General features: G+C 36.7%; 3 protein-coding genes and 1 non-coding gene across 5 annotated transcripts; 2 read left to right on the forward strand and 2 right to left on the reverse strand.

Annotated features, from left to right (window-relative positions):
• The first annotated feature begins 17,149 nt into the window (after positions 1-17,149).
• On the forward strand, positions 17,150-17,222 carry TRNAE-CUC. Its single transcript has one exon. It is a non-coding gene; the product is annotated as a tRNA-Glu (tRNA).
• Positions 17,223-26,493: 9,271 nt separating this feature from the next.
• Positions 26,494-30,498, forward strand: LOC116029410 (probable ribosome-binding factor A, chloroplastic). Its single transcript, XM_031271403.1, has 4 exons — positions 26,494-26,969; positions 28,253-28,426; positions 29,229-29,343; positions 29,841-30,498. The coding sequence occupies exons 1-4, from the start codon at positions 26,598-26,600 to the stop codon at positions 30,011-30,013; spliced, it is 834 nt and encodes a 277-aa protein (XP_031127263.1). The 5' UTR covers positions 26,494-26,597; the 3' UTR covers positions 30,014-30,498.
• Positions 30,499-30,636: 138 nt separating this feature from the next.
• Positions 30,637-34,956, reverse strand: LOC116029409. 2 transcript variants are annotated; one of them, XM_031271402.1, is made up of 7 exons: positions 34,503-34,956; positions 33,136-33,309; positions 32,956-33,048; positions 32,803-32,871; positions 32,251-32,457; positions 31,294-31,419; positions 30,637-31,144 (listed from the first exon to the last, which is right to left on the reverse strand). In XM_031271402.1, the coding sequence occupies exons 1-7, from the start codon at positions 34,764-34,766 to the stop codon at positions 31,133-31,135; spliced, it is 945 nt and encodes a 314-aa protein (XP_031127262.1). In that variant the 5' UTR covers positions 34,767-34,956; the 3' UTR covers positions 30,637-31,132. The 2 variants fall into 2 exon arrangements, with proteins under 2 accessions (XP_031127262.1, XP_031127261.1); XM_031271401.1 differs by having other exon boundaries at positions 30,637-31,166; positions 34,503-34,955.
• A 6,158-nt stretch (positions 34,957-41,114) lies between these two features.
• On the reverse strand, positions 41,115-46,503 carry LOC116029578. Its single transcript, XM_031271629.1, has 4 exons — positions 46,296-46,503; positions 44,960-46,177; positions 43,196-44,852; positions 41,115-41,868 (listed from the first exon to the last, which is right to left on the reverse strand). The coding sequence occupies exons 1-4, from the start codon at positions 46,501-46,503 to the stop codon at positions 41,115-41,117; spliced, it is 3,837 nt and encodes a 1,278-aa protein (XP_031127489.1).
• Between the last annotated feature and the right edge of the window lie 25,586 nt (positions 46,504-72,089).

The following is a 72,089-nucleotide window of genomic DNA, read 5'->3' on the forward strand; positions in this document are numbered from 1 at the left end:
GCAGCACGTTTTCTTCGTTTTTTCTTTCTTTTTCTGGCAGAGGCTTTTCTTTCTTCTTCTCTGACGCAGCTCTCCTCCGAAGACTCAGTGTACCAGTACCAGTAGTAGAGACGACTTCAAAGCCATCCAGACGCGGCTCTCCTCCGACGGAACTCCGCCCCTCCTCCGATCATCCCTATACCCGGCGGTCAGTTCACTCCCAAGACAGAGCCTCCAAAGTCGTTTGTTGGATCGTGCCCATCACCTCGCTCCAGGGTAAGCTTTCTTGATTTCAAAGACTACCATTTCAATATATATTGTTTATGATGTGCAATTTCAGTGTATATTTTTGGAGCCCTTATAGTACAGATCTTAAAATTATTTATGATGTGTAATTGTAGATGTATATTTCTTTAGCCCTTACATTTTTTGAGCATGTACATTTCTTTAACTGTACATTTTTTGAGCTAAAATTTTCTATTGTGTGGACAATGTGCTGGTTGGTTCTCTTTAGGTTTGTTTTTGTATGTGTGTGTGTTTTTTTTTTTTTTTTTTTTGATTAATTGATAGTGGGTGTGCTGGATATGGTGTCTGTGTTGTAGGGTTTTTTGTGTTCTGTGGGAGGATCAAACATTGCTACCCATACCATATGGGTTTAGCTATTGAATGACATTTGTTAATGCATACTACTGTTTATGTTGTAGTGCATATGTGTTCAGCAAAACAAGAGATGTCCTTTTACATTTTATATATAGGAGAATAGTACAACAAAGAACATTTTTGAGAGTTTTTTCCACTTTTGGTCCTATGACTTTAGTGTTTCCGTCAATTTAGGTACACGACTTTTATTTTGCCACTTTTAGTCCTTGACTTTAATTTTTTTGCACTTTTAGTCCTTTGACTTTGATTTTTTTTCCACTTTTAGTTCTTTCGGTCATCCGAGCACAACTTTTAATCGAAATCAACAAATTGTTGTGCCATTAAGGGTAAATGTTTAATGTATTTAGAGATTTATCAATAGACAATTTTACACTTAATGACACAACATTTTATTGATTCCGATTAAAAGTTGTTGCTTAAAAAGCGAAGCAGAACAAGCAAATAACGTTTCTTTTTCCTATTTTTTATATGATTTTATTTATAAATATATTTAGAACTTTATCAAAATACACTTTTACCCTTAATGGCATAACAATTTGTTGATTTCGATTAAAAGTTGTCGCTCGGAAGGCCAAAAGGACTAAAAGTGGAAAAAAAATCAAAGTCAAGGACTAAAAGTGGCAAAAAAATTAAAGTCAAGGACTAAAAGTGGCAAAATGAAAGTCGTGTACCTAAATTGACGGAAACACTAAAGTCATAGGACCAAAAGTGGAAAAAACTCACATTTTTGATGTGATTAATTTGAATTTGTGTGAGTGAGCAACATCATTTTAGAAACAGATATCTTGCAACCCAATAAAATAAATATCATTAGCAAATACAAATAGGTCCAACAAATGAGTCAAGGATAGCTAGTTTTGAATTCCACTATATATAGTGCCTAGGATAGCTAGTTTTGAATGCTTTATTTATTGCTATGGATAAAGTTCAATGGAGTGGAGGACCCTTCTAGGATGCTCTGTTCTGTTCAGTGGAGTGGAGGACCCTTAATCACAAATTAGTTAATCACAAACTGTCAGTAGGAAATGTGCATAATGACAAGGTAATTGAAAGAAATGGAACCCATTTTCGTTGGATTTGTATCAAGTTTCTTTACAATGCATCAAAGTTCAGAACTTCATATACTAAAACTTTACACGGGTGTAGGATATGGGTTCCATTTCTTTCAATTACCTTGTCATTATGCACATTTCCTACTGACAGTTTGTGATTAACTAATTTGTGATTAAGGGTCCTCCACTCCACTGAACAGAACAGAGCATCCTAGAAGGGTCCTCCACTCCATTGAACTTTATCCATAGCAATAAATAAAGCATTCAAAACTAGCTATCCTAGGCACTATATATAGTGGAATTCAAAACTAGCTATCCTTGACTCATTTGTTGGACCTATTTGTATTTGCTAATGATATTTATTTTATTGGGTTGCAAGATATCTGTTTCTAAAATGATGTTGCTCACTCACACAAATTCAAATTAATCACATCAAAAATGTGAGTTTTTTCCACTTTTGGTCCTATGACTTTAGTGTTTCCGTCAATTTAGGTACACGACTTTTATTTTGCCACTTTTAGTCCTTGACTTTAATTTTTTTGTCACTTTTAGTCCTTTGACTTTGATTTTTTTTTCCACTTTTAGTTCTTTCGGTCATCCGAGCAACAACTTTTAATCGAAATCAACAAATTGTTGTGCCATTAAGGGTAAATAATGTTTAATGTATTTAGAGATTTATCAATAGACAATTTTACACTTAATGACACAACATTTTATTGATTCCGATTAAAAGTTGTTGCTTAAAAAGCGAAGCAGAACAAGCAAATAACGTTTCTTTTTCCTATTTTTTATATGATTTTATTTATAAATATATTTAGAACTTTATCAAAATACACTTTTACCCTTAATGGCATAACAATTTGTTGATTTCGATTAAAAGTTGTCGCTCGGAAGGCCAAAAGGACTAAAAGTGGAAAAAAAATCAAAGTCAAGGACTAAAAGTGGCAAAAAAATTAAAGTCAAGGACTAAAAGTGGCAAAATGAAAGTCGTGTACCTAAATTGACGGAAACACTAAAGTCATAGGACCAAAAGTGGAAAAAACTCACATTTTTGATGTGATTAATTTGAATTTGTGTGAGTGAGCAACATCATTTTAGAAACAGATATCTTGCAACCCAATAAAATAAATATCATTAGCAAATACAAATAGGTCCAACAAATGAGTCAAGGATAGCTAGTTTTGAATTCCACTATATATAGTGCCTAGGATAGCTAGTTTTGAATGCTTTATTTATTGCTATGGATAAAGTTCAATGGAGTGGAGGACCCTTCTAGGATGCTCTGTTCTGTTCAGTGGAGTGGAGGACCCTTAATCACAAATTAGTTAATCACAAACTGTCAGTAGGAAATGTGCATAATGACAAGGTAATTGAAAGAAATGGAACCCATTTTCGTTGGATTTGTATCAAGTTTCTTTACAATGCATCAAAGTTCAGAACTTCATATACTAAAAACTTTACACGGGTGTAGGATCTTTGCCCATTTATATTATTGTTATTTGTTGAGCCTTTGCCCACTACAGTTCTTTAATGATTGCATTTAAATTGTTAGGTTCTAGCATAACAATCTTAGATGTTGTCCCTAATTGTTAAATTTACAAACCTGGAGTTAGAATAATTGAACGTTTCAGGAAGGATATAAGCAAAATAGCAAATAATATGGGGATCTGGAAAATCTTCTAATTCAAAGTATTGCTGTAACCTTAGGCCATTTTCCTATTCAATATGCATTCTTATAAACAAGGTATTTTTTCTGTGAAATATGTTTAATGATAACTGTTTCCCATTGGTGGGTTTCACTCACATCCACTTTTTTATGCTATCATTAGGTCTGGATCTAATTTCATACTCATTGCAATTTGTTCTGCATACTTGTTATTACCAATATCCAAATCCAATTCTGTAGTTTTGTGTTGCTATGTGGTGGGATGGATTGCAATTATGCTTAATCACCATGCTTAGCTTGCTACTTAATATATTAAATAGGGGATGCTACTAATCGTTCTATGAGCAGAGTGATTGGAGGTATTGAATTCAAGTACAATTTCTTTGCTGTATTGGTATTAATGATCTGCTAAGATTCTTTGGCTAGGAATATGATGAAACTATGATGAACTTCTTATATTCATTCGTGTTTAAGTTTGACAATCGAGGTAAGTTTTACCCTTTAGTTCTAATCTTAGACTAATTGTATGATTGCATATTAATAACCTCAATAGAGTCAATTGTGCTATTCTGTTATGTTCTTCAACCTTGTTACCTCATTTTTTAGAATAAAAATCATATATTAGGAGGCCGTTTTTTAGCTATTTTATGTGCTGCTTGGTTCTCTTTCAATGTATTCATGCCCTTACCCATTAGTTAATCACAAATTAGTATAGGTATTTGTTTAAAAGGGCTGTAATATATTAATGATTGCATATTTACTTAGATGAATAACATGGAAGAAACAAATGAGGAACACACGAAATGGTCCGATACAACCGTTATACAATTTTTGACAATTTTAAATGAAAGAGTAAAAAAAAATTCCCTCGTGACAGCTTTCATTAAAACCTTTAGACTGGAATGATGTTGATCGGGAGATGATGGAGTCAGTTGGTTTTAGTTACAGGATGACTAAACTTAAAGGAAAGTGTAACCGGCTGAAATTGATGTGCAAGCAATTTTCTGAGTTGATTTCTCATACGGGGGTAACATACAACTCACTTACAAACACTATGGAGGCATGTGAGGATACATGGAAAAAAATGAGAAGGTATGAACCCAAAATTTGAGTTATATTAGTTTAATAGTGCTACTGAATTATTTCATTGAATTGTTTAATTTCATTGATTTATTTGTTTAATTGTTTCATTGAAACAGAAACATCCTAAATTCAAGAGTTAAAAGAGAAATGGTTGCAAGCATTACCAGCTAATGGCTGAGGTATTTGCCCAATCTGTTGCTACTGGAGGTCTTGCCAACGTACTCGTCCATGCAAATGTCACTTAACTCTGATGAGAAACGTCTTGCCAATGATGAGTTCTTACGTGATGCAATACCATCAGTAACTGAAGTTCCAACAGGTCATACCAGTTCAAAAGGGAAAAGGAGTTTGGATGAGATGATGGATTTTGGTAGCGCGAGGAAGAGCACTACAAGTTGAAGGATAAGTTGTATAATGCAATGAATACTATTACTGCGAGTATGACTTCAAAAGAACAACGCCAAAAAGCCAGGGAAGATGCTAATATGATGAGTACGGCGGCTGTTACCCATATACCATGAAATCTTGTATTGAGATTCTGAACAACATGAGTGGGATTCCTCGTGCTGCCATGAATGCAGCTTTCCTGAAATTGGCAAATTCTGACCTCCGTGAGGGGTTCATAGAAATGTCTCCTGAATGGCAACGTGAATGGGTGTTATGTTTGATGTGAATGTGTTAGATAAATTTGTTGTTGTTAACTGCTAGCTTAATCTATTATTGTTGTTGTTAGTGCTTTGGACTTTAGAATGAGATTTGTTACTGCTTAGGACTATGAGTAGACTTTGTTGTATGTGACCCAAATTTCTTAGCACTTTGTATTAATATACTAGTTTGTTTCAAAGATCTTCGGCTAATTTTTTTTACAATTGTCTGTTACACTTCATATTGCAGGGAACATGTCACAACAATGTTTTTCTAGTTCTAATAGCTCTAGTGACAGTGATGATGATGATTATGCAACGATACTTATGATTATTATTGAATGCGTATTAATGGATGACGTAGTAGAGAGGACTCCATGTAGAACCTCAATCCTTTCAGGTAAGGATTATATAACTGAAGTGTTGAACGGAAATAGTGCTAGGTGCTATGAATCCTTTAGGATGGTGCCATGTGTGTTCAAAAGTCTATGTGAGACATTGAAGGGTTTGGAAATGTTAAAAGATACAAGACATGTTCAAGTGGAGGAACAATTAGCAATGGGTCTCATAGTTCTCACGCATAGATTAACACACCGTGTAAGTTCTGAGCGGTTTCAGCATTCTACTAGAACTGTACATAATTGTGCGAAGTGTGTGGTACGTGCACTTGTACGGTTGGGACGCGAAATAATAAAGCCAGTTAATAGAGAACCAGTGGAACCAAAAATATTGGGAAATCCAAAATGGTATCCATACTTTGAGGTATGATTGGTAGTTGTACAAAATTATAATAAGATTAGTGTAGTTATTTATGTAAATTATGTAATAATATTACATTCTTGGTGATAGAAATGTCTAGGTGCTATAGACGGAACGCATGTAGCAGCTTGGGCACCTGCATCAAAGCAAACTACATTTCGAGGTAGAAAAGGAGGAATGGTGACTCAAAATGTCATGGCGGTTTGCTCACATGACATGATGTTTACATTTGTATATGCGGGTTGGGAAGGAAGTGCGAATGATTCTCGCATATTCTTAGATGCACTTTCAAAGCCTGAAATTGGGTTTCCCATGCCACCCGAAGGTTAGAGCATTTGATTAAACATAATTTAAATTATTTATTAACTTAGCGTATTCATTAATTTAGCGTATTCAAATTTAATTTAAATCAATTTAATAGTACTTCTTTAAGTATAGTCAATTTCTTGAATTAAAAGGTCATTACTACGTTGTTGATGGTTGTTACCCAAATGTACCTGGTTTTTTGACACCATACCGCGGGGAGGCCTATCACTTGAATGAGTTTCGTGGCCAAGGACGAATACGAAATAAGCAAGCTCTATTCAATTATCGACACTCATCATTGTGGAATGTGATTGAGAGATGCTTTGGACTTTTAAAGGCGAGATTTCCAATTCTAAAGTCCATTAACGCTTACCCATTGGTTAGACAAAGTCAAATCCCTATTGCATGTTGTGCATTACACAATTTCATACGATTGAAAGATATGGATGATCAATTAGCTAGCATGTACGACATGCAAGATATGATTTTGGATGATGATGGTGGAAGCACTAGTGGAGTTGGAAATGATATCATACAATTAGATATGAGTCAACAACATCAAATGCTACAAGTGCGTGAAGACATTGCAAATGCAATATGAGCAAATTATAATAATTGATGTACTCAATTTTATTTGTAAGTTTTTGTAATAACATTTTGTCACGATATAACTTAGTCTTAATTAATTGCTAGTCATTTTATGTATTTTAATTTTGTGTGTGTGTATATATATATAAAGTACATAATTAACTAAGTGGAAAATGAATTTCGAAAACCAGTACTAGTAAACAAGTTTTCAAAACTGAAAAATTGAAAACACAAAATGAAAAATAGAGAATGAAAACAGAAAACAGAATATAGAAAACAGAAAACAATTTTCTGTTGGTAAACATGCCCTTGGAGTCTTCAAAGCCTTAAGTCTCAAAATTCAAAAAGAGAAAAATGAGTACGGTCAATCATCAAAATCCAGATTGATCACGGGCAAGAATTCGACAACAATCAATTTGAAGAATTCTGAAACAGCCTTGGAATCACGCATGAGTACTCTACACCAAAGACTTCGCAACAAAACGGAGTAGTGGAAAGGAAAAATCGCACCATTCAGGAAATGGGTAGAGTTTTACTAAATGCCAAATCTCTACCTCAAAAGTTTTCGGCTAAAGTAGTTCACACCGCATGTCACATTATAAATAGAGTATATCTCCGACTAGGCACAAACAAAACTCCATACGAAATATGGAAAGGTAAGAAGCCAAATTTCAAGTACTTTCATATTTTTGGCTCACGCTATTTCATTTTGAAGGATAGACATCCAACAACGAAATTCGAACCAAAGAGCGAAAAATGGATTTTTCTAGGGCATTCCTCAAATAGCAGGGCTTATCGTTTATTCATTAAGATACCAAAAGCTGTTATGGAATCTGCTAACGTCGTGGTCGATGATCAACCTGATGACATAGTAGAAATACCTCAATCTGGACCAAGTTCAGACTTTTCAACAAATAATCCATAATCTTCTGTCACTGATCTAAAGTCACCTGAACCAGATCTAGCCCCGTACAACCTACTACTAAGCCAGATTCATAATCTGAACTAAAACAAGAGATAGATGTTCCAACGCGCATTCAGAAAAATCACTCAATCCAAAATATCATTAGAGATCCAAGCTCGGAAGTTTGAACCAAAGGAAAACCTAAACGAGATTATATACAACTAGCTAGTTATTCTTGTTACACCTAAAAAAAAAAATAGAGACCAAAAACTGTGAAGGAGGCTTTTACAGATGAACACTGGATCAAGGCCATGCAGAAAAAACTTGGGCAATTCGAAAGAAAGCAGGTATGGAAACTTATACCTGAACCTAACGATGTTAATGTTGTAGGTATCAAATGGATATTTCATAACAAGACAGACTAAGTCGGTAATATTGCCCGTAACAAAGCAAGGCTAGTGGCCCAAGGTTACTCACAGATTGAAGGAATTGATTACGAAGAAACGTTTGTCCCTGTAGGTCGACTAGAGTCAATCGGACTCCTTTTATCCATCGCATATATCTTAAAAATAAAACTGTACTAGATGGATGTCAAGACAGCTTTATTGAACGGATATCTGATCGAGGATATATACGTAGTACAACTAAAATGGTTTGAAGACTCTCACCAACCAAACTACGTATACAAGCTAGAAAAAGCATTGTATGGGTTAAAATAAGCCCCAAGGTCCTGGTACGAGAGACCGACTCAGTACCTTCTTCAGCACGACTACAATCGAGGGGGAGTTGATAAAACTCTATTCATCAAATGGTCAGGTAAAAATTTAACTATTCCTCAGATTTATGTTGATGACATTGTTATTGGTTCCACACAAATAGGTGCCACCGATCAACTTGTAAAAGTCATGTAACAAGAGTTTGAAATGGGCATGATTGGGGAGCTGACTTACTTTCTAGAGCTTCAGGTAAACCAAATAACGGAAGGTATATTTATTTCCCAAGAAAAATATTCAAAGAACATTTTGAAAAAAGTTTGGCTACGAAACAGCAAAAGATGCTAGAACTCCGATATCCACTTCTACAAAACTCTTTAAAGACGAAAAAGGGAGTTTCAATTTACTCTATCTTATATAGAAGTATGATAGGGAGCCTACTATAATTAACAAGCAGCATATTGGATATCATGTTTAGCGTTGGAATGTGCACCAGATATCAACCAGACCCAAAAGAATCACATCTCAAGGCGGTAAAACGCATCATCAAGTATGTGAAAGGGACTCTAAACTACGGTATTTGGTTTTCAAACGACACTAGCCTAAGTCTTATGGGTTTTACCGATGCCGACTGGGTTGGTTGCTTTTTTATTGAGAAAAAATTAGTCTCGTGGCTAAGTAAAAAGTAGAATCCGATTTCTCTTAGTACAACTAAAGCATAGTATATTGCTGCTGAGAGTTGTTGTACTCAGTTATTATAGATGGGCCAAATGTTATCTGACAATGGCCTAAATCAAGAATATTATGATTCTATATTGTGACAATACCAGCACTATCAATATATCAAAAAAAAAACATGTTCAGCATTCGAGGGCAAAACATATCGATATCCGTCACCACTTTATCTGAGAACTAGTGGAAGAAAAAGAGATTGAACTAGAAAACATCTCCACTGAACAAAATTTGGCAGACATGTTTACTAAACCGTTAGATAAAACAAGATTTGAAATTGATAGGGGATATACCCCGGGTATGCGGCCCTTAATACTCTATACGTATGTCGAGGTGCTGTACGGGTATTCGGCCTATATATAGGGCCCTAGCCCTTCAAGTTAGGGGTTCTTTCCTTTCTCTTCTTCTCTCTAAAGGCATTCTAGAGACCAAGTTCTTCCTTCTCTCTAAGTTCTTACTCAAAGCACAATCAATAAAGAGATGAATTGAGGGCTAATTTTATGATCTACATTATGCTTTACATATACTATGATGTACTTCTATACAAGGGAGAATTATTGTTTATCAAATGGCGTCGTCCGTGGGGATCGGGTGAAAGGTCGGGTTCCCATCCAAGAGCAAGATGATTCGACCAAAAATGCCTTCTCCACCATGATTCTAGATCTGCTTTGTGTCATCCGTGGTAAAGAACCAGAAGAATCTGGGTCCAAGATAGAGAATCAATGGGGCAGTCCAGCACTTCATCATCGACTCATTGTCGCATATAACTTCACCAGCATCTTTCTCTCTCTCAGAAGTTGTCAGATAATGTGCGGGAAATCCACCAGGCTCATCGTCTTCTTCTCTCCAGCCAGACTTCCATAGGAAAATCGCCAACTTCGCCGCTGCCAATTTTCTCCATCGTCGCCCCAGGCTATGACGCCGCCGTGGTGTATTCATTCACCTTTCCGTTTGATCTGATTCCTTGACCAAATTCTACGTATCCCTGCAAGGTTCTAGTGCAGCCTTTGTTGAGAGGAGTTGGGTGGGGTGTTGGCAGCGTGCAAATAACCCTGCAAGGCTTGTGGTTTCACCACCGTCGCCATCCTCTCTCTACTGTACACAGAACATAGGGTTGTCGAGAAAAGAAAAAAACAAGGAAAAAGCAAAGCTTCACCGGCGATTTCATGATTCCAGTTGGTTTTGTGCAAGTCCAGAGGTAGCCGTTTCCTCGCCGCAGTTCTTCACTTCGATCCTTGAAGATGGAGAAGGAGAATTTTTGGTGCCAAAGATTCTCTCTCGTTGGTGGGTATGGGCTGTCTAGTAGAGTTTAAATGGATGCATGCAATCTGATTGGTTGAAGGTGGCGGTGAAGTTCAAAAATCAAACAAAAGAAATAGCCAGAAAAGTGTAATGGTGCAAAACTCCTTATTTTCATTGGCTGCATGTAGCGGTGGACTGCTTTCTCATTGGCTGCAGTGGCGGTGGAATGCTTCCTCAGTGGCTGCACGCGACTGTGGAGTTCGAAAACCAAAAAAGATAAAAACGGAAGAAGGGAATTAATATAGAAAAGAAAAAAGAAAATCAAACGGAGGCATGCAAGCTGATTGGAAAAGGAAGACCCCGATAACCAAGAGTTCGGGTGATCCCGGTCGGTCACTGAGCAGGCAATCACTCCGGTCACCGAGCATGTCATTGAGGTTGGCTATCTTGCTTGGCTACTCCACCGAGTCCGGGCTCTCCAATTATGGTTTGATTACTGGCTCTCCTGACTTCAAGGCCGATGCCAGAGCTCGCCGAGGTAGACAACCATAGTTCCGGTCTGTTTGTGTTAGGAGCAGCCAACCAGAGTTCCGGTCTGCTAGTATTCGTCGATCTGCTTATATTTTCAAGCTGATTATGCTATATTGCCCGGCCTTAACAATCGCAAAGCATCTCCCGGTCATAATAAACTGATGCGATTGCAGGCTTCATGTTAACGATGGTGGAGTGCAATACAAAATTTGAAGACAAACAAATTATGCTCCGTAATGATCGTTCATTCTTTTCCCCTGCTGCACGAGGACAGTATACATGGATACGCCTATATGCCCTTACGGTTCTTATTCGAGTATGTAGTGACATAGATGACTTGTGGATGGTGTCATTTGCTCTGGAGAAGCTATAACTTGCATACCCAGTGATTGAGATCGTGACAAACATTACCAACATAGGGTTAAAACCTGAATTTGTCACCTCTTCTACTGATGCTCCAAGCTGCTCAATCCACGTTCCTATGGAAACTGATGCTGAGGATAACCCCTTTTTAGAGGGTCCTACTTCCTAGCAATGATGATTGAAGTCTCGCTTCTTTCGGAACAGAGGAGCGAATCCCTTGACTTGGGGTTGGTTTTCCGGGCCGACGAGCGCAAGGTCGTGAATATTTGTTTCATGGACTTTGTGATCGGAAAATCTCAAGTAAGACCTTACTGGTCATGACGTCGAGTATCCTTGGCAATCACCCTGCGTTCTGTCCGAAACTATAGTGATTCCTCGACCTCATGAATCTTCAGTAAGCGGCTCCGTTTCAGGCCGGATGGTTAGTACCGGCTTAGACCACCTCCGTCAAGGCTCCATCACCGAGAGTTGACTATCATCCCAACGCAATGCCCCGCAGAACAACTCTAGCTTTCTGTTCGGAGGTGTGGAGTAATCTTCCCGGTCTGAGATTGCATGTGTTACGGGCTCTATTATCAGTTCTCAGCCCGTATTTTGTTCGGGAAGTTGATAGTCGCAGACCGATCGCAGAGTACGTGCCTATATAACCGAGCTAACCAGTGGTATCCTCTATCGGCAACAATCAGGAGTCTGAATGCTCTAATTTTACCGATGGCTGACCGGTCTCGGAATTCAATGACGAGGCAATTCTCCGGAACCTCCGAGCGTTTATGGCGCTGGTTTCTGGAACGAGGCTCGGTTCCGATCGTACCATCACCGCACGCACGAGTTTTTAGAACGGAACGTTGACAGCTTCATCTTGTAAGCGATCAACTCTGTGATCAGCTTCCCAGCCTTCTCCAGGTAGAAACCAGTGACCGTTGAAAGCTGGAGTGGGCAACGTCCTATCCGAAGTCGCCGACCAGCACATGAGATAATACTGTATGAACGCTCGGATCGGACCGATCGCGCAAGGCTTCGCTGATCATCCATTGCATCCGATCAAGTTGTTTGGGTTTCCTTCTCCTTCACTTCACCGAGAGTGAGCTTACGCCAGGCTGCTCCTAAGAAAAAGCAGAGTACAAGAGGAAATTGGAGGATTCTACCAATCTAACCAAGACTCCTGACTAGGGAGCGGTTTTTCTCGACCTCGATCCCCATAACTGATCGGCATATGCCCAAATTCGATTGACCGAGCTCCAAGCTAGCAGCAGCAATCAAGTAAATGAACATGCCGCCTCAACAGGCCACCTCTGGATTTTATCTTTCTAAGATGATTCGTCTCCAAGTCGCAGCCTGGCGTCAACGAGCGAAAACCAGCGAGCTTCCCTATCATTCTCAAGTTGTGCATACTGGAAATTGGTGAAACCTTGATCCTTGCTGACCGAAACTCCAAGCAGCCGCCGAGCTCTCTGAGCAGCGAACACGGTTCCGATCATACTGATCGTAGTGTAGTCGCCTACATCGCCTCGGAGACATGCCATGAATGGTCTGCGCCAAGTTTTAGATCGTAGCAGCGAGCCCGGAGTCTCCCGAGCAGCGAGCCATCCTGGTCATGCCGATCTTGAAGTCGTCGGATGATGGTGGAGTTTTAGCCCGGAGGCTCCCTACTAGATTAACAGAGTTTCCGACTCGTCTCCGAAATTGTCATTCGACTTCAAACCGATCACAAACAAGCACTTTATGTGCAAGGCATCTCCCGATCAAATGTGTTTCCCGATCAAATGCATTTCAAAGCAGATTGATGAAGTCACCCCCGAGCACAGAGCGCAGCTCCGATATGATGCACCGATCACGACGTAGTTGCCCGATTAAACTTGGGAAAATGCCATCAATGGTCCTCGTAGGCTTTGGGTCGTTGGGTGAGTAACCGGACTGGAGTCCGACTCTTAATTATTCGAGTTCCACCGAGCTTCACATAAACTTCCCGAGCAGTCACCGTGGAGGAGCATTCTGAGCATGGTTCCAGTTGCGATCGGGAGGGCGGATCCTCTGTTATTTTCCGAGGAGCTTGTGATCAGCCCGGCATCGCTTTGACACCCTGTGATCACCTTTGATGACAGTCTCCATCAGAATTCGCAACTGCGTCAAATTTAAAGAGTTGATGCTCGTTTACGACACTGCATGCTGCTTCCGACAATGGCTAAGTGCTACGGTCAACGCGGCCCCGAGCACGACAGACTACAACGGCGATCGGCGGATGCGGAGGTCCGAACCGGGTGTCTGAGCCCGGTCTTGATCTTTAGGCAGCTTCGGTGCAGCGGATTTGTGCATGCAGCCTCCTGATCAGTTGCCAAAGCATGAAGTTTTCTTCCAGCCGAAACCAAATATTCCCATGGTTTGATCGAGGGCTGCCAATTAAATCAAGGGTCAAAAATTCTCCAAAACCGAAGGCATATTATTCCAATTGTAAATTTGTAAATTGTAGTAGTAGTTTCAAATTGTAAAATATATAGCCTAAGATGTAATTTGTGTAGGCTATAGATTATTACTTAGAAAATTGTAATAGCAAAGTTAAATGTAAAAAGTCCGGTCAGGTCGGCCCATCCACCACCGGCATTGTAATCCCGATGTCAGATCTCGGTATAGTTAATTACGACGGCGATCGAAAAAAACGCTACGACGGCGGTCGAAAAAAACGCTACGGGAGCAAGGTGCCCGTTTATGGTCCTCGGACCGATTTTTGTGGGAGCAAGGTGCCCACTACGGGAGCAAGGTGCCCGTTTATGGTCCTTAGACCGATTTTTGTGAGAGCAAGGTGCCCACTACGGGAGCAAGGTGCAAGGTGCCCACTACGGGAGCAAGGTGCCCGTTTATGGTCCTCGGACCGATTTTTGTGGGAGCAAGGTGCCCATTACGGGAGCAAGGTGGCCGTTTATGGTCATCGGACCGATTTTTGTGGGAGCAAGGTCCCCAGTACGGGAGCAAGGTGCCCGTTTATGGTCCTCGGACCGATTTTTGTGGGAGCAAGGTGCCCGTTTATGGTCCTTGGACCGATCTTTGTGGGAGCAAGGTGCCCGTTTATGGTCCTCGGACCGATCTTTGTGGGAGCAAGGTGCCCACTACGGGAGCAAGGTGCCCGTTTATGGTCCTCGGACCGATCTGTGGGAGCAAGGTGCCCACCACGAGAGTAAGGTGCCCGTTCACTTGCCCGTTTATAGGGTGTTGGGAGTAAGGTGCCCGCTCGGTCCTCGAACCGATCTATTACAACGGCGGTCAGAAAAAACGCTACAACCGAAAAGTCGGAAAAAACTACGGGAGTAAAGTGCCCGCTCGGTCTTCAAACCAATCTATTACGACCGAAAAGTCGGAAAAAACTACAGTCTTTGTACCGACGAGTAAGAATTACCCTCGTTTACTTTGCTTTGTAAATTGTACACGACAATGTATATATATTAGTCATGCTATAAGTCCGGTTAGGTCGGCATTACCACCACCGGCGTTATAAGCCCGATTAGGTCAGCATGGTCACCATCGGCACTATGAGCTCGAGACCATATCTCGGCATAAGCCCTACGTTGTAGGCAATTAAGTCCGGTTAGGTCGGCATTACCACCACCGGCGCTTTAAGCCCGGTTAGATCGGTATCACCATCACCGACGCAGTTAGCTCGGGACTAGTTCCCGACCTTAAGCCCTACGAGTTAGGCAATTCAGCTCGACAGGTCGGCATTCCGCCCCAGGCAAACCCAATCCCTTGATTGGTAAAACCCGATCCCTAGATCGGCATCACCATCACCGACGCAGTTAGCTCGGGACTAGTTCCCGACCTTAAGCCCTACGAGTTAGGCAATTCAGCTCGACAGGTCGGCATTCCGCCCTAGGCAAACCCAATCCCTTGATTGGTAAAACCTGATCCCTAGATCGGTAAAATTCGATATCTCAGTCGTATCGCACATCCGATCCTTAGATCGGTAGAGTTCGGACGACCCCTGTAGTCCAAAGGACTGTGCTTAAGGGTTGTACTCTTTTTCCTTGACTAGGGTTTTTTCCTGTTGGGTTGTTTCTTAGTCCAAGGTTTTTTAGCGAGGCAACCGGCATAAGTCACATACTATTTGGTTAGCTTTAAGCCTGAACTCTTCCTCTTTGGCGCTCAAAGTTGTGCTCTTTTTTCCTTGGCTAAGATTTTTTCCCACTGGGTTTTTTATTAGCCCAAGGTTTTTAACGAGGCAACTAGCGTGAGTCGCGAACGGTAAGTCCAGTCTTCCAGCCCGACCCCTTCCTCGTTGACTCGACGTCAGGGCTCAGACTGGGGGGGCTAGTTGATAGGGGATATACCTCGAGTATACGGCCCTTAATACTCTATACGTATGTCGGGGTGCTGTACGGGTATTCGGCCTATATATAGGGCCCTAGCCCTTCAAGTTAGGGGTTCTTTCCCTTCTCTTCTTCTCTCTAAAGGCATTCTAGAGATCAAGCTCTTCCTTCTCTCTAAGTTCTTACCCAAAGCACAATCAATAAAGAGATGAATTGAGGGCTAATTTTATGATCTACATTATGCTTTACATATACTATGATGTACTTCTATACAAGGGAGAATTATTGTTTATCAGAAATACTACGTTTAGCTCTTGGAGTATGCAAGTTATCTAAGTGAAGAGTATCCTTAGTAAAATAAATCCATGTGAGTTTATTTTAATTAATTTGTGTTTTGTTATTTAATAAAGTTACCTTCTGTTTCAGATCCAGTGGTATCAACCATCTAATCCAGAGGTATTTGAATTTCAAATTTCAAAAATCCGAATAGCTACCCCTACGTGTTCTGTTCGAATTTTGTTCATAAAAACTTGGTCTATACTTATCATTTATTCTTATCCTCAATCCCATCCTTTGAATTATATGAATATTTTGTTAGAATAAAATATAATAAATACATATAAATTCCAAACAAATTAACAATTTAATTACTAATTGTACGTAAAACTATATATAGTAGTTTTTTTGTTTATTTCGATAATTGAGTTACACAATTTCTTTTTTCACATTAGCATTTATTTAATTGTGCAATGCACTTCACTTAACTAATTATAAAATAAGCAATTTGTCTTACACCAATAGTCGCCACCATAATAAGAGAGCTTTTCTCCACACTCCATATCATCTAGTCAGCCACCTTAGATTGTCCTTATCCTAACCAATCTTGGACTTGCTAAATGATGTGGCACATTGGAAAACAAATTTTTTTATATGATGGCATGGTTAGCAAACTTGCTACTGCAGCAAGTTTGTTAAACTGGGCAAAAGGCTGTCGTAGCTGCTGCTAGGCAGCCTTTTGTACTTTTATTATTATTATTTTTTTTCATTTTCGTTTTAAAATTTTTATTTATTTTCTTTTGGTATGATGTGAAAGTGAGACCCTTCTAGAAAGTGAGAGAGTATTGCATAGATGTAGAAAAAATAGTAAAGAAAGTTACAAAATTGGTGATGTTAAATTTTTGAAAGTGAGGAAGTATTGCAAAGATAAGGACAACCTTACTTCTTCTTTCTTCTTATCCCTAAGAAGGCACTTTAAACATGTAAAACAATATCCAAACTAATGAAACATTCACTTAATTGACTCACTTCACAAAATTTTCTTATCAAGTTAATTTCACTTATGACCTTTTGACTTTATTAATATTTTTACTTTTGTTATCAACTATTAATTTGATAATTTTTATCCTTTGACTTTTTTGAATAAACTAAAATCAGTCAAAAACATCCAAAATGTTTCAGATGAAGAGTAGTGAGTTTGGTAAAGGGATGATATTTAAATATTTTAGAATGAATTTGGTCCACTTAAATATTTTGATTAAAAAATTGTTCCAATAACTGCAAATGAGGATGGTAAATGTAGTCTATCTTTCCTACTTTACTATGATATATTAACAGAACATTTTTGGACACGAATCCGTTGTAGTCTAGTTGGTTAGGATACTCGGCTCTCACCCGAGAGACCCGGGTTCGATTCCCGGCAACGGAAAATTCTGTTTTTGCCATATCTGATACCAAACCGGCAAACCCGATTCAAGGAGACCTTAATACAAATATTGACATAAAAATAAATTATAAATAATAAATATTTGAAACGTGACCGGCTGACCCCATTTAAGGTGACCTTAATATAAAAGTTAAACATATAAAAATAAATTATAATTAATCTATCATTTTAAAATATATTAATAACTCATACATTTTAATTTTTTCCTTATACAATGAAAAGATATTTTCAACTTACCATATTTTCTTAATAAATTATAATTAATTTATTATTTTAAAAATATATTCATAATTTGTATATTTTAATTTCTTCCTCATACAATTAAAAGATATTTCAAACTTACCATATTTCTCTTTTAGTTTTTCTTTTTATGTACAAACTTTAGTAGCAGAATACCATTTTAGTTTTTTATTATTCTTTGCTCCCAAATTTTACCTCTGTGACTAGTTGAGTTGCTAATGCGGACATCTTTTTATTATTCTTAACTTGATTAATTGCAAAATATTTTCTAATACTTTACAACAATAATAAGGAAAACCAATTCCATTAATTATACCTATATTATAGACTCAGTACATGAATTATTATGTTATACAAATATTCTGTTTTAATTATGTGTAAAGTAATAGTTTTAATCTACCACTAATAAATTCTGTAAAAATTAACCATGCATTTTGAATTTTCAAATTATTAAAAAACATATTTGTCATTTCCTAAAGTTTTCTCATATTTTCTCTACTAAATCTTCACTATATCAATTTTCTTCATTTGTAATGAAGAATTGTAAGTTTTTTGAAATTTATAAACATTTATCTTTTCATCTTATATCGCCTTCAAGGTTAAATGTCAAGGTTAAAAAATGAATTTATATTCTAAATGATCAATCTAGAATTATTATTTTAATTATTATTATTTTTGACATTTAATCTTTATCTTGTTCAAACATTACAATATGTAGATATCAAACTTGGATCAGTTATGACCTTCATAATAGTGAATGCATTGTTAAAATCCTTCAGTTGCTCCTTTCTTCAATTCACCACTGCTATCTTGAAGAGCAACACCCCACCACATAAAGCTTCTATATCCTTTGAGATTTCAACATTTTCCTTTTATTTTTTTTTTTGAAAATAACATTTTCCTAAAATTATATTAATAGAATAGATTAAATATGGAATTGAAACAATTTTTTTATATAAAAAAAATATAACCTTATCTAGTTAAATAACTCAGAATACATTTCATTCAACTATTTAGTTGCCACACCAACCAAATCAGTACTTTCCTAATCCCAAATTAGGAAAGGGGCATCACTCGTGATATATATCACCAACTCAAACAACCAACCTATTTTTAAAAATTCATGCACCCATTTTCAATCACATTTTGTTCAACTTAGCAAACCTTGATCCTCAACCAACTTCTTATGACAACCACTAATCAAAAAAGACATGTAAGACCATCACCTACACTCTCAATTTCAACAATCTTTGTTGGACCCAAAAATCTCCAAGCTATAAAATTATAATATTTTAGATTAGCACATTACTTTATTTATAATAGAAACTAGTTTTTACTAGCGATTTACACGAAAACTTGTGCCCACTATTTAAACTCGATTAGTAAATCATTTTAAAATACATAAAATGCATTTGTATAATTTTTTTATATTTGAATTGACAAAGTTTCATAAATATTTACGTGAAGTTTATTTTGTTGATGCATTTGACATTTACACAAGAAATCCAAATTCATTGTGATGAATATATACGACTGTAATTTTAAGTAAGGGTACTTAACGTTATATTACAACTATTTTCTCCTTGTGTTTTTTTTTTTAACATGTATCTTCCATTGTTTCCAATTTCACATAAAAGTATGATGCTCACTGGTCTTATAAGATTTCAAAAATGTTGTATCTATTAGAGAGTATAATTTATAGGTATTGTTAATTGCTGAATTGAACATCTAAAAATAAGTGATAGTAGTTGTTTTGATTGAGAATACTATTTTTCTTACATCTAAAATGATGTATTTTATGAAGAAAGCACATTGATGTAAAGACAATTGCAAATGAATAAAATTTGTTTAAATGTATTTTGCTTCTAGTAGTTAGAGATACATCCATTTTAAATTCATATTGTTGTAGTGAAATCTAATAATATGTGTGCCATCACATCTTGTATCCAAGTCTGAATAAAGTCATGTATTAACTTACCATTAGTAAACATTTAAGAACATATGCACTATACAAATTACATTTAAAAATTGAAGGATCAGTCTTGGGCATTTTTAAATCTAGCGGTCAAAGTTAAAACATTTATATATTTTAGGTTCCATAAGTATAAATACTTCATCGTAAATATGGCATCACTTAGAAGAACATGTATACAAGATGTGATTATGTAGATTACTTTAGGAATAAAAATTTTAAAAAGAGAAGAGGAATGTAAAATAAAAATGCTTAAACATTAAATAGTTCAAAATAGATAATAGAGGCCGAAGGTTCTCTTGTTTAGGTAAAAAATAAATCAACATTAAAATCTATGGTCTAACTGGAGCTTGTGGATGTTTACTATTGTTTATAGCAACTTAATAAGTGGTTCATTCACTTTTGAAATTTAAATTTTAGTGGTATTGTAATTTTATAAAATATGATTATCTATGTGATACATATATTCTCTGTCTTTTCTATCATATTACCTTCCATTTATTATTTTCTTTTTTTATTGGGTTTATTAATTCGGACCCCTGGTTAATTAAATCCATCAGGGAGTATAAAATGGGAGTACAAATTGAGAATACATATAGAACTACTCTATTAAAAATGTACCTTGTATTCATGGAAAGTACATTATTTTATATATTATCAAATAATGTACATTTGCTACACAAATAATATACTTTTAAAATATTAAAAATGTACCTTCTATTAATGAAAAGTACATTATTTGAGTACTAAAAGTACATTATTTTGTCAAATAATGTACTCTTAGTATATTAAAAATGTACCTTGTATTCATGATCTATATAAAAATTTGTTGTTATCCAGTTGTGTGGACCACTGTCTAAAACGACGTTGTTTTGATGTTTTAAAAAAAATACTTGCTTCGTGCATGTGTTAAAATAATGAACATTCTGGGTAAGATAATGCATTTTATGAGTTAAAATAATGTGCTTTATTTGTTAGAATAAAATACTTTACATGTGTTAGAATAATGAAATTTCTGAGGTAAGATAATATAATTTATGAGTTAGAATCATATACTTTATGCGTTACAAATTTAAAATAATGTATTTTATGAATTAGAATAATGTATAATATACTTTATGTGTTAGAATAATTAAATTTCTGAGGTACTATAATATATTTTATGTGTTAGAATAATGTACTTTATGTGTAAGAATAATGTATTTTATGAGTTTGAATAATGTACTTTATATATTTTTTTACCATGGTCCACGCAATAATGATTGTATCCTCCTCAACCATTATACCGTGGACTAGGGTTCACAGGTCCTAAATGATGTAGTTTTGAATTTTAATTTCAACGGCAATCATTTGTTATTAAATTCACGTTACAAGTTTTTGTTTTTTGTTTTTTGTTTTTTAATTTTTATTGTAAAGCATGCATATGTATCTTGTGTTATACGTTTTTGCGTCTCATGTTATGCAATTATGTACCTTAAGCGTATGTATTCTATACCTGGAATAAAGTAAATATAACTTGTGCTTTTGTGTCTTGCGCTATGCGTTTTTGTATCTTATATTATGAAATTCTATTTTTTTTTAAGAGATGAAATTCTATACCTTAAAAATATTGATTCTGTACTTGAACTAATGTAAATGTAAAACATGTATATGTGTCTTGTGTTATGCGTTTATGTATTTCATGTTATGCAATTATGTACCTTAAGCTTATAGATTCTATACCTGAAATAAATTAGTAGTTGTGTAACACACAACATATTGTGTATTATTTTACGAATTTATGTCTTGTATTATGAAATTATGTGCCTATAGAACAATATATTATCTACATAAATCAGATTTGAGAATAAATAAATATATAACATGTATATGTGTCTTGTATTGTGAGTTTTTTGTGTCTTGTATTATGAAATTCCGTACCTTAAAGAGTATTGATTCTGTATATAGAATAAATTAAAAGTTGTGTTGAAATATAAGAAACGAGAAACTACAAAATCTATTAAAAATTAAATATCAAAATGATGTCGTTTTGATCCAAGGTCCACAATGCTATGTGGATCCTGATCCATGATATAAATTGTCGTACCCTCCTAATGCCCGAAAATAATGGGCCAGTATCGTAAATTAAGGGTTTTTGGTGTTTGGGAAATGATTTAATGATTTCTGGAAATCATTTTCAGGGTTTTTGGTGTTTGGGAAGAGGAAGGAAAATATGGTCAATGGAAATAAGCAATTAGTCAATGAAAAATAAGCCACTTTTGGAGGAAAATGACTTCCTCTTTTTTTTTTTTCTAGGAACTTGGTAAATCATTTTCCAAACCCGCCCTCTCGCTTCAACCCACCCTCTCGCTTCTCCCTCTGCCTCCTGCGCCTTTTCCTCTCCCAGCTACGCCATTTCATCTTCTGCCATCTTCAAGGATTCAAGGTATATTTCTTCCTTCTCTGTTTTCACTTGTAATTTTTATGATTCATATTCTCAGATCTAAAGATCTGAAATCATTTTAACATTTTTTTAGCAAAAATAAATTTGTGAAACCAATCTGACGGACTAGTTGTGAAACCAGTCGTAAACCCAGTGGGTAGACTAGTTTTGCAAACCAGGATTGGTTGCGAAACCAGTCACAAACCAATCACTAAATGTTATTTTTTATCATCTTGAAGTATTGTGTTTGATTTTTGTAGAACTGGAAATTTTTTAATTTGTCAATTTTATCATGCCAAAATATATTCCTATAGTGGAAATAGAGTTATGGATATGACAAGACCAGCTAGCATAAGAATCCTGATCAAAATGTGTAGTGGTTAGAAATATGCAACTTCCATTGTAGTCAATAGGAAAGCATTGTTTGATATTATCCCAAACTGGATTGTTCCAGAAGTTATCCAACACAATTAGAAACCTCTTATGGCTTCAAGCATGCATATACTTATTGTGCTAGTTCATAAAGAGTGTTTTCCTTTGTAATTCTAGTTGGCTTTGCTTGGGTAATTGACCCAAGAAGGTTGAGCAGCATTTGTCTCTCATTGTACTTTTGTTATATTTTTGAGATATTGTTATTTTGTTGTGATTTTTTATTAGAAATGAATGATTTGTAACAATTGTGATATTATTGTGGTGATTATTTTACATGTTTGGATTGTATAGATTGGATAATAATCATGTATGTGCTGCTGTTATGAGTGCATCAAGTGCAATAGAGCTGTTGGGATTTTTCTATTGCAACTTCTTAGGCGTAAAAATCAAATACAGCATGAGATTGTCAATAGAGATTATGGTCGAGATACTTACTTAAATACTCCCTCCGTCCTATTTTACCTGTCTTACTTTCCTTTTTAGTTTGTCCCAAAATAATGTTCTCTTTCTAAAATTGAACATAACTATCATTCTACATTTCCCAATTTACCCTTTTGACTTTTCAACTTTTTTGACTATTAATGAGGTAAGTACAATTGTACTTTGTACAAATAACACCTACTTTTGAAGGGCAAAATTGAAAATTTAGTATCATTTATTATGTTGTATTAAAAATCGTGCAAAAAGTAAATGAGACAAACAATAAGGGACGGAGGGAGTACTATTTTGTGTGAGGGTGTTAAAAAATTTATTAGCATTATTAGAATGCAACCTATTTCATTTTATAAGTTGTGTGACATTCTTACTATTAATAACTTATTGTACACAACTAGAGCTGTAAGTATTAAAGAACAAGTAATAATGTTCTTACATATAATATGTTACAATGTAAGATTTCGGGTAATTGGATCAAGTTATTATAGGTTAATTGAGATAGTTCATCGTCATTTTAGAAGTGTTTTGAGAGTCATTTTAACTTTGTATAAGAAACTCATAGTATTACAGGATAGTGAATTAACTCCCCATGAAATCATTAGCAATCCGCGATTTTATCCATATTTTAAAGATTGTCTAGTAGCAATAGATGGAACCCATATTCGTGCTTCTGTGCCACTTGATATGCAAGGAAGATTTCGCAGACGGAAAGGTGGAACAACACAAAATGTGTTTGTTGCCGTCACTTTTGATTTGAGATTTTGTTACGTGTTTGCAGGGTGGGAAGGTAGTGCACACGAATCTCGAGTCTTGAATGATGCACTCACACGTCCGAATAGATTTAAAATTCCAGAAGGTATAAATAATACAACTATAATTTTTTTCATTGTGTTATGATATATTATATAATAATTACATATAAGTAATCAAGTTGTGTACACTTGCAGGAAAATATTATCTTGGTGATGTTGGATATAGCATCCGGAATGGGATACTTACTCCATATCGTGGTGTTAGATATCATTTTCAGGAGTTTAATGGTCATCGTCCTGAGAATAAGAAAGAACTATTTAATCTTCATCATTCGTCCTTAAGAACAATTGTTGAGAGAGTGTTTGAAATTTTGAAGAAACGATTCCGTGATTAGATGTAGAACCATTTTGGGATTTTCTGACACAAGTGAATATAGTTTTAGCTTGTTGCATAATTCATAACCATATTAGTTGATGATGATGATGGTAGCTTGTTGACATTATCTCATACCCAAAGTGAAGAAAGACACGAGGCTAGACAGTGGAATGCAAAGCGGGATGAAATTGCAGAACAAATGTGGAATGACTTTAGTATCTAGTTCGTTGTTAAACATTTCTTATTGCTACATTGTTGGATGTTATTAGTTATTAAACTTGGATCAGTTTATAGTTGATATTTGTTTTATTGTTAAACATTTCTTAGTGCTACTTTGTTGAATGTTATTAGTTGTTAAATTTGGATTAGTTTATGGTTGATATTTGTTTTATTGTTAAATATGGTATATACTTCAATTGTAAAATTATTTGTATTTATTATAGCATCATGAATAAAGGCAAGGGAATTGTCACTTCTAAGCAATTTAGGTGAACAAAGCCAATTGAGGGTGTATTTCTACAGATATTAGCTAAAGAGGCTAACAATCTCAACAATCCAACTAACAATTTTAAATCATCCTCATTCAACCGTGTTGCTGCTACTATTTATGAACAATTCAATGTTGCATGTGAATCCAAACATGTAGAGAATCATTTGAAAACAGTGAAGAACACGTGGATGATGATTTGCAAACTGAAAAATTTGAGTGGTGTTGGTTGGAATGATCAGTTGAAAATGATTGCGTGTGTTTCAACAACTTATATCGAGCTTATCTCGATAATATTTTGTTAACATAATTCTAATTATAGAACTTTTTATTATTGCATATTTTTAATGTATTTTTATGTTTTATTTATAGGCAACTCCCAAGTATGAAACTATATTGAACAGAAAACCTATTGTTGTTGGGAGAGATTGTGCCGTAGGAAGATTTGCAAAATCTTTTGCAGATATTGAGTTAGAAGGTACCAATGAAGTGGATGGCATAACTCCTGAAAACTTGCATGACCAAAATGATGAAGAAACTAGGGAAAAACATCTGTATCATCTGCTACTTCGTCTAAAAAATCAGGGCAAAAGAGAAAGTCACTTGACTTGAAAGTGGATGAAATGACTGAGCAACTTGGTAACATTGCATCAGTCATTAAGTCATTGAGCACCGGTGGCGTTGATGAAAGTGAATTGTAAGAACAAGTGATGACAATAGGTGCTGACTTTCATGAGGATGACTACAAAGCATTTGAATTTCTAATGACAAACGAAGTTCAAGCTAGAATTTTCAGGGTGAAGAGTGCAAGCTTGAAGACGAAATGGATTGAGAGTTTTATTTCTTCTTTGAGTTAGATATTGGTTGTGTTGGATTTTATGACTTTCTCTTGGATTGTAAGACTTTCATGTTGGATTGCTAGTTTGTTATTTTGATATCTTATTTTGGATTGTAAGACGTTGGATGTAATGATCAACTAGTTATTTTGATATCTTATTTTGGATTGTAAGACGTTGGATGCAATGATCAACTAGTTATTTTGGTTTGTTATTTTCAATTGTAATAATTTGGTTAGTTATTTTGATATTTTATTAGTCATTTGTTGATTATACTGAAAATTTTTATTATAAATGTTGTTATATTTAAACAAATTAATTAAAATATTTAATTATACAATTCTATTCATTTTCCTGCTCATTTTCTAGAAAATGAACCAAACACACCAACACAATTTTCTACTTTTCAACCAAACACAAGAAAGGATAATGCTTTCTAGAAAATGACTCATTTTCTAAAAATCATTTTCCTGCTTAATATATATTGTGGACCAGGGTGCACAATGCATTGTGCACCCCGTACCAAAACGACGTCGTTTTGGTCATTTTAATTAATGCTTTGTTTTTTTTTTTGGAAATCACGTTTCCCGTTTCGGCCAGTCTGTGTATTTGTGTTAATATTCTGTGTATTTTTTGAAGACATTATGTGTAACTTTTGAAGACATTATGTGTATTGTAGACTACGATTCTGTATATTCATGTTAGGGTACTTAAACATAGGTTGTGCCGTGTTTTGTGTATTAGAATGTTAGGATGGTGATTTCTGTGTAGTTGTGTCAATATTCTGTGTATTCTCTGAAGTCATTATGTGTATTTTAGACAAGGATTCTATGTATTCATGTTAGTGGTACTTAAGCACAGAGGGGTGATGTGTTTGTGTATTTGGTGTTTTCATTTTCTGTGTATTCTTTGAAGTTATTATGTGTAGTTGTGATGTGTTTTGTGTATTCAAATGTTAGGAGAATGATTTATGTATAGTTGTGTCAATATTCTGTGTATTCTTTGAAGTCATTCTGTGTATAGTAGACAAGGATTATGTGTATTCCCTGAAGTCATTTGAAACGGTGTCCATCCAATAACAATACGATGTCGTTTCGAACCAGGGTCCACAGTGCGTTGTGGACCCTAGTCCACGATATAATGATTGTCCAAACGCACCCTAACATTTTTAATGAAAAGCCTATATTAAGCCCATTTAATGTTTTCAAAAAAAAGCCCATTTAATCAGGCCCAACTCATACTAAATAGGTCCCTTCAAATAGATATTTGATCCGGATAATTGTTCATTGTATTTCCAAAAAGGCCCTCCGACATCGGCATCGGATATCCTAAATTTCTCGTTCCTCTCCATATACCTCACCGGCGAGAAGATAATCGGAGACAACAAACAGTAAACGACGTCGTAATGCCGCATATTCTCATCCAAAACCCACACTTACGTCCTTTCCCTAACCTAAACCTACGCTCATCTTCAATCACAATCTCAAACACACCTCCGGGGGGGCTGTCGATTTCCCCGCCCTTTCTTCTCCGCCTGCGCCGGATATTCACCTCCAGCGGCGGCGGACATGGCAGCAGGGGTAGTTTAGTCAAATGCATGGCGAATCCTCGGAGAGTGAAAATGGTGGCTAAGCAGATAAGGAGAGAGCTTTCCGACATGCTGCTCACGGATAAGGTTTTACAGTACGCTGTGCTGCCCGAAGCCGCTCTCGGAGCTGATCAGTACCTCTCCTCGCTTACTACTATCAGCGACGTTGAAGTTTCTGCTGATTTGCAGGTTAGATTTTTGCCGGGGTTTCGTGTTTTCGTCCAAATTCTGGTGTGCCCCTGTAATCATCTTTTAGCATGTTAGCAGTTTACCAACATTTCATTTAGACTTAATTCCAAGAATGATACTTGACTATTGCCATTTACCTATCCTTGACTTGTTATTTGATCATAAATGGTGGTTAAATATCCATTTAGTAACCCTTAAATTTAATGGTAAGAATGTAAAAATTGTCTGTTATTATTAAGATGGACAAATTGGGTTCATAAACTTCATACACTCGGTGTATCATTAGTGAGAATGTGAAAAACATGTTGATGCATAAGCCAATTTGTACTAGGCTAAGTCTTTGCCCCAAATTTGAGGCGATTATATCCTTTGTTTTAACACTAATGGGGCTTTTGGCTGGAGGGAAGGAATTAGGTGGGAAAAGAATTGCAATTCTACAGGAAAATAATAATGCGGGAATAAAGTGGGAGTTTAAATTTCAGTGTTTGATTTACAGTAAGAATTTCAAATTTAGCTTAAAAAAGGAGGGAAAATTTTGTCCGGGATTATCTTTTTTTTTTTTTTTCTTAAAATCCACGGAATTAAAATTCCTGTGGGCCATGGGATTCTAATTCCATGAGAATGAGGGAATTACAATTCCAATTCCGTGGAATTGCAATTCCCTCCAACCAAACGAAGGAATTTAGTTGCCTTCGGAATTAGGTGGGAATGGAATTGTAATTCCCTCCAACCAAACGCCCTGTAAGTGTGCAAATCTGTAGAGGTGATTTTGCTAGCTAATTTTTGCATTCTTGCCCTTAAATCAAAGGCTGACTAAACGGATAACGAATATGTAGTTGTTGGACTAAATCAGGAGCAAAATCAATAAGCAAGACTAATTATGGTCAAATTAAAAGTCGAAGATAAAAATTGGTAAAGGTCAATAGTCGAGAGACCATTTCTAGAATTAACTCTTACATACCATTTATCATGTTTTGTATATTATGGTAGTTTTGGGGCGATGGTTCAAAGGTTTTCTTTAGTAGTATATGTTGCTGTAGCATTATTCGCAAAGTAATAGGGAGAAGAAGATAATCTTGAGCTAAGGCTGCTGCTTGTTTTGGTTCAGAGGATTCACTTAATCATTCACGCATGCTGGAGGACTTTGCAATTGAAATAAATGCATAATGAACAAAAGATTGTTGGATTAGTTTAAAATGTCGTTTACAATGACATCTTCTGTCTGGCCTCATGATGAAGCTTACTGTGATTGCATATTTTGATGGATGGTTCATTCTTCATAGGTTGTTAAAGTCTATGTTTCTGTTTTTGGGGACAAAAGAGGAAAAGAAGTGGCCATTGCAGGATTAAAGTCGAAAGCGAAATATGTACGCAGTGAGCTGGGCAAGCGCATGAAGTTGAGACTTACTCCAGAGATACGATTTATTGAAGATCTGTCTATTGAGAGAGGAAGCAGGGTGAGTATTCATTGTCTTGTTGGAATATGCAAATTAACTTCCGTGTGGATTTCTTATGTTGGGTTGGATATATCGCCCTGTGACCCTAGCCGGCAAAGGACCACAAGGAGGTAAACCAGCCTAGGTTACCCATAGTTGACCGGCTCAAACCCAGGGGTTTGAGGGTCGAACCTCCAACCTCTCGAATGTAGGTAGAGCACTCTTACCACCTGGGTTGTCCTTACAGACAAGAGAACTTTATCCTTGTTTACTAACTTGAAGAGTTACATCACCATTGATCATTCCAGCTAGCCCTTAGGAATTAGGATAAGTTTTTGCGTGTGTTGTCTCTGAGGTTCCTACTAGACAAATTAGGAGATCAGGTGCTCAAGACTTGATGATTAACTTAATATGGTTGTCATCAAAGATTCATTGAAGAAATTAGTGCATAAAAAGCTTTAGATGTGTCTCGGTACTTATTTTGAAGCATTGCTGAAGTACCTAACTAGAACCAAAATCTGCTCGAAGTTAACTCTCATTCTTCACACTTTTTTTATATTCTTGAAAAAATTGTTGCTAGATGCTTGATTGGACGATACTTCTGTGGCTTTGTCAGCATGCGTTTTATGAAACTACTGTGATGCCCCATGGTTTAGTCATAATTTCTGTGAGGTTTAAAAGCAAGGTCGTTGTAAAATGGCATACTGCACTAGCCTATTTTGCGAATATGAGAAATGATTTCTCTCTGCATTATGCCCATGACTCAGTAATTTTATACTTACGTTTTAAGCTCGTGCTTAGCAACAAAACAAAATTATTTCAGGTTATTGCTATACTGGATAGAATAAAGCGCGAGAACGAGAAAAAGGAAGCTGATCTTAAAGCTAATGCCAAGAATGACTCATCTGAACACAGCGAGGATGATGAGGATTGGGAAGGTGAGGACCCTGATGATGAAGGGATTTTTTATGTGGAATAGTTGTGTGCTGAAGCTCTTAGAACTGACAGCAAGTATGAGAAATACAATTCAAATTTAGTGAGACCTTATACCCTAATCTATCATTGTAATATTTCTTAATTTAAAAAAAAAAGTATAAATGTTGGTATGCTTGAAGAAGGAAAGGAATTTAACTAAATCGCAATTCTGCTACTCTCTATTAAGCATTACAAACATTATGTATAGAGTGCCAATTATAAAGACTAGACTCTCCAATAGAGGAAAGGATTAGCACAGCCTCCCCACAGACTTATTTCAAGCTCTCTCCATTACTCTCTACATGAGTTCACCTGCACATATTAAACAAGTAGAGAAGGAAATTTTAGTTCAAATTTGGTGTGATTAGTGCAGTCTATGATGGTACTAAGAATAAAAGTTAGAAAATGTGGTTGGCAGATGAGTGATGGGAGGGCTTTTTACATGGTTCAAAATTTGCAGTGCATTTTTCCGGAAGCAGCATCGCCATGTTTCGATCAACGCCAGATATGGGCGGGCCGTTGATGAGTACGCACAAGCAAGGCTGGCCGAGAGCCTTGAGGGCAGCGCAGCAGGCTTCGCTTGGTGGGATTGGACTAAAAGGAGCGACCGCTGCCCTGCAAGGTATGAGTTGAACAAGAGCCGAGAAGAAAGTGGCCCCACATGAGTGGCCCTTGCTTTCCGCCACTAAACTAGCCACGACCACCAACACCACCACCACTACCACTGAAAGCTTCATTCTTCGTGACCCTTGGTACTGCTACAGTGTGTTTTGAGTCTATGATGGTTAGCTGTTAATATGGGGTGAAATATCACAGTTGATGTCTATATAGCAGCAGATTGCGCCGAGTGGGGGATGTTCTGTGCTTATGTCCTAACTCATCCTCATACTCGCCATATGACTTGCGTGCCTGTGAAACAGTTGCTGAACTCCAACTTCATGACTTTGCTTGCCATTAACTTTAATATGTACAACGACACTACTCACTACATCAACTAAGTCTTGAATGTGTCTTTACAGGTTGACATTAGGGAATAATGTAAACATAACGAACTTGAGTGATTTGTTTCAGCTTAATAGAATTTGAAATCCACCAAGGAAAATTCGGGTTGGTAGAAACGTAGAATGTGTTTTAAAAATAGTAGTGTTCTCAGCGGCATAATGGCATTGATTGAATGAAGGAACTGAACATTTTAGAGCAAGAAAGTCATTTATCGAGTCCATGTAAGAATGGTATTGATTCTTTGTACTTCAGTATGTTGAAAAAGTAATATAATTATGATAAGATACTACATTGTAACAGAACCAGCAGTACTAAAAAAACTTCAAAGGTGAATAAGTGAGTAATTACTCACTAACCACTGCACAAACACAAAAGGTATAGTTAATTAACTTAATACATCAGCTGAAACAATAATTGCCCAGAGCAATTACCAATTCAAATAGTGAGTGGCAAAACGAATCAAATACAATTAGATTTAATGTACACAGGACATAATATAATTATTGTATCGTTTCAAGGCTGAATGGGTGAAGTTGAAACCTGCCTCTTTTATGCCAATATTTCATAGAAGAGAAGATTCCGGCTTGCTTTCTTGAAATGTTATTTGACTCCAAGGACTACAGTGAGGTTATAAAGGTTCTTTTTTACCTTTAAGATTAATAACAGAAAGCTCTTGTTCTACAAATTCTCCCGCACACATTGGCGGATACTTTCCAGCAAGAGGACTGTCAGCAAAGTTCCCCAGAGGTTTTAACACAGCATCTGATGCAATGTGTGAAAATAGCTAGATAAGAAGAAACATGGACGACATTACTGAGTTTGAAATTTGTAAAACACTTAATACTAACAACTATTGAAATTGGAAATATAATAAAATTTAACAATTGAATGTATGATCTAGTTTCACTCACAGTTGAAGATACTCTCCATAGGCTGTGTTTTTGCTCCAAGGCTTGTTTAATTGCAGCAGTTGTTCTGTTAGTTACAACAACCTCATGCATGCCGGCCATGCACTCCCCTGCAGTCAACCATTCTATCTGCATATTTCAAATTGTGAAAATTAAATGATTTTATCTAAAAGAAATTGTTAAAGACAATCAACTCTAGCTGACAGCAAAACAAGTGAAAAAAATTGATGTTGAAATCTGTGGCATGGGACCATTTTTGTTCTTTTCCGGGTAATATGTAGCATCTCTTTGAGAGAAAATATGTTTCTAATTATTTTACAAGAATAGAGCTCCTTTCAGAAATGTCAAATACAGCTTAACTTCAGCCTTGCACCCCTTAAAGTGTCTAGTGCATAGAGTTCTAGAACTGCAGAGAGAGGATAACTCAAGTTCCATTCCTCTCACCAGTAGGTGACTTAAAGTCAAAGAACTCGTTAATGATTATAATTAAAAAAAAAAACAAAAAAACCTGAGCTTCTACATCCCATATTACCCAACAAGGGATAATCTATGGGATATAAGGTAAGCTACTAGTCATCTAACTTCCCAAGCCTAGCAAGCCTATATATCCCTAACACAGGGTAGGACAAGCATAAGGTGTTAAAAAGGAATCAGCTCAATAAGGGGTGCAAGGGATTTTGCTTTTGATAAGTGATAATTGCAGTTGCTTTTCTCTAAAGTGCTTTACATATGGCGGAAACCAAAAGTTATACCATGGACCCGGGTCCACCTTGCAAGGTGGACTTGTGTCTATTTACATACTGAATGTTCACAATGTACCTATTGAATGTTAACAATTTGAATTGTGAACATTTAGTATATAATTTGTGAACATTCAATATGCAAATTGTATCGGATCCACAGAATAATTTGCCGGCGGAAACAGTCCGCGTTGTCAATAATTAATAGGGAAGTTCATACCTGCTTTCCTGCTTGGATGAGGAGACATCCAACAGGAACCTTCACTTCCATTTTTCGTCCATTTCTTAGCCAAATATTTAAACCAGGAAATCGACTTCTCCCATGAATCGTAAGAAAGTTAAGGTCATAATGGTATCCTGCAAAGACAGTACCCTCCTGACCATAACGTTTCAGGTCACTTCCAGTTGGAGCAAGGAGATGAGGTCCCTAAAAATTGGAGTATATCAGTATTATCCATAGAATATTGAGGTCATGAAGAAAACTTTTACTTTGGCAAGTGAATAATGATACAATATTCTCATGTGCACAATCCTACAAATATTTGACACCAATTTTCCACCCATGAAAGAAACAAATCTGAAACTTAGAGTATCAAAACTGTTTAGAATTTTCAGAAACATATGCACATTCTTAAATAGCCACCAAAATGCAGAAAAATACGTCATAACCAAAACTTAATGCAGCTTTATCTTTTCTGATCTAAATGAACTTACGCCATTGTAACAGACAGCAGATCCACAGTAAGTGGTGATATAATAAAAAATCTATTACCTGCTTCATTAGAGAAGTGAATGCATCCTTAGGCAAGCCAAACCCAATACCTGCCATTTCAGCAACAGTCTGAAAAAAAATACAGATGTGATGTGTATTTCTCAGAGCTGAAAAGTTTTGTAAATGACAAGAAAAAACCTGATGATGACTTACCTCTATGGCAGATATCATTTTATGGCCCCATGAATCCATGGTGTCTTTCCATTCAGGAAATCCTTCAGGTATGACTGGCTCTGAATTCAGTTCCTACAGGAGTGTAATGGTAATTATAGTATAGAGTACAATAATCTTAAGTACAACATTATAGCAAAAAGGTTTATGAAATGAGGAAACCTTAAAGCGGGTGACTGCTGGTCGTGGACCAACTCTCCACATGTACCGCCACTTAGGGTCTGGCCCAGAGAGAGGAGATGGTTGACACTCTTTGGGCAAAGCTTTTAGCTTCTCTTGGATTTCTTCATCAACCAGACTACGAGGTACTTCAACTCCTTCAGGTGTCACTCCAACCTGTCAGTAATTGCCAGAAAAAGATTTTTTAAAAACTGTGTACCTAAGTTCCAGAACACAAGTATTCAAAAAAAAAAAAAAAGTTCCAGAACACAATTTAAGATGACAATCTATCCATGCTTTGATGGAGCATCATATTATTCACAACACCTACTTTGTTAATCTGAGATTTCCTTTCATTATGTTCTGTTAAAGGATAAACAAAACCAGAAGTACAAAATGTGAAACATAGCACAAATGAGCATTTATTATAAATAAGTCAAATGCATCAACAGAAATTATTCAATATAATGCTCTTAATGCAAATGCAAGAAGAAGATTGCATAATGAACTGTCCTGTAACCCTTTAGAAAGGTTTTCTGTTTTTCCTTTTCTTTGATTTTAAGGGTATTGTTATACTGAAAATAGCATATTTGGTCTGTTTTGTTAATATTCCTTTAAATTTGGACAAGAAACCAATAAAAAAGCTTAAATGACAAGGGTAAACATGAAATTCAGATTTCTTCTACTTCTGGTTATATGAGAAGAGCATTTCCGGTCTTCTACTCTTCTAGTGAGTTTATTGACAAACTTCAAGCTTCTATATAGGATGTATACCTTTGTTTACCACAAATTGGAACAAAATTTGTCAAATAAACTCACAAAAAATTGGAAACATTTGTCTAATATAAAGAGAAAAGGATAAAATCAAATTTCCTGTATAGTGTATACAACTGTCATTTAAGGTTTTTTTTGTTTTTTTTTTCAAATCTAATGGAATATGATCAAAATTAACAATTTAGAAATAACTAAGGATCAAAAGTAAACACAAATAACTAAGAGACAGAGTGTAATTTAGTGACCAAATTAGTCATTTTCCATGGTAGTAGTAATAATAATTACATCTTTTGTCACAAGTAATAATAATTACACAAAAAAAGGTATTTGAGACCGGTCTAAATCAAGATCAATAATAATAATAATAATAATAATAATAATAATAATAATAATAATAATAATAATGTTTTTTTTTGTAAAATATTAATAATAATGTTTTACTCTAAAAATTATCAATGCAGAGAAAAAGATATATAAATACTAAAATACGGAGAATAGGGAGAACTTTGTAAGGTATTAGGAGACCGTATCAAAATAATTTCAAAAATGAAATGGAAGCATAGGTGTGAAATATAAATGTTGAAAAAATGGAGCACCTGATAATGGAGGTGAGGGCGTTCCTGGAGGCGCTTGAATTCTTCCGGCTGCTCGAAGTACTTCTCCATCATGTCGATGAACCGATCGTTGTCTTCGGCGGAGCAGCGTGGATCTTTCACCAGCAGAGCTCCGGTGTCTGCTAGGGTTCGGCTCACTTCGAAGCAAAGCGTCATAAGTTGGGGATCCAGCTGTGCCTCCGGACAGGAGCCGAGTGGGTTCGAGAATTCCAAGTACGAGCTCAAATCGATCACCGGAAGCTCCATTTTGCCGCCGGAAAATAGCTGATTGCGATCGGTTCGGTGACAGAGAAGGGATTTGGGGGAATTTGGAGCGTTACTGATGAAAATGGCTTGGCGGGAGAATATCTACTTGACTTGCGGGCAATCAGCGCACGTAAGAGGATTGTGCACTCCAAATTCGGGAAAGTGATTGATTCTTTTACCTTTCCGAAAAAAATAATTTATTGCATTTCCCCCAAACAATAAGCGCTTTAATAAGTGTCCATAATGCATTTACAAATACACTCCAATAAGAATTAGGAAATTCCACCCGTTTTTAACGTAAACTTTTCTAATTTTTAAATTGTTAAAAATATTTTAATTGCTATAATAATTATTATCTATACTATTAATAAAAACAATATCATTAACTTTAACTTCTAGCCCAAAACACTCCTATAAGAATTGCGTGATATTGTAAAAATATGATAATACAATTCGTATTCGTAACACGATTGTACATTAAAATATGGTAATACAATTCCTAATAGAATATATTATTTCCTACGTTCCTATTCGTAATACAATTCTAGATTAAAATTAATAAACCTAATAACTAATAATACAGTACATATATTTCCCTGTACATATATTTCCCTGCAATACAATCTCTGAAATGTAACTTCCCGCCCAAAACACTCCGATACTATTAAGGATGGTGTAATATTGTAAAATATGGTAATACAATTTCTATTTGTAACACAATTGTACATTAAAATATGATAATACAATTCCTAATAAAATATATATTCTTTCTTACGTTCCTAATCAATTTCTAATAAAATATATATTCTTCCACGTTCTTATTCTAATACAATTCTAGATTAAAATTACTAAACGTAATAATACAGTACATATATTTCCATGCAATGCAATCTATACTATTAATAACAGACAAAAACTTGTGTGAGACCGTCTCACCATGAGACGGGGCGGGGCAGGTCGGGTCAAGATGTAAATGTACCACTTATATGCACAAATGCCATACTTATATGCTCAAATTTAATACTAATCAGGAATAAAATTTTTGTTACTTATTAGGGTAAATGTAATACTTTTAAGGGAAAATACAATACTTTTACATTTCAATTTAAAAGTATTACATTTTCCTCAAAAGTATTATATTTGCCCTTATAAGTGAGAGGCATTTGTCAACATTACTTATTATGAAAAATGTATTATTTTTTCTCTTATAAGTAACAAAAATTGTATTTTTTATTAGTGTTATATTTGAGCATATAAGTGTGAGATTTGCACATATAAGTATGACATTTGCATGGTGTATTGACCCGACCCGACCTGTCTCACGAATAAGGATCCGTGAGACGGTCTTACACAAGTGTGACCCTTAATAAAAATAATATCATCAATTTTAACTTCCCGCCCAAAATACTCTTATACTATTAATGATTGCATAATATTGTAAAATATGATAATACAATTCCTAATAAAATATATTATTTCTTACTTTCCTATTCGTAATACAATTTTAGATTAAAATTAATAAACCTAATAATACAGTACATATATTTCCCTGCAATACAATCTATACTATTAAAAAAACAATATCCTCAACTTTAACTTTCCGCCCAAAACACTCCTATACTATTAAGGATTGCGTAATATTGTAAAATATGGTAATACAATTCGTATTCGTAACACAATTGTACATTAAAATATGGTAATACAATTCCTAATAAAATATATTATTCCCTACGTTCCTATTCAATTCCTAATAAAATATGTTCTTCCCTACGTTCCTAATCTAATACAATTCTAGATTAAAATTACTAAACGTAATAATACAGTACATATATTTCCCTGCAATGCAATCTATACTATTAATAAAAAAACAATATCCTCAACTTTAACTTCCCGTCCAAAATACTCTTATACTATTAAGGATTGCGTAATATTGTAAAATGTGGTAATACAATTCGTATTCGTAAATCGTAATACAATTGTACATTAAAATATGGTAATACAATTCCTAATAAAATATATTCTTCCATACGTTCCTATTCGTAATACAATTCTAGATTAAAATTAATAAACTTAATAATATACTACATATATTTCCCGCAATCTATACTATTAATAAAAATAATATCCTTAACTTTAACTTCCCGCACAAAACACTCATATACTATTAAGGATTGCGTAATATTGTAAAATATGGTAATACAATTCATATTCGTAACACAATTGTACATTAAAATATGGCAATACAATTTCTAATAAAATATATTCTCTGAACGACCACTACAAGAAAAATGCACATAAACAACGGTTAAAAACCGTTGTCTTTGAGGTAAAATTTCTGTTGTTGAAACTGGTGTTGTTAAAAGTCATGCACATAGACAACGGTTTTTAACTGTTGTCTTTTCTAGAAAAGACAACAGTTTTTTAACTGTTGTCTATTGAGTGTTGTTGAAACCGGTGTTGTTAAAAGTCACGCACATAAACAACAGTTTTTAACCGTTGTCTATTGAGTGTTGTTGAAATCAGTGTTGTTAAAAGTCACGCACATAAACAACGGTTTTTAACCGTTGTCATTTCTATAAAAGACAACAGGTTTTTAACCGTTGTGTATTGAGTGTTGTTGAAACCGGTGTTGTTAAAAGTCACGTACATAGACAACGGTTTTTAACCGTACGTTGTCTTTTCTATAAAGACAACGATTTTTAAACCGTTGTCTATTGATTGTTGTTGAAACCGGTGTTGTTGAAAGTCACAGGCATAGACAACGGTTTTTAACCGTTGTCTTTTCTATATAAAACAATGGTTTTTAACCGTTATCTATTGTATGTTGTTAAAACAAGCGTTGTTGAAAGTCACATCGATAGACAATGGTTTTTAACCATTGTCTTTAATATATAAGACAACGGTTAAAAACTATTATCCTCACATTCATAAACAATGATTTTAAACCATTGTTTTTAACCTGTTTTGATTTTAAGCATAATAATATAATAAAAACAATTTATCCATACACCATCATTGTCTTTGTAGTGTTGTGTATTCAAGAGCACTTAATAGACAACACACCAACGACAACGGTTACATAATACCATTGTCTTAAAAAAAAATTAGAGCGTGTAACGACAACGGTTTTATAAAATCGTTGTCTTTGTAGTGTTGTGTATTCAAGTGCGCTTAAAGACAACACACAAATGACAACGGTTAAATAAAACCGTTGTCTTTTTAAAAATAAAGACTGAGGAAAAACAACGGTTTTAAAATACCGTTGTCTTTGTAGTGGTGTGTATTCAAGAGCACTTAAAAGACAACACACCAACGACAACGGTTAAATAATACTATTGTCTTTAAAAAAAATACGCACATAGACAACGGTTTTTTTAAAACCGTTGTCTTTGTGGTGTTGTCTTTTCACAAAATGCACAAAGACAACACACTAAAGACAACGGTATGGTAAAAACCGTTGTCTTTGGCAAAAGTGTTGCGTCAAAGACAACGGTTTTGGACAAAACTGTTGTCATTTAAACAAAAGACAACACTTTTGTTAAAAACTGTTGTCTTTGTGGTATTGTCTATGAGCATTTTTCTTGTAGTGGACATTCGTGCCTGCAAGTGCACTCAACTGATTATCCTATTACTCCTAGGTAAATTTTTCTCTAATATAGTTATATTTACAAAATATCAAAATATGAGTGTATCTCAAGATCTTGCAATAACTAACCGACAAGTAATTAAATTAATGATATATAATGCAATGCAAATTATCTACATATTGCATTTATACACTTATTTTAGAACACTGAATTTTTGTGATATTTGTTGCATGCAAGGAAGACTCATACTATAGTTTATTTGTCAATTCTTATATGTTATAAATCATAATATCATAAGAAACGGATACTTTGTTAAAATATGAAGCATGAGTAGTCTGCCAATCAACGGTTATGAACATCACATTTCAACAGTTTGGATGGGCATCATTCCAAAAAGCCATACACTCCATTTGGTAATCTGGAGTAAAGTTTGGATTAATAGTTTAGATATATGATTCATACATTCTCTGATATATTTTTGTTTATTGCCTGATGCAAGTATGATGATTTGAATTTTGAGAGCAAAGAAACAAGCTCGAAACATGCTTATATGCTTGAATGGTCTTACATCAAAGTTACTACCCACTATATTTTTTGGTGAATAAGAGGGACTAAGAGTCCCGAGGTTAGCGGCGCCTGCAAGTAACATAGCCCGAGGCGTCACGTTGGAGAAGCCCAATCAACCCCTCAAGGGGGTGGTCAAGGATAGTCGTTCCCCATTGCGATTGTTGACCCATATTAGCCAAGAAATCAGCACATTGATTGCTCTCTCAATAGATGTGGACAACCTTATACTCGAGAAACTGATCCAAAAGCTCCTTGCAATCTTTGACAAGCGTGATAGCATCGGAGGTGGAAGCCGCATCTCTGTGTAGCACTTGAACCATAGCTTCAGAATCCATTTTCGCAATGAGTTTGGTAAACCCTCGGTTTTTTGCAAGGAGAAGACCTTCCCGAAGACCCCAAAGCTCCGCCAGGAAACTGTTCGCTGATCCAATGTTACACGTGTAGCCCACCACCCAGTTGCCTCTATGATCACGTAAGAGACCTCCCGCACTCGCTAGACGCGATCGGGCTTTCATTGCGCCATCGGAGTTAAGTTTGATGGTGTTCAGAGTAGGAGGCAACCACACAACCCAGGAGCTAGTTGTTGTAAGAGGCCCGGTTCTTTTGGAGAGGAGAGCATGCGCTTCTTTTGCCTCAGCATTGCTCCGGTTAAGGATGTCGGTTGGTGTCATACACTTGTTGTAAAAAACCACACCATTTCTTGCCTTCCACATATTCCACAGGATGTGAGGAAAAATCAGCCCCCATCTAGTACCATTGCCATCAGCGTGATGAGTGGTGCAAGCAGCTTCAATCCACCGCAGCAAGGGGAGATGATTGGATGACCGGAAAGCGGCTGGAGGCGCAGCAAGATCCCAGCAGGCTTCTGCGACAGGGCATTGACGGAAAAGGTGATCCAGCGTCTCGTCGTCCTCACTGCAACCCGGGCAGAGTGCCGAGTCAACAAGCTCGCGCCGTTTACGCTCATGATTAACTAGGAGGCCGTTTTTGGAGATTCTCCAAATAAAGAGTTTGATCTTTTCCATGCAGGTGGCACGCCAGATCCAGGAGTGGGAGTCTTCGTCGCCATCGGAACCTGCAACACGAGAAAAAGCGGATGAAACTGTTACCATACCTATGTCGGAGTGCGGCCATGTGAGCCTATCTTCTTGGTTTGGATTGCATGAGATAGGTGTCGCACGAATAACGTCCACAATCTCCGTTGGAAAGTTGTGCTGAATTGCCGAGACGTCCCAAGAGCGTTGTTCAGTAATCAAGTCTTTAACCATAGTATCACTGCCTGAGCTTTGGACGTCGATGTTGGAATTAGCAGATAGAGGACCGTCGCCCGCCCACCAGTCATTCCACACGTTAATCTTATGTCCATTACCGACATACCACTTCATGCCATCAGCAAGGACATCTCTTCCCTTCATGATGCTCCTCCATCCCCACGAGCTATTATTTTTGGTTTGGAGGTGAAGAAACTCATTGTTCTTGACATATTTTTCTCTAAGAATCTTGACCCATAACTTGTCGTGATTCGAGAAAATTTGCCACGCCATTTTGGTGAGAAAGGCAGGGTTAAAATCCCGGGCCATTCTGAGTCCCAGGCCACCAACATCCCGGGGTTTACATATTTCAGACCAACTGATAGTGTGCAACTTTTTGGTATTGTCCGCATGACCCCAAAGGAAATTCCTACAGATTCGATCAATACCATTACAGGTACTAATCGGAATGGCCATAGCTTGCATAGCATACGTCGGCACCGTAGCAAGCGAGGATTGGACCAGGACTCTCCTACCTGCCATGTTAAGAGAGGTTGTTTTCCAAGTAGCGAGTTTCCTTCTCATTTTGTCAATGACCGCACTGAAGGTGTTCGCAGAGATTCTTTCATTAAGCATGGGGATGCCAAGATATGTACCGAGGTTGTCCGCCACCGGTACTTGGGTTATGCTCTTGATGACCTGCTTAAGACCTGCATTGACGTTAGTGGAGCAGAAAATAAGGGATTTAGCGAGATTTACCTTAAGACCCGAGGCATTGCTAAAAGCATTGAGGCACTCCATCATGGTTTTTGCTTGTTTTTCTGAAGCCTCACCAAACAGCATAAGATCATCTGCGAAGAAGAGGTGGGAGATCCCCGTACCCCCTCTAGAGACATGAATAGGTTTCCAAGAGTGGGTATTGACCCTGTTTTGGATATCATGTGTCAGTCTTTCCATAACCAAATTGAAAAGATAAGGAGCCAGCGGGTTACCCTGCCGGAGACCACGTCCAGGACTGAAGGGATGCGACCCCCATTCCAAAGAATTGAGATGGAGCTTTCCCAGAGGGAGAAGAGGATGAGATCAATAAGGCGTCTCGGGAACCCGAAGTTTTCCAAATTGCTGTCAAGGAAGTCCCACGATACGCTGTCATAGGCCTTCTGGAGATCAACTTTGAAAATCATTTGCTTCTTCTTCAGCCTCTTATTGTTCAAGGTGTGAACTATTTCTTGAGTCAGAATCACATTATCCATGGTGGATCGACCTGGTAGGAAACTATTTTGGTGAGGCCCAATCAGCGTGTTCATTATCGGTCTAAGACGGTTGACAAGGACCTTAGAGATAACTTTGAAAGACACATTAAGTAGTGTAATAGGTCTGAAATCAGCAGCTGTTTCTGGGGTGTCTTTTTTAGGAATGAAAGTCATGAAGGCTTGGAGGAGGGAGTTATGCGTGCACCCATTCTCAAAGGCTTGATTGACCGTTTCCGACATTGCTGGCCCTATCTCCTCCCAGAACTGCTGGTAGAAAGCCGCTGGTATACCATCTGGTCCAGGGCTCCCGTATTTTTTCATCCCAAAAACCGCTTTTTTTACTTCCATTAGAGAGGCTCGATGGAGCAGAGAAGACGCTTGGGCCGCAGGAATTTGAAAACCAACCGGAATCGGGTGAAGATGATTGTGACCCACTTGGTCCGTCCTGCAAAAGAGTGAAGCAAAATAATTAGTAATATGTTCAGTCAGAGAAGACGGATCGTCTGTCCAATCCCCATGCAGCTTGAGGAAGCGAACACGGCTTCTATTCCTCTTGATTAACGTAGCTTTGTGGTAAAAGCTAGTATTTCTGTCTGAGGTAATACCCAATATAGTCCTTGACTATAAGGGTTTTACTCAATTTAGTCCTAAGTGACTTTTTGTACTTAATTAAGTCCTCGACTTTGATGATTTTACTTAATTTAGTCCTCTGTTAATAATTCCGTTTATTAACTGTTAAATGCAGGGTTATTAGGGTAATTTATCATCCATAATCTCTTTTGGTCTTCTTCCCCTCTGCACGCAGAAGTACTGAACTCCATCACCAAACCAACTTTAATCCTAAATTAATTTCCCTCTTCTTTATCAAGTGTCTGTACCATGGATTGAAAGAGAAAGAAATTGATTTAGGATAGTGAACAAATTAAAAGAAGAAAACTTTATGGGCATATAATATTGCAAAGAAAGCAATTGCAGCATACGAGCAGGAATTTAGGAATTGTAAGCTCTAAAAGGTTATTCTATTGAATTAAAATTGCTTCAGATCATTTTGAACCATTTCCCATGCTAAAAAAAATGTCAAAGGCCTACAACTGCTTCAGATAATTTTGAACCAAGTACACACTCTAAACTGATTGTGAAGGTGGTCATCACCTAGACATGACCGGACTACTTAATGGAGAGACAACAGAGGAGTTGAAGAGGAAATCGGTGATGTATTTACAATTGTCAGGATCTACCTTCAAGGATGATGGGATGAAGAGCGTCTCCTTAATTTGCATACCAGATTCCTTGGTGACATCAAGTCAAGGCTAGCAATCAAGGACCTCAAGCAACAGAAGCACTCACCACCTCGCACATCCCCGAACATCTTCCACTGTCACCAAAATCCACCTGCAACTTCTCATAATGTCAATTAGTTTCAATCCCTACCCATATTTTCTTCCATATTTCTCACACTTCAAAACATCAATCTGCAATAATAATAACTAGTATTGTACCCGTGCGTTGCACGGCTGTGTTTAACTGTACTATGTTGCATGACTAATTTGCTTTGGACTACATGCATGCCAAACGTATATTGAACGGAAATTATGATTATCAACATTCAACAATTATTAAAAAGTTCATGGTACGTATGATTAAATATTATTAAGTATTACACAACAATTAAAAATTTGCAACCTTCTTGGTACACAACATTAATGGAACACAACATTCATACAATGTACTTACTACAGTACTGCAAAAAGAAATTTATACTACATGTTTACAAATTATTGAAAACCTCATGGTACACAACATTCGTAGTATAATTGTTACTCTCTGCATCATCATTTGATATTAAGATTCTAAACCCTTTAGGGTTACTAACACGTGAAGCAGCAACATATAATTGGCCATGAACAAAAACAGGTTTCTTTAAGAGTAACCCAACATGCTTTAATGTTTGACCCTGGCTTTTGTTAATGGTCATCGCATATGCCAACACTAACGGAAATTGTCTTCTTTGAAAATTGAATGGAAGCCTTGTATTTGTTGGCGTCATTGACATCCTTGGTATCAAGACGATTTGTCCAGCGTTATGACCAGCGACAATTTTTGCCTCGATAACATGCTCTGATAATCTAGTGATAATAAGCCTTGTGCCATTGCAAAGTCCCATTGCGTGATCTATATTTCTCAACAACATGACTGGAGATCCCACTTTAAGAGTTAAAGCATGATTAGGAATGCCAGATGCTTTTAATCCATTAAGGAATTCTGGAGTGTGCATATCCGATAGGATGCCATTATTTGAATCCGCCTTATACACCGTGTCGCAACTTAGGTATGTCCGGCTTTCAGCAACATGGAGATCTGTCATATATTCATTCACTGCATTCACAACATCTAGCGTGGGGGCTAATATCGCACGACTCTCCATGTACTCTTGGTGACAACACCCTTCTTTGAACATTGGAAAAATATTATCCACAATAGTTGCTATGTTGTCCCCTGTCGATGGCAACAACATTTCTTGAGGAATTTTAACTTTGGCATAGCCGTCATTAGGGCCTCCCAAGATACCATCGCCGATTTGGGCCAACCACTGGGCAAAATCTTTAATATCCTCAATATTAGCACCTTGTTCATCTGTATTTAGGCGAAGATTCTTTGTTAACCTCAAGACTTGACATGATCCCCACAAGTAAGAAGAGTTTATTGTTGCAGAAACAATATCTTGCCTTGATCCTTTCGGCACAACCGGTAGTATTTGTCTAAAATCACCTCCTAATACCATCGTTTTACCACCAAATGTCTTACTACCACTATTGCAATCTTGGACCCGCATAATATCTCTCAAAGTTCTATCTAGACATTCGAAGCAATGTTTGTGCATCATTGGTGCTTCGTCCCATATTATAAGCTTTGCAGTTATCAATAGTTGGGCAAGATGGCTACCTTGAGATATGTTGCATGTCGAGTCTTCTGTAACGGCAATAGGTATAGCAAACCGCGAGTGAGCTGTCCGACCGCCTGGCAAGAGCAAAGAAGCAATACCGCTAGATGCAACATTAAGGACCACTTTTCCTTGTGACCTTATTTTTGCAGAGAGTGGTTTCCAAACAAATGTCTTTCCGGTGCCGCCATATCCATAAACAAAGAAAAAGCCGCCCTTCTGTTTTTGTACATTATTTAGGATCGTGTTGTACACCAAAGATTGCTCATCAGTTAATTGACTTTCTAACCTGCCGCTCTCTATAAGTAGAGCATCCCGATCATATCCAAGCTCATCACACAACAAACGATTGTTGTGGTTCCAAGATTCTTCAAGAATTGGAATTGGCATATGAGGGTAATCTTTCAAGGACTTGTTGTACTTTTGTAACAATCGCTCAATCTCAATTAATGCTAAATTCTTCTTCTCATCATCAGACAAACTCAGATCTGCATTTTACAGAGTGCATTGTTAAAAAAAATAAATGCTATTAACGCTATAGTACATAAGTTAAAATAATTATTAAAACACAATAATTTTAGAATAGAATACTTACCATCATTGGAGAATAACCTCCGCCTATTAAATAGTACGTCCTCTGCCAAGTGATGCCATACTTGACACCATACGTTTTCGGGCCGGTTAACCAAGTTGGATGTTAATAAGACTACAAAAAGTTTTCTCATTGCTGTTGCAGTAGACCAAAGACTTGCTTCATTGATTGCATCTATGTATTCTCTGTCATCATCTAAAAGCCCTCTTGCATAGCATGCATCCATAAATGATGGATATACTACACCTTGATACGACTTGATGTCATCAAAATTAGTAGGACCACGAACTACATTTAAGAGACATCTCAAATAATAAATTTCTCCACTGCCAGGCGGTACGTAAAATATTCTTCCAATAGAGAAACCCCTCTTCCTCGGATGCCATTCTCTAATATCCTTCTTCCATACAAATCTTGTTGGCATATCAATATAAGTTAACTCCCTTGCCGATTGAAACTTCTTGTTAGCATCAAACCACGCGGTAAACATACTCTGGTATACAGTTGGTCGACTTAACACATTCTCAATTCTGTCATCGTCCTGGAATACCACTGATTGACAATCCGGCAAATGGAAGCTCAACCTCTCCACAGGCGGGTGCCTGTTCTGGACCTCAAAGCTTAACAATCTCCATGCAGCTTCGCATGCTGACACGTATCTACAATCGTAGAACATAGTAATTTCGTCAACATGCTCACTTGCATGGTCATCTGCGGTGCTCTTATAGAATTCTGCGGTTACCTTGTCATTGCCTTTGTTCAAATACTTGAACAGATACTTGATTGATCTAGATTGGTTACACCATTCTACGTTGATGTGGGCTTTGTATTTGAGAAGAAGGTATCTATTATGTGGCACCACATATCTACTATCCAACTTTATACCATTCTTATCAACTGTTCGACCATTTGAACGACGTCTGTAGATTGGATATCCATCATCATCTAATGTTGACACATCTGCATATTTCTTAGGGAAGTGTTTAGAACACTTGTTGTTTGCCATGCATGGAGATTTAGGCCTTGCTCTACCACATGGCCCGTGAATCATAAACTCGTCAACAGCATTAAAATATGCATTGTCCATTATTGGGTCCGGTATCTCGGCTGAAATAAATTGGTCAATCATATCTGCTGTAAAGCCTTGAGGCCGTCTTTCTAGGAAAATCAGAATGTGAGCGTGTGGTAGACCTCTCTTTTGAAATTCTATGGTGTATACAACTGCATGTAAATTACCGAAAAAATCAAAATAGATATTAGATGTTGATCTATAGAGTGACTATTGGAAATTAAAATGTATAATATTAGATATTTTGAAATTAATACAAAATTAATTCACCTGCCACAACTTTTCCAAAAAGCTTTCCCGCACGAATTTCCTTCACCAATTCATCGAGCTTTATCTTGAAAACCCTGCACAAAATGTCAGGTCTATCTTCTGGTTTGAGGTTTGATCTTAGCATGTACCTTTGGATCTCTGGCCACTTCGGGTTACATGTGAATGTTATAAATAAGTTTGGATAACCTTTGGCACGACAAATCGCCATCGCATCCTGATAATTCTGTATCATATATCGAGCCCCCCCTGTGAAACTTGACGGTAAAATGATTCTTTTTCCTTAATTGCTAGTATCAACTTCCCCTCGCGTCAAAGCATCTGAAAGACCTTTGTATGCCTCACAGCGTAGCGCTCTTTGATTATTTCGAATATATAGAAGCCGGCTTGATTCCACCATTGTGTATGCATCAACCAGAAACTGTTGGAAAAGTCTCTTTGCATGTAGTAACGTAGACAGCTCACAAAACCGCTCATGTATCCTGTACGCAAAGAATTCTCGCTACGAGACCTTAGTTCTGCCACCGGTGGGTCTGAGCCTATCCAAATTGAATTGAATGTCCTCCCTATATCCGTCCTCTCTGAAAGGAAACAACAGCGGATACTGTAATGGTAAGTACGCAGGGTTCAACTCGTTTATCCGCTTTAGATATCCGGCGTTTGTCTCTACTATAATATCCCTATGACCAAGCGCCGGATCGAGATCCCCCACAATAAGTGCAGCGACTTCCGATATAGTGGGCAAATTGTATGTTCTCGCATCCCCATTCCGCTTACCAATCAATCTCATCTTGAACTCTGATTGTGGATTGCATTTTATATGCGTTTGAGCCCAACGGAAACATTTGACAAAGACATTGTGATCATCCAAATCTTGTTTTATGTCCTCCACTATTTGAACATGGGTTTCGGTACTCGGTTGATCGCCCCTATATCAATAGCGTTAAGAATTGTAAGAAATGAAAATAAGTTATTACACTTAGATACTAAAATATAAGAACGGTAGTACTTAAATGCGAATCTTTAAAGTTTATTACCTAAATGCGTTGATGCGATTCTCCACCTCATTCTCCGTGTCATGTATGTACAATTGAGCAAATTTTGGACTACTACCGTCTTGAGGAAGCAACCCTCCCATTAAATGGAAGTTTTGACCATTAATTCTAAATATTGGTGGGGCATTCCCAATATTTATAGATGTATCCACTTTTGCTCCTAAGGATGTAAAAGAGAACATGTTATTATACATCCTAATGTTTTTCAAAAATTCAATACGTTTCTCTCCTTGACCGAAAAATAAGTTGTAGATTCTTGTTGGCGGTACCCCCAATCTTGGTAGCTTGATCTTGCCATGAAAACAGCATGTAGAATACTTAGGTATTGCGTGCCGCACCTCCTTATTAATACGTTCTCCATACCAGAAAATTGCATGGCAATGATCACAAATATTGTTGGGATCCCCAATATCATTGTAGATCACTACAAAATTTGAATTGAAATGTAAAAAAGATACTTTAATAGAACAAAATATTAACTCTTCTTTTACCAAAATTAAAGAATAATAGGATTCAAAATTGTTTAGAAAGTAACTACGTACCGTCGGGTGCAGGTGGAATTACATTAGTGTGGTTAATTACCACAACGGATGAAGTTTGCACATCAGTATTGATTTGGGTGGAAATAGATGGCACATTATCAACATCTTGAATATTTTCTAAAGAGGGAGAAAGTAATGAAATATGTTGGTACAATAGTGTAATAAAAAATATATTATTTTCACAATTCTATACTAATAACTAATTGTATCATGTTAATTGAAATTGAATCTCAGTATTTATAAAATCCACGCCGCATAGAAAATAATATATTTTTACTCACAAGATTATTTGAAAATATTCTAAAACATTACTTTCAGTGCAGACCTATAAATGTTCAAAATGCATACCTAAACTTGTAGATGGTAATGAACATGTAGGTTATACTCCATTAATGGTTGGTATGCATTTTGGAACATTGTTTTCTTCATGTTGAACCGATCCAGCTGTCATGAAAGTCAACAACATTGTATAGATCAACAAACTCACAACTCACTTATTATGCATAGTTTTTATTAACCTTAGTATAAGTTCATTTGTAATTAAATGAATATGAAAATTTAAGAAACATTATTAAGATATATTATACAATGGAGATTTATATGAAATTAAATAAATAAATTTATGTCCTCATTCACATAGGAGGTTTAAAAAAAAGATAAAAACTCATTAAAAGTAAAAGTTGCTAACAGAACAATTTGCAATAATAAATTACATCTATATTAGACTGCTTACCAGCAAAACCGTTTTCCTCCATTTCTTTGCTTGTATCGTGCAATGTAGATGAAAATTCCTCTTCTAAATTGCGAGGAGGGTGAATTGATAAATTTGACCTCAACCTGTTTGTTCTATTTCTCGTCTCTTTTGGACAAAAAACATTGTTTTGTTAAGAAAGACATATGACTAAGATAGCATTGAAGTTGTTAACCATGATTGTCATTTTTTTTTGATGTAATACTAAATTCTATTTAACTAACCTTTAGTAACGTTTTGGGAATGCAAGAGCCCTGTAGCATGACAGTTTGTTGTGGTCACCTGAAATGATTGAGATGATCTTCCCCGAGATGATTGCACTAATCATCCAGTTGAAGAAATTATATTTACAATACACATTTAATTTATAATGTGTAATCTAAAACTCTTTGATAAATAAAAATTAGTAAAGTTTTTTAATGGAATTGGATACTATTACGTATTGAACCTAAACTTTCAATTTTAAATCTCTACATTCAAACAAAAATTAACTAACCTTTAGTAACGTCACTGTACGTCAAGTGGCCAACTTCATGAAATTTTGTTGGTGTGTCCTTAAATAATTGAGATGTTCTTCCCCGCAATGATTGCACTAATAAAAAAGTTCCTCAAAAGTGATTTAAAAATATATTGTGCAAGAAGATATTTAAGTACAAAATTTAATTTGTACTATATAATTTAAAAACTATATAATAACTAACCATTATTCAATTAATTTAATGGAATTGGAAGTTGATTACGTAATTAAACTACACTGTACAGTCTCAAGTAAAAAAATGCAGAACACACACCAAAAATTAAACAAACCTTTAGTAGAGACACTGGACGTCAAATGCACAACACTCCTCAAGTTTGTTGGTGTGTCTTGAAATACTTGAGATGATATTGGCCGCATTGATTGCACTAATATAAAAGTTCAACAAAAGAGATTTAAAAATAGAATACAATTTCTAATGTGTAATTTAAAAACTATATAGTAAATAACCAGTAGTCAATTATTTTAATGGAATTTTATGTCTATGGCTAATTGCGACTACACTCGCATTTAGTAAAAAGCATAACACAGACCATTAAAAAAACTAACCTTTAGTAACGACAGAGGACGTCAAGTGCCCAACACTCCTCAAGTTTGTTGGTGTGTCTTGAAACCCTTTAGATGATATTCCCCCCGTTGATTGCACTAATAAAAGAGTTGACCAAAAGTGATTAATAACAAAAACAACATTCGTAATGGTTAATTTTCCAAATATATGATAACTAACCATTACTCAATTATTTATATGGAAATGGATCTCGATTACGTATTGAACCTCAACTTGTTTTTAGAAAAAAAAAAAAAAAAANTTTTTTTTTTTTTTTTTTGAAAACACTTGTACCTATTCTTAATTAGTTAGTAATACAGTGTCAAATTAGTGTTTTTTTTGCTGGATTAGTTGAGCAATTTGTTCATTAAAAATTTGCTAGAAATGTATGGCAATTTGTTGACATAGTATTTCAACTGAGCAAATACTGAACTGATCTACATACTAAACACTGAACTAAGCAAATACAACTAAACAAATTTTCAAAATATAATTTATTGAATACAAATGGAATGTATGTTACTAAGCAAATACAAATAAACCAATTTTCTAATTTATTGAGTCTAACTAAACAATTTTCAGAACTGCAGTACATACTAAGTGTAGACAGTTTTGCTAGGTTATAGCAGTGCTCCAACTTTGCTCAAAGTTTCTGCTTTACATCTCCTGCCCTTAGATCTTGAATCCTGCAACAATAATCCAAAATTCAAACTGTGGTTTAGTTAGGAATGCCACTTTTATTTTGATCCACAACGGTTTGACCTGCAATACTTTTTTTTAAAACCAAAATAAGAAGCAGTCACAATACATAACCAATAGGGAAATTCGGGGTACAGTTTAAAACAGAAAGCAACACTAGAAACAAAGTTTCTACTTTACATCTCCTGCCCTTAGACCTGAAATCCTGCAACAATAATACAAAATTCACAGAGTGGTTTAGTTAGGAATGCCACTTTGATTTTGAACCACACCGGTTTAACCTGCAATACTGTTTTTTAATACCAAAATAATAAGCAGTCACAATACATAACCAATAGCGAAATTCGGGGTACAGTTTAAAACAGAAACCAACACCAGAAACAAAACATAACTGTCATACACAATAGTAACCAAACTGTCCATAAAAAACAGTCATAGAAAACACTCAATCTATCTTCTCTAACTTGACATGGCATTGCTTCACTTTCTTTCCACCCTTGGTTGAGGAGAATGAATCAAGCAAACAACGCTTGACTGGTCCATCAGTAGTACAATCTGTACTACTCGTTGGAGCCAACAGAGCAACAGGACTCTCCCCCTCATCACTCTCAAACCCCTGACCATTGAAAACATATATTAACCAAAGTTAGCATTTGAGGAAGACTTACTGTTTAACTGCATTTAGTTAAAAAAGAAACCCACTACCTCCAAAAATTTATCATCCCCCTCGCTTATAGGGCCTTCAGAGTTAAAGTCATTTTCTTCTAAAGCTAGAAGATCAGGGCAGAGTTGTTGCAGCAGTAACTAGTCAGTGTTAATTTTCACTACAGGAAATGGGATATTACGACAAACAAAGTGTTCCTTCTTTGCTGAAATCTTGAAAAGCATTGTCCTCCCTTTGAGTTCATATATCTCCTTTATGTGTCCAAGGTTCTGAAAAAATGAAGCTACAGATTAGTTATAAGGGTTGACAATAAAATAAATCTCAACTTAAAAAATGCCCTATAACAAATTTAGAAAAAACTTACATTCAAATTCCTTTCATATAGGTCTTCTGCTGCAATACCTAGCAAATCAACGCATTCCCTATCCCATATCAAAAAGGATGCAGTACCCTTCATGTCAACTACACGCACTCTGAGTTTATACTTTCTAACACTACCATCAGGGATTTCATTACATTTAAAACACTTATTGACACCCTCAGAAAGTTTGAGTGCTTTATTGCAACCCTTCTTAGGATAGGAAATATAAAACGAATCACTTGGTTTTTCCACACCATTTACCCTTGCAGCTATCCAAAAGTCACCAAACTGGATTAAAAAAAAAAGAATACAGATATTAAATTAATGAATAAGAATTCGCAAATGTAATCCAAAATCATTAATTACATCTTCAGTGTCGTAGAGATCATTAATAGTAATGAGCTCCAGCGATTGAGTGCTCGAATCATCATGAGTGTTTGTGAAACTCATGCTAGACATGGAAGCTATACTCCTCATGGGTGTAAGCTGGGACAGCTCTGTCATACTGTAAATTATAAAGAAGAGTTAATAACAAATATAAAAACAATGAAAAAAGAATTCTTCTTTCTTTAAACTGCTGCATTTCAGGATAATCAATATTAAAGTGAATTTGAGTGACATCATAGGAGGAGCAGATTTTTACATCACCATCTGAAATTATATATGTGTATGTTAGTATAGGTGCACATCTAGAATATGATTTAAAGTACTTTGATAAACAGTGATGTCACTTACCTCTAACACCAAATTTCAGTCTACAGCACTGGATCAGCACATACAGAGGCTCATTACCAGGAGATTGATAGAAAGGCTCAATTTTTGCAACATGGTCATCCCAAAAAGTACAGGTTAGACGATTACCCCTAAGCAATCAAACGCAAATATTTAGCGAACAACAGATGCATCCTACTTATATGGTAAAAAACAGATAATACATTACTTACTGTGAATCTTATATAACAAAATCAATTAGTCTAGTATCATTGCCATTGATGGTCTTCTGTTGTGGAGCATGTATTTGAACAACTCGACCAATCAAATCTAATTGAAAAACATATGCTGTCAAAAGAAAGGCAGAAAACAGAAACAACTTTTGTACACTAATTAATGGACAGAAAATTAAGATTTGAATGCTTACCAAACAGCTCTTTGTCATTTATGCTTGGGTTACTCCTCAAACTTTGGAATGACCTGATTCTGTACATGTGTCTAGGGAAATTTGCAGACCTATATTCTTTCATAATAGTCTCACCATTGAATTGCAACATGTATTCATGCATACTGGTTTTATAAGTATGCCAGTTGGCTACCACAAAGAAGTTTTTTACACAATAGACAGATCCTTCAACAAAACTGTTAAGGAATTTAGGAAGGCTGTCGTTTGGTATATGGGCATGCATAACAGTCCCCTGAAGAGATAAATAAATATTTATGTGCTTAGCATTTGTCGAAAAAGATTGAACCAAAACAAATATGTGCTTAGCATTTGTCGAAAAAGATTGAACCAAAACAAAATAAAACTTTACATTTGTCGAAAAAGATTGAACCAAAACAAAATAAAACTTTACAGTTTCGGTATGGGATTTGAAAGACTTATTTTGGTACCGAAACAGAAAAGACAGGGAAATTAAAGACTTATTTTGGTACCGAAACAGAAAAGACAGGGAAATTAAAAAAACAAAATTTTACCGAAACAGAAAAGACAGGGAAATTAAAAAAACAAAATTTTAGGCAGATTAATGAAGCATTTGTACAGAAAAACTAACATGGAATTGATTTTTTTTGCAGGTTCGTGAAGTATTTATGTACAGAAAAACTAACATGGAATCTATTTTTTTTTGCAGGTTCGTGAAATATTTATGTACAGAAAAACTAACATGGAATTTATTTTTTTTTGCAGGTTCATGAAGTATTTATGTACAGATATTTGTCACTGTAAAATACTTACCTCTTCGTCATGAAAAATCAACTCTCTGCTCTTGATCTGAGTAGAGCCTCTCCTTTCCATTACACAGTAGGTACGCATCACTCGTAGCTTTATAGCACTACGTCTGTTCCAGGTTTTCAACTGGTTGACAAGACAATACATCCCCATTATACAAAATCGTTTAGCAGCAGAACGCAAAAGATAACAGCACTGGAGAATTTTTTTGTATCTGTATGTAGTCTATAGCTTAATATGGCATGTAATATATATCTGAGATGTAGATGTTTAGAAGCTTCAGAGTTCTAAATGTACTGTATTTATTGTTGCCTTGGTACTCTAACCGTTAATGACGGCTAGAGTATATATATCCAAGAAGGCATTATGGAGATCGTATACATATGCCTGTATATAATGATGAGCGTGAAGGAGCTCTATAATTGTTCATGGATTACCGAATCGTTAGCGACGATTCGGTTTACTATTATATTTCCCGGTAATGCTTTTCGGCTAATTTGAAAATAAATTTCGGTAATTGGATCACATTAAACCACTAAATTTAATGTTGCAACGTTGGTAAAACCTAACGTAAAGACGCGCTGGTTATTATCCTACAAAGGCGGTCTGGCAAACGGCGCCGTTTACACTTGGGCGGAAATTTGTGAAAAAATTAGCCCATTACGACGCCGTTTTTTTGTGCTGCATTTATTGCTGCTCTTGTTGCTATTTTATATATAGAGATAATAATAATAATAATTAATGGTATAATTCTCTTATTCTTTCAAAAACAATCACTACATCAATTTGCAGACTTTTGCGTACAGAAGGGAAAAAGGAACAATCTGACAAAATTGAATGAGAAATTACCATAATAACCCTACATTTAACAGTTAATAAACGGAATTACTAACGGAGGACTAAATTGAGTAAAATCATCAAAGTCGAGGACTTAATTAAGCACCAAAAGTCACTTAGGACTAAATTGAGTAAAACCTCTATAATCGAGGACTATATTGGGTATTAACTCATTTCTGTCTCCATTTCTGATCCAATCAGTCCTAGCCTTCTGGAACTAGAGAGCCTCTTCTTGGTTCAGAACATTATCAAGATCCTTTGCAAGTTGTTGCTCTAAGTTCTGGAGCCGGATAGAGGTGTTATAGTTGTTGGCGGTTTGAATCCCGAGGATTCGAGCCTCTAGTATCCGTTTCTTTTGAAAGATGTTGCCGAAAACATTCCGGTTCCAATGCAGGCTTTTCTGAGTGACAACTGAGATAAACTCCTCGAGATTAGTACCCTCTCTAGCTGCCGTCTCTTTCCAGATGTTTTTATAGTCTTCTCTGGTGAGCCAGGCAGCTTCAAAACGAACCGGCCTAAGGATACTGTTAAGAGGACGTCCAGCCTCCTCGAGGAAAAGAATAGGATTGTGGTCAGAGCAAATGCGGGGGAGCACCACAACTTTTGCTTCCGGGAAGGCCAGCTGAGCGTTAACATTCCATAAGACTCGATCAAGTTTCCGCATTTGGACTACCCTATTACCCGCTAAACGGCACCAGGTGAATTTTGGTCCGGTCGAACCCGGGTCAAGGAGATCACAATCACTGTAAGCATCCACAAATTTCTGGATGAGGGAATGGTTAATAGAGGAACTGCCCCATTGTTCATCGCTAGTTGCAATGTCGTTGAGATCACCTAAGACGATCCATGGATCCTGCATAGAAATAGCCAGAGATTTGCAGTATTCCCAAAACCTGGCCTTAGCAAGAGGGTTAGGACGAACATAGGCAAAAGTAATAAAATAATTATCAGTCCGCCGGTTCACCTTAGTGTGAATGGCTTGTGAGTTATGACTGACAATATGGAGATCAATGAGGTCGCATTTCCAGAACAGGAGAAGACCCCCAGCAAACCCCAAGGGGTTCACAACAAAAAGATTGGTATACCCCAAACTAGAGGCTAACGTAATCATCCTCTCCACTTTTGGAAACCTAATTTCGAGGAGACAGAGAGCTTCTGCATGAGTCGTGGTGAGTAATTCTTTGACAAATCGTCTCACCCGACTGTTCGCAATGCCCCTAGAGTTCTAGGAAATGACTTTCATTAGGAAGACGCAAAAGAGGGAGAAGTTTGGTTACCGCCACCCCCGGGCGTACTACAAGGAAGAGAGGCTGGACCAGCAGATGGAGACGATCCACCCGCTTGACCCATAGCGCTACTCGTTGAACTTCCAAAGTGGAAGACGCCATTGGAACCCGCCTGACCATTGGTAGTTCCAGCGTTGAAGGTAAAGGTGTGAAGGCTAGAGTTCCCCCGACCTGACCCTCTGCCTCTCCCACGCGAGGTATTTCCTCGTCCACCACGTCCACGAGACGCTTGGTTAATGTTTGGGAGATTCATGTTCTGGGTGTTGGGAGCACTGTTCTCGCCAGCACTCTGCCGGGTTTGTGCCGGCTGAAGGGTAGAAGGAAACTTACCTTGTGAGCTCTCCCCACGCTCACCACTCACCTTCTTTTTTCCTTTTGAGCGATTGTGACGATCAAGATTCTCCGTGTCGCCGGACAGCGCTGCAAACTTATTGGAAGAAGTATTCTGGCCTGTTTTTTGTTTCTGCTGCTGCACTGGTTTTCTAGTATTATTTTGCTTCGGCTGTTGTTGTTTCTTTATCACAAGCATCCACGGCCCATAACGGCGGTCTCCTCTCGATTTCTCAGTCAGATTGATCGGGTTTTCTTTACAGTGATTATCATCTTTCTCCACCGCTGGTTCAGTATTGGTATTCTCATTAGTCGATTCTGGCGTTTGGGCCTGGGTAAGGGGGCACTCTTGTTCCCGATGGCCAACCACATCGCAGCCAAAACAAACGACGTGCAAACCTTCATATTCCACTGTCTGAATTTCATCCCGCACCCAGATTTCAGTGACCAAAGGTTTGTTCAGATCGACCTCCACTGCAGCCCTCGCGAAACGACCTTTCTCTCATGCTGCAGTCGTGCGATCTAGGCGCAATGGTTTGCCAACGTTTTCCAGGATTGCCTTTATTGTATCGTCTCTGAAATACTCAACAGAGAGTTCCGGTAGCCGAACCCACACAGCCATTTTTGAAAGCTTAGCCATTTTTTGCTTGAAATCCGGCACCCATCGTTGCGCCACGAGGTAGTTATCGAAGATCTTCCAAGGGCCATCAAGTAAGATGTGAAGGTAGTCTTTTTTGTCGTCAAAGCGCACAACAAAGCACCCATACCCAATGTCTATGATATTAAAGCGACCCTGGAGTTGCCATAGAGTAGTAACCCTCTGGTTAAGAACATTAGAGCTAATACTCTTACCGAGATACTTGACGATCAAGGTCATCCGCCATTCACGGCAGAGTTCCAGTCGGAGGGCTTTCGAAAACTTGACCACCGGTCTACCATCTCCTCTGTCTTGGTCGTCCATCTCGTTGTTGGATTCAACATCCGGATCTTTAAACGCCCAATCGTGTTCATCTGACTCCGGCGTCGTAGCAGTGTTAAAGGAGGCCTGAGCAGCGACTGTATCAGCAAACGACCGCTTCATGGCCTTAAATTTCTTGACGGTCCTCTGTTGTGAGGAATCCTCTATCATAGGGATATTAGTAGACACCTCTGCCGGCGTGGCCGGCGTTGGCGATGTCATGGCCACCACAGCCCGCCGCTAACGGCTAGGGATGGGTGGCGGGAGTTGCCTAAAATAAATAGAATAAAGAAGGCAGTAAAATTCTCAAAAACGAGAGAGAATCCTTTCAGTCCATATCAAGTTACTACCCACTATCACACAATGCTTTATGTTGTATGTTAGACTCAAGGTTACTAACTTCTCACAATAGTCAGAGACTTGCTTTATATGTATGAAATATTTTTTAAAAACAAATTAGGCTTTAGATGTGAGTTTTACTTATATATACTTGAGAATCTGAAACATTTTGAAATTTAGTGATTGGTAAAATCAATATGTTTTATAGTTTGACTATCAAAACTAATTTTATGAAAAAAATCACAGGATATATACATGTAGATTAAAAATTAAAATTTCAGTGTCAATATTGTTATGATTCAATGCTTTGATTACATTGAAAGTGATTTTTTAAAATTTCAAGTTCAAGATATGACACGCTTGATGAGTTGTAGCTGGAAGGTCAGTGATCTGCTCATTGACTTTAGATGTCGTTGATCAAATTAATCAATACATGTGCGGCATGAATATTGCAAAAGGACGAACATATTTAAGTTATAACTCTTTGTGTAAGGCAGAACCAGGCGGTGAAAATCTATTAGAAGTACACACTCCTAAATTCTTAAATAGTTTGAGATTGTATGATTTTCTTAATCATTCATTGACATTAATTAAAGGTCGGTGCACCTGTTATGTTATTGCGGAAGATAGAAAATTCTCTTGGTCTTTATAACGGTACGCGACTTATCATCACAAGATTGGCAGATCACATTGTTGAAGCAAGAATAGTTAATGAGACACATGAAGGAACCAAAGTTCTTATCCCTCGAATGTCTCTCACTCTTTCTGATACGAGATTGCCCTTCAAGTTCCAACATAAATAATTCCCATTGATGTTTGCATATGCCATGACTATCAACAAAAGCTAGGGCCGAACACTAACTCACGTTGGGTTATTGCTGAAAAAAATAGTTTTTAAGCACAGTCAATTTTACATGGCTTTCTCCCGAGTCACCCATCCCGATAGCCTGAAAGTGTTAATTAGTTCTAGACGATGATAGACAAGATTGTGTTGTTACTACCGATGTTGTCTACAAAGAGGTTTTCAATAATGTGTAAATACAACTGGTGATATTATATTTTTTTCAAGATGGAAAAATTGCTATATATCTACACAAAAATATATCTTCCATACATATGAGTTAGAATAGCAATTGATTCCTATAACTGAGTTACTAGAGAACGAGCATATATTCTAAACAATGATATATAAAATCTCTAAAATTCTAGCACCGCATGCGTACATCTACACATTAGCTATTAATTAAGCAATTATTTGCTGCAATTCAAACAAGGATAACATCAGAAAACATAATCAATCCAAAACATATTTTCAATTACACTATATAATATTTGATATTGTAATTTATATAATTATATATCGATCTAAATATTCTTAATATATTATAACAAATCCATTTCGCGCATCGCACGGGTGAAAATACTAGTTATCATTTAATAAAAAAATTAAAGCTTGACCGCGAGCATTTTTAAAATTTTTTAAAGTATTTAATTTTGAATAAATTATTATTATTATTATTATTATTATTATTATTATTATTATTGGGCATCCAAATCGTCAAACATATTGATGTAGTATTCTAATCACCTTTAAATTGGAGGTTACCTGCAACAATAGGTCAAATGTGGTTAATTACATTTTTTTTCTAAGTTCATATTAGAAGTTTTTTCTAGTTCGAGAGTTTAATTGCACTTTCATAAACAGTTCAAGTATATATTTGACATTTCTCCAAATTAATGAAAATTACCACTTGTACATTTAATTGGTGTCTAAAAAATCTGGTATAGAATTGAAATAGTTTCGCAATTATTTGTTTAATACAATAATTATTATAACAATTAATTATCAATATATACATCCAATTATACAAGCATAAATATGATTATATGGGCAACTCCAACCATGTTAATTAGGTTGTTGACTAGGTAATTACAAGGATATAAGTTTGATTCTCAACCGGAGCGGTCAATTGATTTCGTTGATTTGAACCGGCTTTATGGGCAACCTAAAGTGACTTTTACTTCCTTGTGGTCTTTTGCCAACTATAACAACAAAGTGAAATTTATCTAATGCACACTATCAGGTGACTGCGGATTTTTCTCATAACTTAAAAAATAAACAAAATGATTATATATAAATATATAATACGTAACTTTATCAAGTCTTGATTCTTTAATAATAATAATAATAATAATAATAATAATAATAATAATATTGCATTTTAGCATGTTTGGTAACATAGTTAGGTTATCAGTCAATTTTAGTTTATTTGACTACTATTAGTTGTTTGACTTGGTTAAAGAGTCAATACAAGTGGTTAATTATTTCACCTTTTGTAATAGTTTATTGTTCTAAAATACTAAAATTCAAAAAATTGCTCAAAGTAATTTTTTTCAATCATTCTCTAAAAAAATCATTTTGCATTTAATCAGCTATCAACTAACAATTAATTTATCAAATATTTTTCTATAATCAATTAATACTATAACTCACTAACCCAATTAATTAACAACTATCAACTGAAAATTATTTACCAAACACTTCTTTCTCTAAAACTCAAACAAGAGGTTGTGTCCTTCACGTTACAGATTAGAAAAGTGGGAAGGTTACTTTTGCTGACAGCTTTTCTTGTTTCAGTCGATCACTTCTCAAACCAAATCACATGCCATCCAAAACCATTTCGAAGTCAACTTTGCCAAAGCGTCACGCACTTATCCTAACTACGGAGTAAATTTTAATTTGGAGCAACTCTATTAGAAATTTTTATGTTGATTTTTACAGAACAAAAATTCAATTGCATTATTTTAACAAATGGGAGCATTGATTTTTTTTTTAATCTCCTGTAAAGATTTAATTTTTGCAAGAGAAGAAGAAAAAAGAGAAGCGAGCATGCTTGGAGCGCACTATGCCCCTAGTGAGCACGTGTTTCCCACGCACCTGCTGGGGCGCTTCAGAGTGGCCGCCAATTGATGGCCACTCTAAATTGTTTAATTATTTGTTTGGCCGCTGCAAAAAGCAACGGGCAACTCTTTCTGTTTTTTTTTTTTAATTTTCTTAAAAAATCTATAATTATAAATTTATTTTATTTTTTTATATGTTTAATTTAAATATAATAAAAATAATAATTGAAATTATAATTTTTATAAGAGTTAATTCCAACAATGGTTCTCTGATTATAGTGATTTTCCAAATTTAGTCCTCGTCTTTTAATTTGGACGAATTAAATCCTTGACTATCAAAATCGTTCCACCATTAGTCCTTCTGTGAAGCTACTGTTAGTTAACCCTTAAAAGCAAGGGTAAAAGCGTCCCTTCATATGTTGGGTCTCCTCTTCTCATTCGTTCCAAAGGCATGAATGGCGCTCAAACTAGGATTTTGAGTTCTAAGTATTTGAAGGCAGCACAAGAGATCCTTAAGGAGGTAGTTAATGTCATAAGAGGAATAAAAACCAGCACTGAATCAGCCAAAAGAGCTAATTCTCATGCCAAAGTATCGCCGGAGATTCCTCCGACGTTGAAGCCGTCGGTGATGGACAAACCGAAGTCAAGATTAGCCGCGTTAACCGCAACACCTCGTCACTCAAAAAATTTAAATTCAGTCAAATCTCTACCATTGAATTTTGGGATTTTTGTAGGTAGAGCAGAGGTACAAACAATATCATCAGCAGATGCACTTAGTAATATCTTGGTTTGAGCAAGAAGGTGGAAGTGATTCCGCGAAAACCTACACGGCTATGGCGTTGCAGATGGACTCGAAGCAATTCCGGTGCCTGAAAGATTAGCTTCAGTTTCGCAGTTTGCCATGCTGTTGAGGACAACCAAAGCTACTTTCGCTTTATTAGCACATGGGCGAGAATTGCATGAGGAGAAGAGCCCCTCTGATGTGTATCCATTTCTCGAGTGAAGGGTCTTACCACTCCAGACCGCCGCCGCTGCACAAGCGGTGGATATCAGCTATACTTAAGCTAGTTCATCCTGCTACTGCTAATCATCGGTAGGTCCAACAACATAGAAGAGCGAAAAAGGAAACTAGTCGCTTGATGTTGAAATTGAGTAAAGAAAACATCCAAAAAATTTGGTAGAGGACATGGCTGCAAACAAAGATGTGAAGATGGGTCGCAACAGGTGTGCAGCGCGAGGAAACCTTCCAAAGCAGCCCATATATAAATGCGTATATCACATGCGTATTTGCAAAAGAAAAAAAAAGATTGAAACCCCTCACTATGGATGAACTAGTTTGGGAATGCGGTTTAACGTGTAGCAGCAACTGCCATCGCTGGGGAGTTGTGGCAGAAGAACCCATTAGGGGGCTATGGCATTAGTAGAATAAGGCAAGTATATATGAGTTTGAAATTAGCATTCTAGCTATGATGGAATGTGGCGTGATCACATGTGAAAGGGAAGAGCAGAAAGATCTTTATTGAATGTTACGTACTGTGTAAAACCAAAACTTACAGCTTGGAGAAGAAGCAACAAACATATATAACAAGAAGAACTAGGCCAGAAGTAGTTACAAGGAATTAAGAAGAGGAAAAAACAATGACACACCTAGACAAATTAGCTTAGTTCACCACCTTTCTATGTTGCGTTCACTATATCCTCTAACAAGCTACAAACAGCTCCAAAACATAAGCTCATATAGACCCAGCATATGAATGGACGCTTTTACCCTCACTTTTAACATCTAACTAACGCTAGGTTCACGGAAGGACCAATGGTGGACCAATGTTTCCAAATACTTACAACTTAAGTTCCAATAGTCAAGCCCCTATATCCTAGGGTCAACCTAGGCTCTGATACCAACTGTAACACCCCAAATTCTAATACAAGATTAAACCATAAATAAACAATCTTTCATACTAACCATACTGAAAATAAATGCGGAAACGAAATCAAAACTTAAACTATAGGGTGTCACACCACGCTTGGGCTACCAACCAAGCTTAAACGCACAGGCTCACGGGATTGTATTCAACTACAAACCCACCACATTAAACAACTATATAAACTATTACACAATCTTTGCAACTCAACTTCTCAATTCTAATATACAGGTTAACTACACTTCTATAATTCAATTTCTAAAACCAGAAGGTCTATACCAAATTAAATTACAAGGCATACGATCTCTACGTCGCGCTCTCAAATAAGCTACCTGCTCTAGAATCCTGAAAATAATAAGGTTTGGAACACACAACATATGGAATTAGCATAAAATGCTAAGTAAGCTCTACTCCGCACTGTAAAATAAATAGATTGATAGTTTGGAAAGTAGATATACTTTGTAAATAGATTTTTATACTTAAGTAGACCATACTATAGAAATCATTTAGCTAAAAGCTTAAAAGTGTTAGACTAAGTATTAGTTGTTAGTCATGAGTCCTAGTCTTGAGCCTATTGTGTAGAGTAGAAGTATTATATTATTATCTGTAAACCAATCTTTGTGTAATTCAAGATTATTCAAACTCTCATTTGGTATCAGATTGGTGATAGGTATTTTCTCCTCTTTTCTCTCCTCCCTCACCGATGGCTGGTAACGACTCTAAGCGTACCCTCTCTACGGCTGCCGTTCCGGCGCCGGCCACCATCACCACCCCAAACTCCCTCACCTCTGCACATCACTTCGTGTCGATCAAGCTGACGACACGTAACTACCTCTTTTGGCGTACCCACCTTGTGCCATTTCTCAAAGGCCAAAGCCTATTGGGCTACGTCGACGACACCACACCATGCCCGCTGGCGACGATCATTTCTGCCTTCGCCAACACAGGGAGTACGTCAGATGAGGCCTCGTCTACTACAGCTAATCTGGCTTCACCTGCTGTGTCCAATAGGACCAGTCCATCTTGTCGATGCTAGTCGCGTCACTCTCCGAGGAGGTCATGTACCTCGCCGTTGGTCGTTCCACAGCAAGAGGGGTTTGGAGCTCCATTGAAGCAACCTTGAGTTCCTCTACCCGCGCACTCTGCCTGAATCTTCTCGTACAATTCCAATCGCTCCGACAAGGCGACTCTACACCGGCGGAGTATCTCGGTCGCGCCCAACTCCTCGTCGAAGACTTAGCCTTGGCAGGTCACCCAGTCTCCCTCAATGACCAAAACCTTTACGTGTTTAGAGGGCTCCGGCCAGAGTTCAGGGCCATGGAAATGTCACTAGTCGTCTCAGGTAATCCAGTGTTGATTCCCCAATTGTCAGATTGTTTACAAGCCCAACAATTCATTTACTCAGGTGGTCGCCAACAGCGCTGTGGTGGTCGTGGCAATCACTGGTAGTCGCGTGGCGGTGGTCACGGAGGAGGCTAGGGTCGTGGACGTTACGGCTCTTCTCGATGTCAGATATGCCGTTCCTACGGTCACACAGCCATCTACTGCTACCGGCATTATTCCGATCAACCACTGTCATAGGCTAATGTGGCTGTCAGCGGCGATGACAGTGTCTAGTCGAAGGTCTCAGCGTGGTTTCCGGACACGAGAGCATCGTCGCATGCGACTCCGGATCCGGTGATGATGGCGCATTCCGAGGAGTATTCATGCACTGATGTCCTCCAGGTTGGTAATGATACAGGTTTGGATATTTTCCGTATTGGATTTACTTCGATTCTCTCTGTTTCTAAATCTTTAAAAATGTCAAATATGCTACATGTGCCTCAATTGTTTGCGTCATTATTATCCGTTAATCGCTTTACAATTGATAATAACGTTTTCTTCAAATTTCATCCAACATTTTTTGCTGTAAAGGATTACATCACCGAGGAGGTGCTCCTTAGAGGTTTCAATTCGGGTGGCTTGTACACACTTCCAGTCTCCCGGGCGCATTCGGCTTACCTAACCGCTCAGGCTCCTTCCGCCGTTTAGCATCGTCGTCTAGGCTACCCGCATGCTCATGTTCTCCAGCGTGTCCTCCAGTCTTGTCCCTTGGTCCCACAAAAATTGAGTTCACCCAGTCTATGTTCGACGTGCCAGTTGGGCAAATCATATCGTTTCCCGTTGGATAGAATAAAGATGTCCAGTTCTAATGGTTTAGATTTAGTGTATTATGCGCCTACGTCATATGACTAAGGGCACGAATGAACCATTCCATGCACTTACGACGACTGCTGAAGCTACTGACCCCACCTGCTACACACAGGCCGTTGGCCACCCATAGTGGCAGGATGCCATGGATCAGGAGTTCAATGCCCTACTACACAACAACACCTGGACTCTTGTTCCACCGAAACCTGGCATGAACATTATTGGGTGCAAATGGGTGTATCGGACCAAACGAAAGGCTGATGGGACTGTTGAGCGCTACAAGGCGCGTTTAGTCGCAAAAAGCTTCAACCAGGTCGCCGGTGAGGACTTTTTTGACACATTCAGTCCTGTTGTCAAACCGACGACAGTCCGCCTTCTATTTTGCTTTGCAGTCTCACGGGGATGGACTTTACGTCAACTTGACGTCCACAACGCTTTTTTGAACGGACACTTAGTTGAAACCGTGTTTATGTGGCAGCTCCAGGGCTACGAGAATCCGGCTCACCCCGATCACGTGTGTCATCTTCAGCGCTCCCTATATGGCCTCAAGCAAGCTCCCCGGGCGTGGTTCAAGAGACTACATGATTGTTTACTTACCACATGTTTCTCGGCCTCAAAGACTGACGTATCGCTTTACCAATGTTCGATTGGTTCTTCTAAGGTATTTTTACTTGTCTATGTTGATGACATTATCATGATGGGGGATGATCCTGCGCTGATTGACACCTTACTGCAACGTCTGTCAGCCGCTTTTAAGATTAGGGATCTAGGGGCCCTGAGTTTCTTCCTCGTCATTGAAACACTATCGGTGGACGGAGGTTTAATTCTCTCACAACGCCGCTATATGGGTGACTTGTTGAAACGGGCTAGAATGACTGACAATAAACCCCTTACAACTCCCGCGTCCATCACACAGGCAGTTACACCGACTTATGATCTTTTTGACAATCCGACACAGTATAGACGCTTGGCTGGGGCCCTCCAGTACTTGACGATCATGCGCCCGGACCTATCTTATTCAGTCAACCGCCTATGCCAGCTCATGCATGCACCAACGGTTGAGCATTGGGGTCTTCTAAAATGGGTCTTACGGTATGTTAAAGGCATGATAGACTACGGACTACGCATGACTCCGTCACTCTCAGCTGATATTCACACCTTCTCTGACTCGGATTGGGCTGGGTGTCCCACTGATCGCAAGTCTACAAGTGGATATGCAGTCTTTCTTGGCTCCAACCTAGTTTCGTGGGTGTAACGCAAGTAGTGCACGGTGGCCCATTCCTCGACCGAGGTTGAGTATAAAGGGCTAGCTGACGTATCTACTGAGGTTACATGGGTAGTCTCGTTATTGAAAGAATTGGGATTACATACGGGCCAGCCAACGACACTTTGGTGTGACAATCTCGGCGTGACCTACATGTGCGCTAACCCGGTGTTTCACTCTCGAACCAAGCATGTTGAAATAGACTACCACTTCGTTCGTGATAAGGTGGCTTCCGGGGACTTCTAGGTTAATTTTGTGTCTAGAAGGATCAGTTGGCTGACATCTTTACCAAACAACTACCAGCGACTCGCTTCTCTGTTCTACGGGACAAGCTCAATGTTGTAGCCCTCCAACCTTGTGCTTGAAGGGGTGTGTTAGACTGAGTATTAGTTGTTAGTCATGAGTCCTAGTCTTTAGCCTATTGTGTAGAGTAGGAGTATTGTATTATTATCTGTAAACCAATATTTGAGTAATTCAAGATTATTCAAACTCTCATTAAAAGAGTATTTCCAAAAGGATTTTCGAAGAGAAGACAATAGTTTTCAAAATGCTTAACTCAACACCAATGGTAAGTAAGATATATACTTTCTCAAGTGTAATATTAAATATACTTAAAACAATATAGTAATTTTATAAACCATTGGTCAAATTAATTTTTTCTTTATTGCTTTTTTTTTAAAGGAATTTGTAATTATTTTTAAATTTTATTTTTTGTATTTAATAGTATTTTTAATGTAGTTTCTAAATATATAAAATTTATATACTAATACTAAACATAATATTATGAAACATTGAGTTTAAAATAACTTCCGTCAAGTTTCGTTAACCAAATCAAACAAACAAAACGGGGTGGAAGGAGTATATTTTTAATATGTTAAAAGTACATTATTTGTATATTGAATGTACATTATGCAAAATAATTTACTTTCAGTACTCAAATAATGTATTTTCTATTAATATAAGATACATTTTTAATATACTAAAATACATTATTTATGTACTGAATGTACATTATTTGATACTATATAAAATAATATACTTTCAGTACTCAAATAATGTATTTTTTATTTATGATCCACGCAGATGTGTGAACCATGATCTATAGAATAATGATTGAGCATATCTTCTGTCCAATTGTTATGCCTTGAATTATAGGGCATTAGGGGCTATAGTCCATATTCACTAATATATATATGTACATTTTAGTGTGTTATAATTATTTTTTTATTGTACTACATATTTATTTTTAATAAGTTCATTGGTCTTGTTTGACACTTGAGTTGTTAGCAGTTAACATCTTGTATTAGTAGTTAACTAATTGTGTTAGTTGGTTTAATCAAATATTATATGTTTATGAAAATGCATTTGGTAACGTTAGCTATTAATTTTAGTTGATGTCATGTGAATGACTTTTGAGAATGTAATATTTTTTACAGTAATAATTTAATAATCATTAATAATTACATATAAATAAAAATAACTTTTAAGAATTTTTTATAATAATAAAAATAAAAATTAAAGAACATTAATAAAAATATTATGTTTCACTAAAAACATTATAATTTAAAATAAATTAAAAATTGTGGGTTTAAAAAAATTAGAAAAATTTAAAAATACCAAGCATCTTGTTTCTACTAGTTATTAGCAACAGTCTTGCCATGCTTTCTACTACCCACTCACTACCTAGCATGCCCAAGGTTCCCTTCCACTTCACAATAGTCAATGATTGGGGATCTATGAGAGCTTTTCAATACAAACTTCACTTGGAGCAAATGGACAAGCTTCGGAGTCAAAGGGAGGAAATACACCGGCAAGGAGAGAAAGTAAAGTGAATCTCAAGTGAATCTAAAGTTCTAAGATGTCTAACAATGTCTCACCCCTACAAAATATCTAAATCTAACTTAAATAGCTTTCCCTCCAAGCACTTCTTTCAATTTCCCTCGCTGAGCTCTGCCCACAAGTCGATCCACGAGTGTGGAACGCTCGTGGATCACCTCACTTACTCTAGCCACGTTCCTCATCCACGATCGTTGGCCTGGACGTGGAACGTTCTGTTCTCCATCCACGATGGCTCCACGATCGTGGACCCTTCGTTGACATGTTCCCTTTTGTGCTTCTTCCTTGGATGCTCCCGATTATATCCACATGCCCTTCCTTTAGCTCAAAACCCTTCAAAGCCACAAAACTATAATATATGATAGAGCTTGCAACACATTAGCATATCTAAGCAATTATGACCATAAATCAACCACAAAGGATAGCATTTGAGCAAAGAATGACCCCATAAAGACCCTTGGATATGAGTGTCTTTGGAGATGACAACTTGGGAATAACATCCTTACTCTCACTTACATTCATACCTTCCATCAACTGCACGCAAAACAATCCAACTTTCAGATCCCAAGTCTATGTGTTGTACTGCCATGTTGTGTTTAATGTAATAACTTATTTTCACTACCAAATGATTTTAAATGCGATAAGAGTGTTTTATGTTGATATTGGGTTTGTTTTTGTGAATGTCATGACATGAGGGATAAATCTATTTTGATCATATATTGAATAAAATCGTTTAGAAAGCCCTTTTGCATAAGTATGAATATATATAAATGTATATGCGCTATGATGAGCTATGAGTGAATGTGATATTTTGAATAACCTAAATGCTAGTATGTTAAAGTATATATATATATATATATATATATATATATATATATATATATATATATATATATAGAGAGAGAGAGATAAAATCTATTTATATTTACATGTATGTAAACTACCAACCTATTTTGGGATAAAAGATTTCTAAAGCTTTATACTACACAATACTTGAAATGAGATTATAATAAAAATGTACATGTTTTAGAGGACGCGATTAGGGTTGCGGTCCTATCGCTAGATATTATATCCGGTAGAAAACATCCTAGATATTGGTATGTGAGTAGCTTGGTAGAAAACATCCTAATAGTCCTATTAATAGAGCTAGGGTTACTACCCGCTGGGTTGGAATCCAGTCAGGGCACACTTAAGGTAATAGTCCTATTTCTTCTTGTGATTAAGTGGGGGTAGTTATTGCGTTCAGTAGAGAGTTAATGTTTATTGGTAGACATCTATGCGATGATGATCCCTTCTTCCCATTGTTGAGATTTGGTTTCCTCTATATTATTACTAAACATGATTATTTACTTATACACTTGATATTTATGATGATATGATGATGATTTAATATGAGTACGATATGATGATGATTTAATATTAGTACGATACGATGATGATTTGATATAAGTATGATATGGTATGATTATGCCTTAAGAGCTTATAATTACATATGCTTCTATAGAGAGATACATTACTTTGAAAATGACTATATTTATGGGAGGTCTTGCGAGGTATACTACTATCTTTTAAAACTATAGTTATATATGTCTATACTTAGCTACTAAACAATATTATCATGTTATTCAGCATGGCTTTTCTTATTTGGTGTTGAGTTGAGTATAAACCAAATGTTTTCAGAACCTATAAATTGAACTATTTTTAACTAAAAACCCCATATTTTTCCTAAATTTATATAAATGTACTTATTTTACGGGGATGAGTGGTTCTTACTTACCATTTTTATGCTAACTGTTTGTTTCCTGTGTTTTCAATTTAACCTTTTTCAGGTGCTGCTAATGCATGATGAGAATGTTAATAGTGTTGGCTTTTGGTAGTTCTATCCTCATTAGTTTAGTCCTCTAGATTATCCCTTTGATTTGGCATGACCGTGCTTGACTTGCAGACTTTTATGATTTCAGTAGCGTTTTTGGATGACTTGTTGGTTTGTAATGATTCTTTGATATCTGGATCTTAGAACCCTTGTAGATTTAGCTTATGTATGATGTTCATGGATTTAGCTAAAGCAACTACTCGGGAGTGGGTAGTTGTGGCAGTAACATTCCTCGACTTATGATTATGGATTCTAGACTCCTACTTTAATTTGCTTTAAATAGAATCATTTCGGTTATTTTTGCTTCATAGGTTATATTTTAAATCTAGGCTGTAGGGTCGAAATTCGGCGGTGATATAGTACAATGGTGTATGACACTGTATTCACCTCAATCGGATGGTGTTGTTAAACAAAAAAAAATGCACATTAAAAGAAAAGATGAATATGATGTTGATAAGTATAGGTTTACTTTAAAATGTATGGGGTGAGGCTATTTTGTCATGTAACTATCTTTTAAATAAGGGAAACTAACCGTTTTAGTCCATTAATTATGCCTATATTGTAAACTCGGTCCATGAATTATTACCATATACAATTTTTTTTTTTTGAAAGCAAAACAGATAATGTATTACTGTAATAAATCAGAAGCAAAGTTGGGAGGGCCGGGATAGAATCCCAAAACAACAAAGTGGCTTAAGCATGTGCCGAATAAGATAAAGTATTAGCGATTATATTACTAGATCTTGAGACTAAACTAGAAGAGCAACGAATAAAAAAAAAACATTAAAGCCCTACAATAGAATAGCCAACATAAGAGAGGAGTTCAACATGCTCAGAAGACAAGTAGTGGTGAAGATTTGAACAATCCCTTATGAGCTCAATCGATAACAATCCACGATCCTTGAGCCAAGACAAAGTTTCCTTACAAGCTAACGTCTCAGCCATGAGCAGAGAGAAACAATTCAATTGCTGGCCATTCGTTACCGCCACAAAATGTCCATCTGGTGAGAGGAGAACAACCCCGAACGTTGCCTTTTTGTCGCTTGAATGAAGGTGGCGTCGAAGAAACACAAGGGAAGTTGTAACGATGCTGCATCGGCGTGGGAGGTAAGAACCGAGCCATGATACTGTTGCTGTTGAGACGTGGTTGGGCCTTGGACATGGAACTGCCACCAAGTTGAAACCGCCACTGAAGCCGCCAACCACACACGTCTTGGATGCAGAAGAGCCACATCCCATACAGTTGCATTTCGTGCACTCCAAATTTGGTGTAAAACAACAACAACCAATTCAAGCTAAGAAAGTCCTTGATAAAACATTCCATGACCAAACTAAACCACATAGAAAAGGTGTTGCCAACACTAGGTAATGGGATGTTAGACTCATGCCAAACAAGTTGGGCAAAATCACACAATAATAGGGCATATATTCACACAATAATAGGGCATACATAACATTCTCATGAGCAAGACCACACATAGGGCATGTAGGGTCTACATAAACTAGGGATGTCAATCGGGCCAGCCCTGTCGGTTTCAAGTTAGCCCTAACCCTAAACTTCGAGTTGTCGAGCTTATCGGGCGGGCTAAACTATTTGAACTAAATTGAAAATGAATACTTACATTCGATAAAACGGGTCAAGTCATCAACCGAATCCGGATTCGATAGAACGAGTCAACCGGATGAACATTGACACTTTAAAATTTAAATCAAGAGATAAATGAATACTTGCATTTGAATATTCGATAGAATATTAGAAGTTAGAACGGGTCAACCAGATGAGCATTGAACAAATTAAAATTTAATAAATGCAATTGCAAAATTAAAAGATTAGAGAAAAACGACATTGGTTCTCAACAAGAAAGCGTGTGTATAGCTAACAATTTTTAAAATATTCATAATAGGACTAATAACCTAACTTTAGCATTTGGCAGTGTTCACGTGGTTTCAAAGGGAAAATTAAAAAGCTTGATAAATTGTGTCTATTTGAGATAAAATGGTAAATGTTGCTTATGCCATTCAAAGAGAAAATTGAAAAGCTTTTCTTTGACTTTTGTTAATTTGCCCATTTTTACTTAATAACCTTACTACTAAATTATTAATAGGATCAAAAGTCAAAACTAGTTGCATACTTAACACTAAACAAATGCATTGGAAAGACACTAGCCTAAACAAACTATCTAGAGTGTGTTACAGTAAGTTTTTAACTTTTCATTATTTATTATTGTAAAAATAATTTATATTGTAATATATTTATTAAAAATTTATTTAAAAATGTACCTAGTGATAAAAAAAAATACTAAAGATGAACTCACCTATAAATTCCATGTATGTTGTGTTTCACATCACTTCTATAATAAAGAATAGTTTTCAATAGTCCGGGTTATCGGGCTAGCCCATTTAATTTTGGGCTAGCCTTATCGGGCCATCGAGCTTATCAGTTTCGGGTTCATCGGGCTAATTTTTTATCAGGCTAGCCCGTTTGGGCTATAGCCTTGTCGGTTTCGGATTTTTTCGGGCTAACCCATCGGGTTCAGGCTCGATTGATATCCCTAACATCAACCCTTTTTATAATCAAATTAGAAGTGGTAGGGATGATATCATTCAATGTTCTCTCCAAGAAAGTTTTCCACTTTGGTGGAACCTTGATCTTCCATAAAGAAACCCATTTATCAAAGCCAGTATGTAACTCATAATCCCCCACCATGAACCTGTAACCACTCTTTACTGTGTGGCACCACCTTATGTCCCCAAGCTAGTACCAAGAGTCATCATAGGCTGCTAATTCGGTCAACATCAGCTGCGCTAAATAAATCATTTAAAATGGTATGATCCCACGTTCTAGTAGACTAGTCAATCAACCCTGAAACCTTAGAGGGTCTCAAGGCCCGAGGCATAGGGGTCTTAACCATTGGGTCTGGGTCATCAAGTAACCAAGGATGGCACCAAATCAAAGTAGAATTAC

This window comes from Ipomoea triloba, chromosome 9, assembly GCF_003576645.1.
Source record: "Ipomoea triloba cultivar NCNSP0323 chromosome 9, ASM357664v1".
Lineage (NCBI taxonomy): Eukaryota > Viridiplantae > Streptophyta > Magnoliopsida > Solanales > Convolvulaceae > Ipomoea > Ipomoea triloba.

Coding starts and splice junctions, on each gene's coding strand:
- LOC116029410 (XM_031271403.1), top strand. CDS start 26,598: ATGCCGCATATTCTCATCCAAAACCCACACTTACGTCCTTTCCCTAAC. Junction 26,970..28,252: donor AAGTTTCTGCTGATTTGCAG/GTTAGATTTTTG, acceptor CATTCTTCATAG/GTTGTTAAAGTCTATGTTTC. Junction 29,344..29,840: donor GGATGATGAGGATTGGGAAG/GTGAGGACCCTG, acceptor CAAAATTTGCAG/TGCATTTTTCCGGAAGCAGC.
- LOC116029409 (XM_031271401.1), bottom strand. CDS start 34,766: ATGGAGCTTCCGGTGATCGATTTGAGCTCGTACTTGGAATTCTCGAAC. Junction 32,872..32,955: donor AAATGATATCTGCCATAGAG/GTAAGTCATCAT, acceptor ATTTTTTTTCAG/ACTGTTGCTGAAATGGCAGG. Junction 31,420..32,250: donor TCATCCAAGCAGGAAAGCAG/GTATGAACTTCC, acceptor TGAAATATGCAG/ATAGAATGGTTGACTGCAGG.
- LOC116029578 (XM_031271629.1), bottom strand. CDS start 46,503: ATGGCGATTTGTCGTGCCAAAGGTTATCCAAACTTATTTATAACATTC. Junction 46,178..46,295: donor TTTTGGAAAAGTTGTGGCAG/GTGAATTAATTT, acceptor ATTTACATGCAG/TTGTATACACCATAGAATTT. Junction 44,853..44,959: donor GAGGTTATTCTCCAATGATG/GTAAGTATTCTA, acceptor TGTAAAATGCAG/ATCTGAGTTTGTCTGATGAT.